The 72,089-nt window shown below is 44.5% G+C and overlaps 1 protein-coding gene and 2 pseudogenes across 1 annotated transcript; all 3 read left to right on the top strand.

The window, feature by feature from the left end:
- The first annotated feature begins 27,039 nt into the window (after nt 1–27,039).
- LOC143963823 (large ribosomal subunit protein eL43 pseudogene) lies at nt 27,040–27,321 on the top strand (annotated as a pseudogene).
- A 170-nt stretch (nt 27,322–27,491) lies between these two features.
- LOC143963822 (large ribosomal subunit protein eL43 pseudogene) lies at nt 27,492–27,765 on the top strand (annotated as a pseudogene).
- A 696-nt stretch (nt 27,766–28,461) lies between these two features.
- On the top strand, nt 28,462–59,552 carry LOC143963821 (uncharacterized). Its single transcript, XM_077473554.1, has 6 exons — nt 28,462–28,752; nt 39,242–39,598; nt 41,301–41,396; nt 42,385–42,409; nt 45,164–45,209; nt 57,986–59,552. The coding sequence occupies exons 2-6, from the start codon at nt 39,364–39,366 to the stop codon at nt 58,109–58,111; spliced, it is 528 nt and encodes a 175-aa protein (XP_077329680.1). The 5' UTR covers nt 28,462–28,752; nt 39,242–39,363; the 3' UTR covers nt 58,112–59,552.
- Nucleotides 59,553–72,089: the final 12,537 nt, after the last annotated feature.

Raw genomic sequence — 72,089 nt, 5'->3', positions numbered from 1 at the left:
GGGAATTTACAATGACCCCCAATGTGAGTGAGGATTTACACTGACCATCAGTGTGAGGGGGGATTTAAACTGACCCCCATGTAACAGGGGATTTTACGTCATCCACCAATAGAAAAGAGGGATTTCTACACTGACACCAATCTAATTAGAGCATTTACATCAACCACCAGTGTAAGTGGGAATATACAATGACCTCAATGTAAAGTGGAATTTGCACTGACAACCAGTGTCGAGGATATTTGTACTGACCATCAATGTAATGTAACACTTCTACACTGACCACCAATGTTAGGGGGGGGGATTTACACTGACCACCAAATGTAAAGGGGGATTTACACTGACCACCAGTGTAAGGGCAATTATGCACTTACCACCAATGTAAAGGAAAATGTACACTGATCCCCAATGCTATGAAGAATTTACACTGACAACCAACGTAATGGGGAATTTTACATCAACAGCCAAAAAAGGGGGATTTCTACACTGGCCACCAATGTAAGGGGGATTTACACTCAGCACCAATTTAAAGTGGGCATTTACATGAACCACCAATGTAAGGGAGGATTCGAAACCGACCACAAATGCAAGTTTGGATTTTTTTAACGATTACCAATATAAAGAGGAGTTCCTACATTGGCCACCACTGTAAGGGGGATTTACACTCACCACCAATTTAAAGGGGGCATTTACATGGACCACCAATGTAAGGGAGGATTCGAAACTGACCACAAATGCAAGTTTGGATTTTTTTAACGATTACCAATATAAAGAATAGTTTCTACATTGGCAACCAATGTAATGGGGATTTACACTGACCACTAATGTAATAGGAGCTTTCACAGTAAGCACCAATGTAAAGAGGGATTTACACTGACCATTAATGTAAGGGGGACCTTCACACTGGCCACTAGTGTGAATGAAAGGATTGTACACCAAGCCCCAATGTAATGAGAAGTTTTACACTGACCACCAACCACCGATGTAACTGAGACTTTTAGCCTACATTCACATTTGTGTGTTGGAAAAGCATGCAAAATCACTTTCCTAACACCACAGAAACATACTGCTCTTTAGCAGATACACAGCAATGCCATTAATTGTTAATGACACCCTCATGCATCGGCTGTGATGTGCGTATTCACATGCACCAGAATTTAGGATGCTGAGGCACTATGTTTTTTTTTTTGAAGAAGGGTTCCACCTCCAATTTGCTTACCTTTGCAGAACAGACTGATATTAGGCTTAATGAGAAAGGAAAGTGGTCAGCGGGACTTTAAATGAGGCCAATCACTATATAAAGTAAACTTGTAGGATATAGAACAGTGTTGCTTTTATAGGTTCCAACAAAAAAAGGGGGGATTTGAGTGAGAGATGTATACCAAGAAGCAGTATTGACAAAGAACATTTTATTATATCATGTATAACATATTAAATAACACAAAAATGCATTTACAGAATCGCATACATGCAGGGTATGCTGAAAACTGCATATAAATATTAACACCATGGTAATAAGCATAACAAAGCAAAAACAAGTCCTGCACAACGTGGGCCACTGGAAGGGCTGAATGATGTTACAAAGTCTAGAGTAAAACAAAATAAAAGACATAAAATCATCTGTATGAACATCATGCATCTATGTAAGCCCGACGCGTTTCGTTGGGGTATACCAACTCTTCAGGGGTGGATGCAATGGTGATCTATAAAGAAACTTAACCATATGGTATAATATTGTAACTGAGTAATAGGAATAACGTGTAAGGGACAGGATGGACATCCCTATAGGTAGGTACTCACATCAGCTGCATAGATGTGAACAGCGGATGAGACCCGTTAAACAGGTCTGGCATGGGAGCTGAGGTAGAGACACGTGGACAAGCAGGGGGCACTGTAGATTCACCAGGGTAAATGTGCTATTGTGGGTGATGGTGAGCCAAAACTTCTGTGAATTGAGATCAGTAATATATGTTGAATGTATAGTATTGTATTGATATTAGGCTTAATGACTATAGTTATAGGCAGGACTTTCAAGCATGCTGTTAACCTCCCCAGTGGGCAGCATTCAGCAGAAGTGATGGAAGATATGACCTCAGGGGGACATGATATACATATGGATGCTGCCTCTATTTACTTATTAATGCGGCAGTCCATGACTATTTAGATATTAATGCAGCCACTGTTTATATATCAATGCAGGTTATTTACATGTAAACACAGGGTCACCTGTGCATGGCAAAAGGGCAGAGCAACAGAACTTTACACTGAGATATCAGGACACAGCACGGGACTAAAACTAAAAAAGGGATAAGGGAACTTAAACTGGAATAGTTGGCAAGTATGAGGCAGCTGCTTTGGGTCCCACAACAATGATGGGGCCCAGGGCAGCTTCCCCTTTTGCCCTGCCTTAAAAACGGTCCAGAGGCAATGGCATTTAAATGATGCTCAATTGGCACTAAGGGGCCCAAAGTTTGCCAAGAAAATATCTCCCACACCATTACACCACCACCGCCAGCCTGAACCGTTGATACAAGGGAGAATGGATCTATGCTTTTATGTTGTTTATGCCAAAATTCTGACCCTACCATCTGAATGCCACAGCTGAAACTGAGACTCATCAACGGTTTTCCAATATTTCTTGTCCAATTTTGGTGAGTCGGTGTGAATTGTAGCCTCAGTTTTCTATTCTTAGCTGACAGGAGTAGCACCTGGGGTGGTCTTCTGCTTCAAGGTTGGATGCAGGGGCGGCCCATCCATTAGGGGCACCCATGCACCAGCCCCTCTCTCCTCGGCACTCCCCTATATGCAATTGATAGATTCATGCATAGCATAAATCTATCCATTGCCGCCTTGGATGCCCCCTATTCATGCGTACGGCCCCTTTCAGGTTAACGGTCGCATGAATTAGAGTAGCAAGGTTTTTTTTAAGCACCTGATTAGAGCCAGAGGCTCTAATGGGCTTCAAAACTGAGTGGGCTCGGGTCGCAGAGAATGTGCGCTTCAATCCCACCCAGGTGTGTTACAATAGCGAATGAATATTCGCTGTTGCCACACTGATCCTCCTACTGGCCAATCGGGTTGCGGGTCTGATACCCATCATCAGTGTTGCCAACCATCAGTATTTTTACTGGGAGCCAGTAAAAAACAGGCAATTTTCTCCTGCCAGTAAATCCCAGTAAAGGGAAAAAGTTGCCAGTAAAAAAATATGTCTGTGATGTTCGGCTTGGTCCAGAGCCTGCCGAGACCATCCGAGTCCCTGTTACAGTGTGTTCGGGCAGCTCTGGTAGAGGCAGTGCCCGAGCATGTTGTGTGAGATACTGTGTGTTATGTGTGTGTGTATATATATTCAAGAAAAACGATGGGACACGTGCTTACGATGCAAAATCTTCATTTACTCCAATTTTCAGGAATAATTACATAGCAGTATTTGCAGTAGCCACTGTACAGTTCTGAACAATCGCTGTATATCAGGCTATCTCTGGCATGGCCGGCGCTACCACTAGGCGGACTAGGCAGCTGCCTAGGGCACAGCCATGGATTGTCACCTTCTCATCCCCGCTGGATGTAACCTTTGGAGCCGCTGTCCCTGTGTGGTGGGTCTGCAGGAGTGTGTACTGGAGGTCCGGAGGAGGAGAGGGAATGTCTGTTGCTGGGGATGGTGCAGGGGTGGGGGGAGGGAACTATCACATGCATTATACTGACAGATCCCCCCCCCCCCCGGCTCCCCCAGCTGCAGTGCTGTTCGGTGGCTCAGGGCTCTGATTGATACCGAGGAGCTGGCCCACCTCCTTCATTGTCACTGTTCGGGACTCGTGAGGGGGTGTGGCCAGGGGTCACTGGGGGACAGGGGGACAGGGGGCGGAGCGGCCGGCTTCAGAGATGATCGCAGGACCATCTGGGCAGAGCCACATGGAGGTAAAAAAAGGCTCTAAAAATGCTGTTTTGTTTTTACTGCAGCCGGAGAAATTGGGTTGAAAACTGCTCTGCCCGATATCTCACAGTCAGGACACTGCTACAGGAAAGACCAGATATCATCTTGGTCTTTGTCAACTTTATTATTTCTATCTTTAGACTTTTACACAGAAGTAAAAAAGTGACAAAGATCAAGATGATATCTGGTCTTTCCTGTAGCAGTGTCCTGACTGTGAGATATCGGGCAGAGCAGTTTTCAACCCAATTTCACCCAGTCCTCTGTCCTGTTCTCACCCAGTCCTCTGCCGGTTGTCACCCAGCCCTCTGCAGATTATCACCCAGTCCTTTGCCGTGCGTTCACCCGGTCCTCGTCCTGCTGTCACTCAGTCCTCTGCCGGCTGTCACCCAGTCCTCTGCCTGCTGTCACCCAGCCCCCTGTTGTCTCCTAGTCCTCTGCCTGCTATCACCCAGTCCTCTGCTCTGCTGTCACCCAGTCCTCTGCCTGCTGTCACCCAGTCCAGTTCTGCTTGACTGCTTCTGCTTGCAAGTGTTGTTTTTGGGGGTGTTTTATTTTCTCCCCTCCTTTATTTGATACATTTGCTAGCAGTTTTTAAAAGACCTTTTTTGCTGACACTTTTTAAACAGCATTTTTTTTCTCCCTTCTTTCTTCCTCCCAAATTAGGGGAGGGGTTAATTGTTCACAGGTGTATAAAGGTAGTTATACAAACTCCCCCTTGAGCTTGCTCCCTGATTGTGGCTTGCATGTGGATTTTTTTGAACTAAAGTGGAGAGTTAATAACCAGGAGTTGAAAACAGGAGTTAAGACAGGAGTCTCTAACCTCCATCCTCCCCTCCATTTTAAAGATCCCACTGCAAGGGGCAACCAGACAGCTTTCCAGAAATGTCAGGCTGACAGCAAGCCAGATTCACCGGATCAGAATGTTTTAAGGGGACAACCGCAGCCAGGTAAGCTCGCACCTCCACCCCCCCCCCCCCCCCAGTGATTGTTCCAGGGACTCTGTCCGACCGCCTACGGGGATCAGGAAGGAATTTTTGCCCCACTGGTGCATTTGGCTGCTACTGTCAGGGGGTTTTTTGCCTTCCTCTGGAACAACCATAGGTTAGCATACCCCTACCTCCGGCCTCCTTTCCATTTTTTACGCTATCCTAGGACAACTATTCCAGATCACAGCCAGACTTCTTTTCTAAGCGGAGACCTCCACCTTAAGTAAAGGCAGCTGGAACAGCCAGCAACCGAATACAACTCCTTCCGCATCCATATAGGCATCCCCTGATCAACTTGCGCACTAATAGCCTCAAGCACGGCAGCAAGTCTGATACCTAGCCCCACCTCAGGATCAATACCCTGATCAGGATCATAATCTTAGGCCCATAGTACCATCAACAGCATCCACAAACCATGTGCTACTTCAAATACTCAGCTGAAGTTCTGCACAGACTAAGGAACATCAACACCACATTGCCATCTTCCATACAAAAAAATACTTCAAAGAGAACAACTATTAAAAACCGGACGACAAGCAGCTCCCAACCACAGGAAGACATCTACTCGACCACTACAATTAGATTGCGCCTTGATTAACGCCAGGTCTGCAGTCAAGACTGGAAGTACACGACTTCATCATCGAGAACAATGTAGACTGCCTCTTCATCACCGAAAGCTGGTTAACCTCTGACTGCAACACCATCCTCACCGAATTGGTGCCGGAAAACTACAGGATCCTAACCGAACACCGGATGGGGAAAAAAGGAGGAGGCCTAGCAGTGATCTTTAAAGGTCACCTGGATCTCACTAAACCATCATCTCAGAACCCAGTATCTTTTATGGAAACCCTGACGCTACATTTTCAACCAACACCCCATGACACCACTCATATACTACTGTGCTACAGACCACCGGGACCAAAGTCCAATCTTCTTTCACCCCTCACGGAATCCTTTGCAATGCACACCCTAAAATTCAAAAATTTCCTGGCACTCGGAGATTTCAACCTTTGGGCAAACGAGCCTAAAGACCCCATCGCGACTGCCTGCATCAATCAACTAGAAGAACTGGGTCTACAGCAACTGATAAAGACTCCCACACATGGGTCAGGACACACCCTGGACCTCATTTTCAAACAGAACATCGACGTCAACATACTCGACAACATAACTCTGCCATGGACGGATCACCACGCCATCAAATTCAAAATCACTACCAACATCACCAACGCAAAACGGAAACCTGTAACAACGCACTGGACCAGATCGCATAAAAAACTGTACTCCGAAGCCTTCAAAACCACTCTGTCCAAAAAAATATCTACAATAACCTTAAACCACTCTACGGAGGAAACACTCAACTCCCTGAACAAGGCATTACTGCAATCAGCAGACTCGGTAGCACCAAAACGCAGGGCTCTCATCAGGAAGAAAAATGCTGGATGGTTTAATAGCTCCCTCTCCGTACTAAAGCAAGAACGCAGAAGAGCGGAAAGAACATGGAGAAGAAATCCTACCGAGGAAAACCTATTTAACTACAAAGGTCTGACAGAGAATTATCGGAAAGCAATCTTCAAAGCCAAAAAGTACCACTTCTCATATACAATCTCAACGGCTGCAAACCAACCACGGGAACTGTTTAAACTGGTTAATCAATCAATGAATCCGGTGTGCCTAGAACCCCCAGAAAGCGAATCCCAGGATTACTGTGACAAACTGTCGGATTTTTTCATCGATAAAGTCAAAACCATCAGGGAAACAATTTGTCAGAAGAAAACATCCAACCTCAGCCAGCAAATACATAAAGAGGATGTCCGCACCAACATACCGCAACCGCCAAAATTTTCACTATCCCCAATTACCGTAGACACCGCAAAAAACATCATTAATAAACTGCGTGACAGTACCTCACCTATTGACATCATCCCCACAAAACTACTGAAAGAATGCTCCGACATCGTGGCTCCAACCATAACCCACCTCATAAACCGATCATTCCACGAAGGGATTGTTCCCAGCATCCTCAAACAAGGCATCGTCAAACCTCTACTCAAGAAACCAAACCTGGACCCTCAGGATCCAAACAACCGTAGGCCAATTACAAGCCTCAACACCATTTCTAAGATCATGGAGAAAGCTGTAGTACATCAGCTACAACTTCACCTGGATACTCACAAACTCCTGGACCCGCTGCAATCAGGCTTCCGCCCGGGTCATGGAACAGAAACAGCTCTCCTCAAGATTTGGGATGACGCCCTCGAAGCGGCAGATGACGGAGAGCCGTGTCTCCTCGTACTGCTAGACCTAAGTGCAGCGTTTGATACAGTAGATCACAATACTCTACTCGTCCGCCTCACAGAAGTAGCCGGAGTCCAAGACATAGATCTCCATTGGTTCGCGTCCTTCCTAGGAAATCGGTCACAGACAGTGAAACTAGGAAAATTCCTCTCCGAAACTCGGGCAGTCACCTGCGGAGTCCCTCAAGGCTCTCCGTTGTCACCCGTTCTCTTCAACATTTACATTCGCCCACTCCTTCAAATCATCAGATGCTCAGATCTCTGCTTCCACTCTTACGCTGACGACACGCAACTTTATTTCCGGATCAATGGAAAAAAAGATCACCAACAACAACTTGAAAACTGCCTCAAATCAATAGAGGACTGGATGACCACCAACTCCCTCCAGCTGAACCAATCAAAGACAGAGCTTCTTATCTTACACCAAAATCATAAGCCCGCAACCAAAACCTCCTGGTCTCCACCAACCGTCTTTGGGCAGACTATCTCCCCAAAGACCAAAGCCAAGAGTCTCGGGGTTATTTTAGACGCACAAATGTCAATGGATGCGCAAATAGGAGCAGTAGTCAGTCGATCTCACCATCTGCTGCGCATGCTTCGCAGACTCATCCCTTTTATCCCAAAGAATGACAAAGCAGTGGTAGTTGGAACAATCATTAATTCACGACTGGACTACGCAAACTCGCTTTACATAGGATTACCACAATATCAACTTGCGCGATTACAACTGATCCAAAACACGGCGGCAAGGCTGATAACAGGAAAAAAAACCTGGGAATCCATTTCTCCTTCACTGAGGAGCTTACATTGGCTAACCGTAAAAAATCGGATCACGTTCAAGACCCTTTGCCTCACCCACAAATGCGTGCATAGAGAAGCTCCGCAATACCTAATGGAGTAAATAAATCATTACACACCAAACCGCAGTCTTCGATCAGCCAACAAAAACCTCCTCCTCGTGCCCAAAGCCCGGTATAAATCCAAGGGGGATCGGAGATTCGCTGTCCAAGGGCCTCAGCTATGGAATGCTCTACCAATCAACATCCGCCTGGAAGAAAATCACCTGGCTTTTAGGAAAAAACTCAAGACCTTCCTCTTTTAGCAGATGATCAAAGCTCGCCACAGCGCCTAGAGGCGATTCAGTTCGCATTGTGCGCTATATAAGTATTTCATTCATTCATTCATTCATTCAGTCCTCTGCCTGTTGTCACCCAGCCCTCTGCAGATTATCGCCCAGTCCTTTGCCGTGCGTTCACCCGGTCCTCGTCCTGCTGTCACCCAGTTCTCTGCCGGCTGTCACCCAGTCCTCTGCCTGCTGTCACCCAGCCCCCTTGTTGTCTCCTAGTCCTCTGCCTGCTGTCACCCAGTCCTCTGCATGCTGTCACCCAGTCCTCTGCCTGCTGTCACCCAGTCCTCTGCTCTGCTGTCACCCAGTCCTCTGCCTGCTGTCACCCAGTCCTCTGCTCTGCTGTCACCCAGTCCTCTGCCTGCTGTCACCCAGTCCTCTGCTCTGCTGTCACCCAGTCCTCTGCCTGCTGTCACCCAGCCCCCTGTTGTCGCCCAGTCCTCTGCCTGCTGTCACCCAGTCCTCTGCCCTGCTGTCACCCAGTCCTCTGCCCTGCTGTCACCCAGTCCTCTGCCCTGCTGTCACCCAGTCCCCTGCCTGCTGTCACCCAGTCCTCTGATGTGCGTTTACCCAGTCCTCTGATCTGCATCACCCAGTCCTCTGCCCTGTGTTCACCCAATCCTCTGCCTGCTGTCACCCAGTTCTCTGCCTGCTGTCACCCAGTCCTCTGCCTGCAGTCACCCAGCCCCTATTGTCGCCCAGTCCTCTGCCTGCTGTCACCCAGTCCTCTGCTCTGCTGTCACCCAGTCCTCTGCCTGCTGTCACCCAGTCCTCTGCTCTGCTGTCACCCAGTCCCCTGCCTGCTGTCGCCCAGCCCTCTGCTGTCACTCAGTCCCCTGTTGTCGTCCAGTCCTCTGCCTGTTGTCACCCAGTCCTCTGCCTGCTGTTTCCCAGTCCCATGCTGTCACCCAGCCCTCTGCTGTCACCCAGTCCCTGCCGTCACCCAGCCCACTGCTTTTGCCCAGTCCCCTGCCGGCACCCAGCCCACTGCTTTTGCTCAGTCCCCTGCCCTCACCTAGCCCTCTGCTTTTGCCCAGTCCCCTGCCGGAACCCAGCCCTCTGCTTTTTCCCAGTCCCCTGCCATCACCCAGCCCTCTGCTTTTTCCCAGTCCCTGCCGTCACCCAGCCCTCTGCTTTTGCCCAGCCCTCTGCTTTCACCCAGTCCCCTGCTGTCACCCAGTCCCCTGCTGTCACCCAGTCCCCTGCTGTCACCCAGTCTCCTACTGTGACCCAGCCCTCTGCTGTCGCCCATTTCTCTAACAAAAAAAAGAATTTAAAATGTTGTCAACTATGCTTTCTGTGTACAGTTCAATGAGGGGGCAACAAACATCACAGGGGGGGTATATACAGGGCTGGTGCTAGACTGTTTTGCACCCATTGTATACCGTATAGAGGTATATTTATTATTTTTTATTTAGCGGTACAGAAGTTTTATTTTTTGGGTGCAAGTAGCTGGTCTCGCCTAGGGTGCAAAATAGTCTAGCACCGGCCCTGATCTGTAGCATGTGTAATCTCCTACTATTCACACTACCTTATAACTACCAACCCTCAACAGGTATACTGCTCAGGTGTAACTCAAATCACCTAGTCACTATAATCCTAATGGTTAAATCTTAACCCCTTCATATTCAGCCCACATCTAAGAGTCACACTCTATCTTCCATATAAAGAGTGAAAAATAAACATTGATGTTCTTCATTAGAAAACACAGTATGTCATGTTTCTGAATTCCTCCGATCTCGTTTTTATGTCTGTCTAAAGTCTAGAAGAAAAATTGCAGTGTAAAAATAATTATCCATATGTTAATCCTAGCACATCTATCAAAGAAATAAGTATAAATCATAATCTTTATTCATACCATTCGGGCTTAAAGTGGGAGTCTGCCGGGAGTCCGCCGTTTTTTTTTTTTTAAACCCAGCAGCTACAAATTCTGCAGCTGCTGACTTTTAAAATAATGACACTTACCCGCCCAGCGCGCCCGCGATGTCGGCACCCGAAGCCAATCTCTCGATCGTCTCTCTGGTGCTGCCGCCATCTTGGGTATGGGAATCAGGAAGTGGAGCCTTTCGACTTCATTTCCTGGTTCCCTACTGCGCATGCGCAAGTCGCGCTGCGCAAAAAGGATGCACCCCGCTGTCTCTGGGATCCGTGTGTTTCCCAGCAGGCAGCGGGGAACCTTCGGAAAGGGGCGTAGATTCTGCAGAAAGGGGCGTAGATTCTGCGGAAAGGGGCGTACCTTCTGCAGAATCTACGCCGGAAGTGGGTGCAGATACCTGTACTGTACAGGTACCTGCACCCCCCTCCCCCCTGAGAGGTGCCAATTGTGGCGCCGGAAGGGGGGGAAGGTTCCAATGAGCGTAAGGTCCACTTTAGGGTGGACCTCCGCTTTAATGAGTCCAATCTATTGATCCACCAGACTTCTCTCTTTTTAAGCCTCATAATTTGGTCACCTCCTCGTCTATCCCTAGTAATTTCTTCCAAGACCATAAACCATAGTTCGGAGTCACTATGTCCTTTCTCAGTAAAGTGTTTAGATACCGGTAAACCAGCTTGTTTATGTCTGATTGAGCTACGAGGTTGTGCTATTATATCCTTAATTTTTTGGGTTGTCTCCCTAACGTATATCAAACCGCATGGGCACAGAAGAACATAAATAACATAAGATGATTGACATGTATAGAAGCCATTAATAGTAACTTTATCGCCACGTCCGGGATGTATGAAACAATCACCTTTGCACAATAAGTTACATTGTATGCAATTTAAACAAGGGTAACAACCCTTTCTTTCGCTACCAAGAAATGTCATCTTAGGTGATTCCTTCATACCCCTATATTCCAATTTAACTAGCCAGCCCCGCAAAGTTTTATTGCGTCGGTAAGCCTTCAGGGGAAGTTGTTGAAAAATTTCCACCTGGGGAGAAGATCTATTTAAGTCCTTGTACACACGGTCGGAGATTCCAGCAGAATGTTTCCGATCGGAGCGTTTTGTCGGATATTCGAACTGTGTGTGGTCTGCATCAGACTGTTTACATCGGAATATCCGACGGACCAACTTTTCCAACTTGCCGGAAATATTTTCCGACAAACTGCTCCGATTGGACATACTCCGATCATGTGTAGCCTACTCCGACGGACAAAGTGCCACGCATGATCAGATCAAATTCCTACACCAAAGCTATTGGCTACTAGCTTGAACGTAGTCCAGTCGTAACGAAATAACGTCACCACGTTATGTACAATTGGATTTTCCAACAACTTAGTGCGACCGTGTGTATGCAGCATAACTTCCGGACCTCTTCCGGAATTAATTACTCCGACGGATTTGGTAGTCGGAATCTCCGACCGTGTGTACAAGGGCTAACAGCGGCCAGTGTTTTTTAATGATCCGAAAGATCTTCTCACTGTAAGCCCTTGTACACACGGTCAGACATTCCGACAACAAAATCCGTTGGATTTTGTCCAACGGATTTTGTCCGAAACTTGTGTTGCATACACACGGTCGGACAAAGTTGGCGGAAAATCCCATCGTACGTAACATGATTACGTTATTTCATTATGACAGGACTACGTTCAGGCTAGTAGCCAATAGCTTTGGTGTAGGAATTTGATCTGAGCATGCGTGGCACTTTGTCCGATCGGAATTCTCTACACACAATCGGACAAAGTCGGATTGGATCATGTTGTCGGAAAGTTTTATAGCCCAGACGGAAAACTTGTCCGATGGAGCCCACACACAGTCGGATTATCCGACAACACAGTCCGATCTGACATTTTCCGTCATAATGTCCGACCATGTGTACAAGGGCTTTCTGTTAAACTGGAAACTAAATGGTAACCTGGGTTGTGAATTCCTACAGTGCTGTTTATTTGTGTTTCTTTTCTCATTTATCACAAAATCGAATTCTCATTGGGATAACCCCGTTCCAGACATTTTTGGCACATCTCCTATAATCTTTGCCTCCTCGCTATCTCATTACTGACAATACGTTTAACCCTGAATAATTGGCTTCTCACAATGGATTTGAAAACATGTGGTGGGTGATAGCTGTTAAACATCAAAAACTGATTTCTATCTGTTGGCTTCACATATCAATCAGACTCAATTTGACCTTGATCAATATAGATCCGAGTGTCCAAAAAGGGAATGGAATCCCCACCAATATTGATCTTAAACTGAATACCAAGGAAACACCCATTAATCATCTCATCAAAAAGCATCAAGGATTCAATGTTACCCCGCCATATGACAAATACATCATCTATATACCGCCCCCAGGTGGCGCAATGTTGCATAAACAGTTCGTTTTCAAAGATATATTTACATTCAAGTTCGTTCATAAAAGAGAAGGCATATGGCGGGGTAACATTAGAGCCCATTGCAACCCCAGTTTGCTTAATAAAAAATTGGTCTTTGAAGAGAAAATAATTGTTATGTAACAAAGTATGCAATAGGCTCTCAAACAGGGTAATCTGCGCATCTGAATATAAACCACTAATTCTGATGAGCCCTATGGCTGCATTGATCCCAGCTTGATGTGGTATGGACGTGTAGAGACTAGTCACGTCCCATGTTACAAGGATCTCTCTTCCCTGACATGTAGATACTTGTTTAATCTTTGATAGAAAATGTTGTGTATATCTAATGTATGATTTTGTGTTTTTCACTAGAGGGGACAGAATTTTATCTAATAATTGTGCCGCCATATATTGCAATGATTTTTTACTTCAAAGATTCCATCTTCATACAAAGTCAAAGACAAATGAGTGGCTGCACATTTTTAAGCATAACAATGCAGCTTGATGAAGAGTAGTGTTGGGTGAATTGTTTGGCCTGAGCATGAGTTGAGGCTGAACATTGGTTGTTGGGACCGTTCATCCAACATCTGAATTTGCAGGGTGTTCAGGGGGTGTTCTTCCCGCCGAACGCCCTGCAATGCACCAAGCGCTGCACAGTGTATTTTGCATCCTGATTGGGCAAAGCTGCCCCCCCCACCCCAAAGCACCTTGTCCCTATGTTGATGGGGACAAGGGCCTCATCCCCACAACCACTGGCCACGGTTGTGGGGGTCTTCGGGGAGGGGGGCTTATTGGAATCTGGGGCGCCAGATCCTGCCCCCCCATGTGAATGAGTACCCCTACCCATTCACCAAAATAGTGTCAAAAAGTAATAAAAACAAACAGTTTTTGACAAGTCCATTATTAACCACTTGCCTACAGGGAACTTTCCCCCCCTGCCTGCCCAGGCCAATTTTCAGCTTTCATCGCTGTCACAATTTGAATGAAAATTGCATGGACATGCAACACTGTAATCAAATTATTTTTTTATCCTTATGTTCACACAAATAAAGCTTTCTTTTGGTGGTATTTAACCGTCCACTTCTGATAGGACGTTCAGGAACGTCCTTCAGAAGGAGCGGGATCGCGCGCGCGCGTGCCTGCGCAGCGGCGCGATCCCAATGTGCTCGTGTCACCCGGACACGGCGCATCTCAGATCGGCAGGAGGGCTCTGTGATTGGCCCTCCTGATCACATGACGGCCGTGTCCAATCACGGCCGTCATGTGATGTAAACAAACAGCCAGTTGCTAGGCAATCGGCTCCTCCTCTCCTCACACAGAAGTCATCGCTGAGGAGAGGAGAGCTGATCGCTGTAGCCGGCTGATGATCAGTGAGTATGAGCTGTTTTTTACAGCTTTTTACTCACTGATCACCAGTCTAGTGTAACCACACATCGCACCACACAGTATAAACACAGTCCCCACATACAGTGGTGGGAAAAAGTGTTTGCCCCCTTCCTCATTTCCTGTTCCTTTGCATGTTTGTCACACTTAAGTGTTTCGGAACATCAAACCAATTTAAACAATAGTCAAGGACAACATAAGTAAACACAAAATGCAATTTGTAAATGAAGGTGTTTATTATTAAAGGTGAAAAAAAATCCAAACCATCATGGCCCTGTGTGAAAAAAGTGATTGCCCCCTAAACCTAATAACTGGTTGGGCCACCCTTAGAAGCAACAACTGCAACCAAGCGTTTGCGATAACGTGCAATGAGGCTTTTACAGCGTCCTGGAGGAATTTTGGCCCACTCATCTTTGCAGAATTGTCCTAATTCAGTTACATTAGAGGGTTTTCGAGCATGAACGGCCTTTTTAAGGTCATACCACAACATCTCAATAGGATTCAGGTCAGGACTTTGGCTAGGCCACTCCAAAGTCTTCATTTTGTTTTTCTTCAGCCATTCGGTGGTGGACTTGCTGGTGTGTTTAGGATCATTGTCCTGCTGCAGAACCCAAGTTCGTTTCAGCTTGAGTACACGAACAGATGGTCGGACATTCTCCTTCAGGATCTCTTGGTAGACAGTAGAATTCATAGTTCCTTTTATCACGGCAAGTCTTCCAGGTCCTGAAGCAGCAAAACAGCCCCAGACCATCACACTACCACCACCATATTTTACTGTTGGTATAATGTTCTTTTTATGAAATGCAGTGTTCCTTCTACGCCAGATATACTTGGACACACACCTTCCAAAGAGTTCCACTTTTGTCTCATCGGTCCACAGAATGTTGTCCCAAAAGTCTTGGGGATCATCAAGATGTGTTGTGGAGAAATTGAGACGAGCTTTGATGTTCTTTTTGCTCAGCAGTGGTTTTCTCCTTGGAACTGTGCCATGCAGGCCATTTTTGCGCAGTCTTTTCCTGATGGTGGAGGCATGAACGCTGACCTTAACTGAGGCAAGTGAGGCCTGCAGTTCCTTGGACGTTGTTGTGGGGTCTTTTGTGACCTCTTGGATGAGTCGTCGCTGCGCTCTTGGGGTAATTTTGGGCGGCCGGCCACTCCTGGGAAGGTTCACCACTGTTCCATGTCTTCGCCATTTGTGGATAATGGCTCTCACTGTGGTTCGCTGGATTCCCAAAGCTTTGGAAATGGCTTTATAACCCTTTCCAGACTGATAGATCTCAATTACTTTCTTTCTCAATTGTTCCTGAATTTCTTTGGGTCTCGACATGATGTGTAGCTTTTAAGGATCTTCTGGTGGACCTTACTGTGTCAAGCAGCTCCTATTTAAGTGATGCCTTGATTGTGAACAGGTGTGGCAATAATCAGGCCTGGGTGTGGCTAGAGAAATTGAACTCAGGTGTGGACAACCACAGTTATAGTATGTTTTAACAAGGGGGGCAATCACTTTTTCACACAGGGCCATGATGGTTTGGATTTTTTTTCACCTTTAATAATAAACACCTTCATTTACAAATTGCATTTTGTGTTTACTTGTGTTGTCCTTGACTATTGTTTAAATTGGTTTGATGTTTCGAAACACTTAAGTGTGACAAACATGCAAAGGAACAGGAAATGAGGAAGGGGGCAAACACTTTTTCGACGACTCATCCAAGAGGTCACAAAAGACCCCACAACAACGTCCAAGGAACTGCAGGCCTCACTTGCCTCAGTTAAGGTCAGCGTTCATGCCTCCACCATCAGGAAAAGACTGCGCAAAAATGGCCTGCATGGCAGAGTTCCAAGGAGAAAACCACTGCTGAGCAAAAAGAACATCAAAGCTCGTCTCAATTTCTCCACAACACATCTTGATGATCCCCAAGACTTTTGGGACAACATTCTGTGGACCGATGAGACAAAAGTGGAACTCTTTGGAAGGTGTGTGTCCAAGTATATCTGGCGTAGAAGGAACACTGCATTTCATAAAAAGAACATTATACCAACAGTAAAATATGGTGGTGGTAGTGTGATGGTCTGGGGCTGTTTTGCTGCTTCAGGACCTGGAAGACTTGCCGTGATAAAAGGAACTATGAATTCTGCTGTCTACCAAGAGATCCTGAAGGAGAATGTCCGACCATCTGTTCGTGTACTCAAGCTGAAACGAACTTGGGTTCTGCAGCAGGACAATGATCCTAAACACACCAGCAAGTCCACCACCGAATGGCTGAAGAAAAACAAAATGAAGACTTTGGAGTGGCCTAGCAAAAGTCCTGACCTGAATCCTATTGAGATGTTGTGGTATGACCTTAAAAAGGCCGTTCATGCTCGAAAACCCTCTAATGTAACTGAATTAGGACAATTCTGCAAAGATGAGTGGGCCAAAATTCCTCCAGGACGCTGTAAAAGCCTCATTGCACGTTATCGCAAACGCTTGGTTGCAGTTGTTGCTGCTAAGGGTGGCCCAACCAGTTATTAGGTTTAGGGGGCAATCACTTTTTCACACAGGGCCATGATGGTTTGGATTTTTTTTCACCTTTAATAATAAACACCTTCATTTACAAATTGCATTTTGTGTTTACTTATGTTGTCCTTGACTATTGTTTAAATTGGTTTGATGTTCCGAAACACTTAAGTGTGACAAACATGCAAAGGAACAGGAAATGAGGAAGGGGGCAAACACTTTTTCCCACCACTGTACATACAGAGCGGCAGTATAAATACAAGCTGGAACACTCTGCAGCAGACTGAGAGGATGAACTCACAGAGCTTATAATAATTATTTGTATATTACTTATGATAATTAACCCCTTGCCACCCAGGCCCATTCTGAGACTTCTCTCCTACATGTAAAAATCATAATTTTTTTATGCTAGAAAATGACTCAGAACCCTCAAACATTATATATTGTTTTAGCAGACACCCTATGGAATAAAATGGTGGTCTTTGCAACTTTTTATGTTACACGATATTTGCGCAGCAATTTTTCAAACTTTTTTTTGGAAAGAAACTGTTTCACTGTCATACTCTCCACACTTCTCTACTATACATAGTGCCCACTGTCATACTCTCCACACTCCTCTCCTGTACATACTACTCACTGTCATACTCTCCACACTCCTCTCCTAAACATAGTGCCCACTGTCATACCTCCAACACTTCTCTCCTATACATAATGCCCGCTGTCATATCCTACACACTCCTCTTCTGTACATAGTGCCCGCTGTCATACACTTTTCTCCTGTACATAGTGCCCACTGTCATACCCTCCACACTCCTCTCCTATACATAGTGCCCACTGTCATACCCTCCACACTCCTCTCCTATACATAGTGCCTACTGTCATACCTCCAACACTTCTCTCCTATACATAGTGCCCACTGTCATACCCTCCACACTCCTCTCCTGTATATACTACTCATTGCCATACCCTCCACACTCCTCTCCTATACATAGCACCCACTGTCATACCTCCAACACTCCTCTCCTGTACATACTACTCACTGTCATACCCTCCACACTCCTCTCCTATACATAGTGCCCAATGTCATACCCTCTACACTCCTCTGCTGTGCATACTGCCCACTGTCATACCCCTCACACTCCTCTCCTGTACATAGTGCCTTCTGCCATACCCTCCACACTCCTCTCCTGTACATAGTGCCCACTGTTAGATCCTCCACATTCTTCTCCCTCACCTGCACATACTTCCCACTTTTATACCATCCATACTCCTCCCCTATGCCTCTTACCCACAAAAACTGTTCTTTAAAATTATACTGAATATCCTCAATGTTACCAGCTCTAGAATGGGCACTTTTGTCAGTTCAACTAAAGGAAATCTCACAGTCCTCATATTTGTTCTTCCCCATTATTAGTACTTATTTAAATTTTGTAATTACTATTGTGATGTATAGAGGAACATAGGGGATGCCAGCTACTTTAAATATAGCACTTGTAGAAAAAAGTGTCCCTGAAGTTATTTTCCAAATATTGACAACTATGCACTTAGGCACTGCCCAAGGGCCACAGGGTAATTAGGGGCCCCATGAGAGGCTCCTGTGATATTCAAGCAGTAGTAAACTTTTCTAACATTACTACTTTTTAGAGGCCCTGGGGTAGGTTATGCCATAATGTACAAGTATGCCCAGCATATTAGCACATTAGGGTACACTTAAATTGTCAGACTGAGCCCTCCAGTGCTGTGCTGTGATCAATCCGGCGGGGCCCGGGCACTTCCATCTTCACCCGGTCTTCCTTCTGGGTTCTGTGCCTTCGGTCACTTGCCTTGGTCAGGCTGCGTTGATGTCATTCCCACACATGCTCATGTGCATCCTCTTTCTCTCATCCCCCCTTTCTCTCTCATCCTCCCTCCCTTACCCCTCACACCTCTTTCATCCCCTTTCTCTCTCTCTCTCCTTTTCTTTCTCTCTCTCTCTTATCCTCCCTCTCTCTCTTTAATTTAATTTGTTATAACAAAAAATAGTTAGCATTTTTATTTATTTATTGTTCATAAAAGGCCCCACCAAAATCCTCAGCACCAGGCCCATGATGTTCTTAATCTGGCCCTGGCATGACCGCGCAATTGTCACTGAAAGCGCTAGAGCGATGAAAGCTGAAAATTGGGCTGGGAAGGAAGGGGGCGAAAGTGCCCTGTATTGAAGTGGTTAAACACTGCTGGGTTTTTTTTTTTTTTTTTAAGAAAAAGGACCGAATACTTTGGAAAAAAAAGGTTTTCTTAGTTTCTGTCAGTATATTTTGTAAATAAGTAATTTTTCTCCACTGATGGGTGCTGATAAGGTGGCACTTATGGACACTGATTAGGTGGCACTGATGAGGAGGCACTAATATGCCGCACTGATAGGTGACACTGTTATGCAGCACTGATAGGGGGCACTCATGGGCAGCACTGGTGGGAACTAATGGACAGCACTGATAGGTGACACTGATGAGAGGAACTGATGAGCATCACTGATGAGCAGACATTGATGGATACTGAAAGGCAGCAGTTACTGGTATCACTATTGGGCACTGATTGGGCACTGATTGGTGGCACTGGGGAGCTATACTGTAATCAGGGCACTGATGATCAGTGAACTAATTACATGTGCGGGTGTTCCCTGCAAGGAGATACCACTGATCGGCTCTCCTCCCCACACACTCTGTCACCATTATATATAAAACTTCAATCATGGGTAATATATATAATGCCTAGGGGGTGGGTATTTATTATTTATTGGATATGTTTTGTAGCGGCCATAACCCTTTGCAGGGCGGCCATAACCCTTTGCAGGGCGGCCTTAACTTTTTGAGCTTACTGGTTACCTCCGCTTGGCTTGTTCTTCCACGTCTAGGGGTTCCCAGGGTTGATACCCAACAACTTTGGACGCTGACACCAATAAAGTCCTTTTGAAAGGTTTTTTATTTGCAGGGGTAACATCCAACAACACAGTCTCGTATGGGAACAGAGGGCAAGGGTGAAGAACTCAGGCACCTTGAACTGCAGATATAACAATGTCTCTAGTACCACCCAGAGAGTAGCCACTCGCAGCTGAGCACTTCAAGGCTGAACAATTGTCTAGCCATTATGGCAATCAGCGCTTTGACTCAGAACTTGTGAAATCTCTGACCTTGAACAAGTTGTAACTGAAAGTGAACAGGCAACTTTTTCCTCAGTACCTGGAACGTTCTCTGTCTCCTTGATAGTACTAGAAAAAGCGTGGATTTGCCAATGTCCTTCCCAACTCAGTAACCAGGCACTTCTCAGGATGCCAGCTTGTTGGCCCTCCTCCGAAGAGTCCTCCCCCCTTCACTTGCATGAGCTGCGGTGCCCCTCCAAGCTGAGAGCACACCGGACACCTTGAATCCTCCCTCAGTTACTGCGCCTCAGACCAGCCAGTTCCGAGACTCAGGACAGACGGATCCCTACCCCAGACCAGATGGGTCTATTGTGGTTAGTCAACCGAAGCATGTTGCGTAGCGACGAACGCTCCCGTGACCGGGACCCCTCGTGGGGCTATCCCGGTCCAGCCAACAGGAACAGACCGCTAGGGCCTCACGAACGATCCACCTGTCACACGTGACCTCCACATCTTAAGTATCCCTCCCCAGACTCCTCAGCAGGGCCTGGCACACCCACTGATTGGCTCCAAGGAAGCTGATACCCAAAACGTCCAACCAGGCCTGGTTCTGGCCTGTCAGGTGCACCTCACTGTACACATGACCAAGTAGAACTTCTAACACAGCCCAGCCAAACTGATGTCAAAGTTAACCTACATAATTACCCCTCAGAACCCCATTACCGTTCTGAGGCAAAAACGAAATTTACACATGAATGACACTTTGTCCTAAATGTCATCTGCTACAGTTTTATAACAGAAAATAGAAACTATTTTTTCTAAATGTTCGGTCTTTTTAAATTTATATAATAAAAAATAAAAACCCAAATATTTTTTGGAATAGACCGGGTATCTCCAGACTAGGACCTGCAGGTTACATCCAGCCCGCTACAAGATTTTATTTGGCCTGTAGCTCGGGTCACTGGTGTATCCTCAATGAGAACTGTACATCAGTTTGGGGCGTCGTAGTGGTTAGCAGTAAAAAGGGTCACTGGTTCGATTCCCAACCACGACACTACCTGCCTGGAGTTTGCATGTTCTCCCTGTGCCTGCGTGGGTTCCCTCTGGGTACTCCGGTTGCCTCCCACACTCCAAAGACATGCAGGAAGGTTAATTGGCTTCTGTCCAAAAATTGGCCCTAGTATATGAATGGGGACCTTGGATTGTGGGCTCCTTGAGGGTAGGGACCGATGTGAGTGTGCAATGTACAGGGATAGGGACAATTGTAGACACTCACTCAGGATGGACTGGTGTCTTTATTCAACCTTACTAAATATGTAACTGATTGATGATTAGGGTCAGCAGGGGATGCCTATGGTCTCTGCTTCTGATGTAAGGGGGGATGAGGCTCCTGAAGTAAGGAGGCTTCTGATGCCGCACTTGTGAGCCCGCAGGGACACCTGGCACAGCGATCAGTGCTGCGCTTTGTTCCCAGGACATGGCATATCATGATCCTGGTAAAAGGCCAAATGACCAGACTCTTTACACATGTCATCAGCTGTGTCCAATCACAACTGATCACTTGTAAACAAGGAAATGCCAGTTACCGGCATTCCTCTCCTCACACTAACAGAGTGTGAGGAGAGCTGATCAGTGGCATTTTCTTACAGGGGAGACCTGTACAGCTAATCAGGACACTAATCACCAGTGCAGCCCCAACAGTGCCCAGCAGGGATGCCAGTCTGTGCCTATCAGTGATGCCAGTCAGTGATGCCTTTCAGTGCCCATCAGTGCTGCTCATCAGTGATGCCAATCTGTCCCCAGCAGTGATGCCAGTCAGTGATGCCAGTCAGTGCTGCCTTTCAGTGCTGCTCATCAGTGATGCCAATCTGTGCCCCTCAGTGATGCCAGCCAGTGCTGCCTTTCACTGCCCATAAGTGCTGCTCATCATTCCCCTTCACTGATGCCAATTTGTGCCCATCAGCGATGCTAATCTGTGCCCAGCAGTAATGTCAGTCAGTGCTGCCTTTCAGCGCCCATCAGTGCCCATAAGTGTGGCATATTAGTGCCACCTCTTCATTGCAGCATATCAGTGCCCATCAGTGCAGACTCATCACTGCCGCCCATCAGAAAAATTACTTATTTACATAATTTTATAACAGAAACTAAAAAAAAAAAAATTCTGTAAAAATGTATTTCATGTTTTCTTTTTTTTTGCCAAAAATAAAAACCCCAGTGGTAATTATGCCACCAAAAGAATGTTCTATTTGTGTAAAAAAAAAAGATAAAAATGTCATATGGATACAGTGCTGCATGACCGCGCAATTGTCATTCAAAGTGTGACAGCGCTGAAAGCTGAAAATTGGCCTGGGCAGGAAGGAGGTGAAAGTACCCGGTAAGCAAGAGGTTAAAGAAAATGTTCACCTTTGAAAAATATGAGCTCTCGACGTTCTTTTTTCTCCCCTGAGTGATAATCCCGATGTGTTCTTTTCATAGATCGGCCCCATGAAACTTCAGCACAACACTGCATTGATCAGCCTGGAAGAATGGAATCCGTGGTTGGAGGAGCAATAACAATCCCCTGCCAGATTGCATTTCCAGAGAACGAAACCCAGTCTGTAAATATCGTAGTAAAAGCATCACCTGGCATGGATTATTGTGGAGGAGAAAATGAGGAAATTTATAACGACACAAAAACCCCCAAAATATCCTCCAACTATACGGGAAGACTAAATGTGTATCTGGATCCCAAGCTCAGAAATGCAACCATAACTATAAATAATGTGACATCTACTGATGCTAAAAAATATTGCTTCCGTATAAAAGTCACATTTGCAGACAAGACAGAGCAATGGCAGAATCCAGGTGGCACTCAAGTTTTGGTAAAAGGTAAGTAAAAAAATAACTTTTTAATGTCGGACAATTTTTTTCCGTTTCAATAACTTTTTATCAGCTTACAAAAAATAAAAAAAATAAAGCATTAAAGTAGTTGTAACCCTAAAAAATAAATAAAAAAACGCTCCTTTTAAGGCACGAGATATAGCAAAGTGCTTTTACCATGTCAGTTGTTCCTTTCTATGCTCTACAATACCTGATTGATCCTGCCTGTTCCTGTCTTCCCCTCTGTAAAATGACCACATTTATCATGACTGCTTATCTCTGATAGCGTGGTCAGGTAACATACCTCTGTTTTGTTACATTTGACGACCCATCACATTTGGCTAGGGAAGTGGCGTTCTGCTGAGAAATTTCGCACTGCGCATGCGTAACTTTCCCATATGATTCATCAGATTAAGCGCCCGCCAGAATGTGTAACGGAAGTGACCTTTAGTCACCGCCATCTTGCTATACCCCGCACTGCTCTACAGTAAGGATGCACTGAAAAGGGGGTGGACATCTTGTTACACCCACTGCAGTTTTCCATTTTATACATATTTTTACCAGTAAAGTGAGTTTATATAGTAAAATACAGTACTTAGAACTCCATCTGACTGGTTAGATGTTGAATTTTAAAAGCAGCAAACTTCTGTCAGATCAGCAAACCTATGAGATCAACAGGCTTGCAGCTGCTTTTAAAATTCAACATTGTCTGCAAATGTGACTTTTATACGGAAGCAATATTTTTTAGCATCATTAGATGTCACATTATTAAAAAATAAGTATAAAATGAAAAACTGCAGTGGGTGTAACAAGATGTCTACCCCCTTTTCAGTGTATCCTTACTGTAGAGCAGTGCGGGGTGTAGCAAGATATATATATATATATATATATATATATACATATATATATATATATATATATATATATATATATATATATTTTTAGCAGAGGCCCTAGAGAATAAAATGGTGGGTGTTACAACTTTTTTGGAAAAGCTACACTATATCAGGCTGGGTTCACACTGCTGCGGCTAGGAGACCCGGATGTGATTCGCACCGCACTGCAGTGCAAATCACATCCGATCTCTGTGCGATGCGAGTTCAGCCATACAGATAGTATGGCTGAATTCGCATCGCACCCTCTCCAAACTCGCACAGGACCCTTTTTTTGGTCCGCAGCAGAATCGGATCGCATGGGTGTTCACACCATGCGATCCGATTCCTGTCCGTTTGTTAAAATAAAAAAGATGATATTATGCTGGGTACATAGATACCAAACATGACACACTTTAAAATTGTATCTGCCTGTGGAGCGGCACCAAACTATGGTACGTAAAAATCTCTATAAGCAACGATTTAAAGAGGAAGTAAACCCTGATGGGTTTACTTCTTCTTTGTCTCCCTGCAAAGGTAAAGCATAATGGACTACTATGCATCACATAGTAGCCCATTATGTGTCACTTTCCTGACACAGGAGCCAGCGAAGTCACCGCTGTCCCCTGTAGTCCGGAGCATCCATCTTCGCGGTGGGGTCTCGCAGCTCCGCCGCTGTCATTCGGCGAAGCCACCATGACGTCACTCCCGCGCATGCGCACGGGAGCCGACACACGTGGCATTGCGTGGCATCTTCTTCATTGATGATGCCGCAATCAGTGCGCCTGCGCGCTGCTGTCTACGGCGCATGCCTGTCTTCGGGCAAATATCTCCTAAACCGTATAGGTTTAGGAGATATTTCTTGGACCCACAGGTAAGCCTTAATCTAGGCTTACCTGTAGGTCAAAGTGGTTTGTAAGGGTTTACAACCACTTTAATGAGTCCAATCTATTGATCCACCAGACTTCCCTCTTTTTAAGCCTCATAATTCGGTCACCGAATCCGGGTTTTGCTGCTCTGGCCACTCACAGCACCAGAGCAGCGATGATGTCACTACTGCGCATGCGCACAGGAGCCACCACTAACGGCATATCGCCATTGGCAGGGGCATGATGCTAACAGCGATAGTGTGCCTGCGCTCCGCGGTGACTGTCTTTTAGTAAATATCTCCTAAATCGTGTAGGTTTAGGAGATATTTCTTGGACCTACAGGTAAGCCTTAATCTAGGCTTACCTGTAGGTCAAAGTGGTTTGTAAGGGTTTACAACCACTTTAAAGGATTTTTCCGATCTACTGGTGCTTCATGCAATCGACCAAACGATCCTTCCTGTGATCTATCGAACGATCCTTCCTGCGATCAATCAAAAGATCCTCCTTGTGGTTGATTGAACGATCCTCCCTGTGATTGATCGAACAATCCTTACTGCGATCGATTGAAAAAAATAATCTGCGATCAATCCAACAATGTTTCATGGAATTGATTGACTGATCCTTCCTACAATTTGATTGACTGGTCCTTCCTGTAAATGATCAAACGATACTTTCTTACTTGAATCAATTGATCCTTCCTTCCTTCCTGCAATCGATTAATCCTTCCTGCGATCAATTAAACAATTCTTACTGCGATCAATGGACAAATGCTTTCTGTTGTTGATTGACTGACAGATTTTTCCTGCAACTGCTCCCTCCTGCGATTGACTAGCCAACCCTCCTGCAATTGATTCTTCCTGCGATTGATTGTTCCTTCCTTTAATTGATTATTTGATGCTTGCTGTGATCGCTTGATCCTTCCTTCGATCAACTGTTCCTTTGATAATTTTTGCGATTGGCTGATGATTCCTATGACCGATCGACCAATCTTTCCTGTGATCAATCGTTCCTTCCTTTAATTGATCCTTTGATCCTGTGAGCAACCGACCGATGCTTCCTGCGATCAACCAATCAATACTTCCTGTGAGCGTTTGATACTTAATTCAAGCAACCGTTCCTTTGATCCTTTTTGCAAGAAGCCAATGATTCCTGATCATTCCCGATCATTGGTGGCCAGTGATCGATAGACTGATCCTTCCTGCGATCAATCAATCCTTTCTTCATGCAATCAATCAACCAATCCTTTCTACGATTGATGAATTGATCCTTTCTGCAATTGATTGGCCAGTCAATCCTTTTCTATACAGTATAATGCCTGTTTGATCCTGCCTGTTCCTGTCAGTAAACTGACCTTCCATCATCCTGCTCTCCCTCCAGCATCTCTATCTCCCCCTCTCCCCCTCCCTTCCTGTCATTTCCATGGTCTGTGTAAAGCCCCTCCCTCTTCTTCTCCCTTCACCCCTCCTTTACCCTCCTCTCCTGAAACTGAAACTAAACCAGCAGAGGAATGTGAGCCACTCCCACCGGAGTCCCTCTGCTTGGGAGAAAAATCTGAGAAAACCATGTGCCTGCACAGAAGCACTGCTGTGAAAATGGATTTAGTGATGATATTGTTGATAATAAAACACAGTGCCATTACTATTCCCCATAAGAGAACCTGTGTCAGAGAATCACCAGACTTCAACCAGAGCTGCACAACGACGCATGCATATGCGTGATACGATACAATGTCGTACACGCATGTGCAAACCTATGCACACGGCTATGGGCCTTACCTGATTGGCCTGACAGTCCTATAAAAGGCATCAATGTGCTCTGTGTCTTTGCTGGTTTGTCTCCTCAGCTCACCTGTGTTCCTGTTTCCTGTTCCTGTTGACCACTTCCTGTTGTGACCCGGCTTGCTTGAAGACCACTCTGATTCTCTCCTGATCTGACCCCTGGCTTGTTTAAACGGACTTTCTGCACTTAGCCTTGCTGGCTCACGGACTGTTACCTGTGTTTGACCCTCGGCCTGCCTCTGGAATATCCTTTGTCTCACGGACTGATACCTGTGTTTGACCCTCGGCCTGCCTCTGGAATATCCTTTGTCTCACGGACTGATACCTGTGTTTGACCATCAGCCTGCCTCTGCAATATCCTCTGTCTCATGGACTGATACCTGTGTTTGACCCTCGGCCTTCACTCCAGGTGTTAGAACCCCTGGCAGGCGTTTACTTCTACCAGTTCCAAGATCTTCTGCACGGGCATCTCTTCCTTCAGAAGACCTGCTGCATACTAGTCACCTGCTGGCAACCCGTGCCTCTCCGTGCCCTGTACCCACTGTTCCACCCTCAGGGGTACTGTGCACCCAGCTGCAAGGGAAGCTGCTCTCAGCACTTCGGCTTTGGTGAGTACCTGACAACCTGTCATGGGAGTTTATTGTGGAGACTTTACAACCACTTTAAGTAGAACATAACAGCTTAACAATGGAGTTGTCCAATCTAAGCGATCTAACAAATCCTTCCCAATTGCCTCCTTATAAGCTCATATCCAACCCTCTGATGTGCATTTCGATTTCCACTGCAAACACACAATAAGGTCTCCAGGGTCACACATTGAATGATGGCTTATGAGAAGATCCACTATAGGTAGCTCACTACTCATATGAACGTGTTTGAGGAATCCACCAAACAAAGGCATTCAGTAGCGCATCATGTTATCTCCAAGGTCACCCAAAGGTCAGGCCTAGCGGTAAAAATTGCTATTTATCCAAATGGTATAGCCAATATATTGAACATAAAAAGTTAAAAAGTATTGCCGCCCTTAGAGGAAGATGGCCAAACGCACCAAGAAGGTCGGCATTGCGGGTACATTTTGGACTCGTTATGGTGCTTCGCTAAGGAAGATGGTCAAGAAAATTAAAATCAGCCAACACACTAAGTACAGCTGCTCCTTTTGTGGCAAGACCAAAATGAAGAGAAAGGCTGTAGGAATCTGGCGCTGCAGTTCTTACATGGAAATTGTAGCTGGAGGTGCCTGAACCTACAACCCCACCTCGGCCGTCACCGTGAAATCAACCATCGGAAGACTAAAGGTATTGAAAGACCAATAGATCATTCATCCTTCTGAAGTTCTGCTCCTTGTCTGTTTTTCTAGACTGTTCTTTACGAACCCCAGGCATAGCGGTAAAAAAAAACTGTTTATTTATCCAAACTGTACAGTCTATATATTGCACATAAAAGGTTAAAAAGTATTGCCGCCCCTTTCCGCTCGGGTCCTAGAGAAAGATGGCCAAACACACCAAGAAGGTTGGCAATGTGGGTAAATATGGGACCCGTTATGGTGCTTCCCTAAGGAAGATGATGAAGAAAATAGAAATCAGCTAACACGCCAAGTATACCTGCTCCTTCTGTGGCAAGACCAAAACAAAGAGGAAGGCTGTAGGAATCTGTAGTTCTTGCATGAAAATTGTAGCTGGAGGCATCTGGACCACACCACCTCGACTGTCACATTGAAATCCGCCATCGGAAGACTGAAGGAATTGAAAGCCCAATAGATCATTCATCCTTCTGAAGCTCTGCTCCATGTCTCTCCTTTTCTGGACTATTCTTTAATAAATGATGTCTTGTAAAATGGAAAAGAATAAAATAATAATAAAAAGTATTGGCAACTTGCCAAATCGGAACAAAGCAATCACATCCCCGATACCAAGTCATTCAAGGACTAATTGTAAAAAATATATAACAAAGCTTTATTGGGTATCAACTAGGGTTGTCCCGATACCGATACTAGTATCAGTCCCAATACTGAGTATTTGCAGGAGTACTCGTGGCACTGGCAAATGCTTCCGATGCCTAGTCTGATACCTGGACACTTAAGGATGATCGGTGCGGTGGCGGGGAAAGTTATAATCACCGACCTCCCTGTGTGGCTTTCATTAAAGCAGCTGACAGTCGATTCTCCTTCTCTCCCCTCTGTGGCTTTTAGCTGCTTTAATGAAAGTCACACAGGGTGATTATAACTTTCCCCGCCACCGCACCAATCATCCCCGAATGTCCCCTGTGTCCTCCCCCTGCTCCTCTCTGTGTCCTCCTGTGTGCTCCTCTGGTTCCCCCCGTCCTCCTCCGTTCCCCCCGGTCAACAACAGCTCTTGGTGGCGGCTTATAAAAAAAAACATTGCAGTAGAAGTTGCTATTTTTGCTCTGTACATTGCCGTATAATTGAATCATTTTGTTGAATCCATCAGGTGAATATGAACCCGGTGTGGAGACGATTCCGGTTATCTTTGCTGCTCCTGGAGAAAATGTGACACTTCTCAGTCGTATTAGAATTAGGAATGAAAATACTTTACCCAACATTACTGCCTGTCATATAGGACCGGGGACACCTACACAAAGCTGCTTGTTCAAGGATTCTATTTTATCCTTCAAAATAAATAAAGTGAATCGTAAACACCAAGGATCCTATTGGTGGGAAATAGAAACTTCTACAAGCAATGGAAAAACATCATCTAACCATCCTGGACCAGAACTTCAAATTATAAGTACATTTTTTGCATTTATTGTTACTTATTTTTTAAATGGAGGAGACACATAGTGATAGAAAAAAAATACTAACATGTAAAAATATGTGTTCTTTATATCCAAAGGTCAGGGCTAAAATATTCACTTTAAAAAAATATATATTTTCCTTTTTTAGGTAGGTAAATAATAAGCATTGCTTTCCAGTTTCTCCATGCCTCATGTTACAAAAATGTAGTTGTTTACAGTGCTCAATAGCAGTGGGGGCTGGAGTATTTTGTGGTGGGAGTGGGCAACAAACAACCACCTTCCTCCGTTGGTTCGTCAGTTGGCAGTACCTCCCCTATCTTGCAGGTGGGTGGTGGTCGGGTTCCTGCAGGCGGGTTGCGGGGTCCAGCAGTCAGCGGGCAGGTTGCAGGCTCCAGCTGCCAGCAGCCTTCTATGGGTGGTAAGCGTTCTTATGTGTCTTCTGCCTGTATTTAACACAGCCGCTTCCGCTGTGCCGCTCCTCCCTCCTTCTAGGCGCCCAATAGGATCACCTGTCCTTTCAGCCAATCGGGGGACGAGTCTCAGACCTGCTTCTTGATTGGCTGGTAGGAGGATCAGTGCGTGGCAATAGCGAATATTCATTCACTAGTGTCACACAACTGAGTGGGATCAGGGTGCAATGCTCTGCGCCCGCGTCCACCCTTTTTTGAAGCCTTATAGAGCCTCTGGCTTTAATCATGTGCTTCAAAAAAAACACTTCCCCCATTGGAATCTATAATCTGGTGCTCTGCTATGTAGATCAGGGGGCCAGATGCATGGATGGGGGGGGGGGCAATGCCCATGTGCCCTCTATAGATGGGCAACAGCTGCTCAATAGATCAAGCTGTAATTTACACACAAGTGAATCAGAAAAGTGACTCCTTGTTCTGCACCTTCTCTACAGCTCTGATTTAGGTTTTAGGGCTTGTGCACGCTACTTGTAGTGCGTTCTGTAGATTCTTGTGGGTGCTATTAATTCTTAATTGCACTCCCCACACATCTAGCAAACATGGGTGCATTTGCAGTCACCAAAACATATGGTACTGCAATACCAAGTGGGTTGGTGTAGCACAATTATAAAAATTGTGCCTGCGGTACTTTTTGCATGTTCCCACATATTTGGCAGCCCATTAAAATGAATGGACCGTCCAAAATGCAACACGTGGGAATGCCCAAAAAACACGCATGTCTAGACATATCTCTATGGTGTGAACCAGCCCCTGGAGTGTCTGAAAGGATGTTACTGCTGCTTGGCTATCTCTTTAGATAATCCATAGTGCTCTGTGAACACTTTGTCATGTATACAGTGTAGAACAAAGATGATTTGTAAAGTAAAATTGACTAAATCCCTTTAAAGTGTTACTAAACCCAAGCGCCTGCATTCACTATATCTAGTCTCCCATAGTACACACAACATGGAAATGCAATAGTTCTAGTAAATATAAACTGCTAAATACCTTTTCTCTGCAGGGCTGAGTCCGGAGTTAAGAGGTCGGGGCATGTTTGATCTAGACGGAGTTTCAGTTCTGAAGGGGGGGTTGGCAAAAATATTTTTATTTTAATTTTTTTTTTTTTTCTTGTTTTATATTTTTCCCCCCTGGGGGGATGGGGAGATGTTTACCTGCTCCAAAAATTTTTTTAAAGTATGGGAGTGTTTTCAGGGTGATGGGGTCACTTTGGTTCTCTTAGCGGCATTTGGCCCAGTGTTAGTAAACAATGTTGTAAAGTAATCTGTTGTCTGTTATCTGTTAGGAACTTGTATTGTCTTCATGTTGTATATTTCTGTTATTGTAGCTGTCGATACAGTCAATTTATCATTACTAGTCATAGTCTGGGGAGGGGGAGGACGGGTTGCCTACCCGTTGGTCATTGCTTTCCCCAACCCCACATAGGACTGCGCCCGATTACCGGTTTTATGCTGGTGGGCGTAATAGCACTATTGTGCTGTAAATTTAGTACCGCGCTGTTCTCCATCTGAGAATCAGCTAATTACCTTTTTCTCATTCCATCTTCTCTCAGTCTATCCCTTTGTTTCTCTTTTTTTCTTTCCTTCCTTACTTTCCCTGTAATCCCCCCCTCCACCCTTTTCCCAGCCCCTACCCCAGTCCCCTCCCTTGGACCCTCTCCCGGGGGCCATGGAAGCAGTGAAGATCCTCTCCCTGAATGCGAGGGGTTTAAATGTCCCGGAAAAGAGGCGTATGCTTCTGCAGGATCTACGCCGGCTTAAAGTAGACCTGGCTTTGATCCAAGAGACCCATTTCCGAAGTGGGAGCCTGCCCTTCTTGTGGAGCAATTTGTATCCGACTGTGTATCACTCCACCAATGGGACTTCTAAGTCCAGAGGTGTCTCTATTTTAATTGCTCGACATGTCCCCTGGAAATGTTCAGAAGTAAAAATGGATCAGGAAGGTAGATTCCTGTTTCTTAAGGGCACAATTGGGGGAGTAGCTGTTACGTTTGCGAACATATACGCACCTAATTCCAGCCAAGACCATTTTATTTCCAAGACGCTGACTACTCTACAGACGTTTGTTTCAGGCCAATTGATAGTAGCAGGGGATCTCAATATACCGTTGATACCTACGGAGGATACATCCTCCGGACACTCCTCCATTACCCCAAGTGTCAGGCATCGCATTGCACGTTCCATACACAGAGCACAGTTGATCGATGCGTGGAGGTTACTCCACCCGTCAGAGAGAGATTATACATTCTATTCTACGCCCCATAGACAGTATTCCAGAATTGATTACTTTTTCATCCCTCACGACCACTTGCATGCTCTTAGAGACGCCTCTATTGAACCAATAACGTGGTCAGACCATGCCCCCATTTTAATCTCCTATTCCCTAACGGACGGCGATACCGCCAAGACACGGACGTGGAAGTTGAATGAAAGCCTGCTGCAGGACAAGGAGGTGCTCCAGGATGTGGTCAGGGAATTAGAGCATTATTTTGTTATTAATGACACCCCTGACAGCAGCCCAGGAATAGTGTGGGAGGCACATAAGGCGGTTATCCGTGGGGTACTGATCAAGTATGGGGCGCGCATCAAGAAGATACGCATGGCACGGGTGAAAGCATTATTTAGTGACCTGCATCTAGCTGAGGCTAGGCATAAGCACATCCAGACTACAGCAGGCGAAACGGAAATCAGGCTTCTTCGGAATAAAATTACCGACTTAACGCAATCCCAAGCCAAGGCAGCCTTACAAAAATGCCGACGAATCTCATACGAGTCTGGCAATAAGTGCGGTAGAATCCTAGCTCAAACGTTAAAAGATCAAGCGCTTGCGAGTTACGTCCCCCATATTAAGACCCCCCACAACCGGAAAGCTACCCTCCCGTGGGAGATAGCGGGGGAATTTAAAGAATTTTATGGGTCTCTGTATAACTTACAGACTCCCGCCCTCTCTCACACCCATATTGATGATTATCTGTCCGCTTCCGATATGCCCAAGCTGTCAGAGGAGGTAAGTAGGGCACTAGATGAACCTGTTACCCAGAAGGAGTTGCAGGCGGCGGTAGGGGCGGCGAAGACAGGGAAGGCCCCGGGACCAGATGGGTTCACGGCCCTATACTATAAAATGTTGCTACCGTCATTGGGGAACTTTATGCTTAAATTCTTCAACTCGTTGGGGACAACACAGACATTTCCAAGGGAATCCCTGCTTGCCCACATCACGGTAATCCCTAAGGAGGGAAAGGACCCTTCACAATGTAGTAGTTATAGGCCAATCTCACTACTCAACACGGACCTTAAGATATTTACGATATTACTGGCATCCAGAATACAAGGCCTTCTCCCGTCACTGATCCACCTGGACCAGGTGGGCTTCGTGCCCACCAGGGAAGCACGAGACAATACGGTCAGGGTTCTAACCTCTTACATATAGCCAATGACATCAGGACCAACTGTGTCTTTCTGGGGACGGACGCGGAGAAGGCCTTCGACAGGGTGAACTGGAGATTCATGACTTTGCGTTTTGCGTCATGTGGGTTTTGGCGAGAGGCTACTGAATTGGATTGGCTCTATTTACTCTAACCCGACAGCCCGGGTCCAGGTTAATGGGGTTCTGTCCGAACCCTTTGAGATACACAATGGCACTCGCTAGGGATGCCCGTTGTCCCCTCTCCTTTTCGTCCTGTCGCTGGAACCTTTTCTACGTAAGGTGCGAGCCAATTCCAACATTATGGGGATTCCAGTGGGAGACAAGCAATACAAAATTGCTGCATATGCAGATGATATGCTATTTTCCCTGACCAACCCAACAATTTCTCTCCCCAATTTGATGCAGGAATTCAGGGAGTATGGTGACATCTCCAATATGAAGATTAATTTTCATAAATCTGAGGCAATGGGCATAGGTCTTCCCCAGGGTCTTATAGCAAGGCTCCATCAGGATTTTAAATTCAAATGGACCCCTACGGCCCTGAAATATTTGGGAACGTATATTCCGCCAACTATATCCCAAGTATATGTTTTAAACTTCCCCCCATTACTGTCGACAATTCGTGCCCTGCTTGCTAAATGGAACAAGGGTCTGCACTTTTGGCTGGGCAGATGCAACATCGTCAAGATATGCATCCTGCCTAAGTTTCTCTATCTTCTGCAAGCGTTGCCGGTCAATATCCCCTCTCACTACTTTTTACAGACCAGGGCGTTATTATCTGACTTTATTTGGGCTCATAAACGACCGAGATTTAACTACCGACAACTGACCTGACCGAAACAGCAGGGAGGATTAGCGATACCAGATCTCCGTAGCTACTATCAGGCCGCCCATCTGACCAGACTGATAGACTGGAACAGACATCATGATACCAAACTGTGGATCCAGTTGGAACAAGCCCAAACGGGGGTGGCACTGAACAGGGCTCCTTGGTGCCACAGTAGATTACCAAACAGGGTGAAAAACCATCCTCTTATAGGAATAACCTCACGCATCTGCGCGTCTCTTTTTGTGAGCGCTGGGCTTGTATCGCAGACTTCCCCACTCCGCCCGTTTCTAGGGACCCCGGAGTTTTCTCCCGGGGTCACGGACCCAGCGTTCCGTTCCCTTAGGACGTCTGGGATCTACCAGGCGTCCCACTTTTTTAAGGGGGGCAAATGGGCAACTACCACTGACCTAATGGACCCGGAGGGCCCCTATAAACTAGATTTTTGGAAAGCAACTCAGCTGAATCATTTTTTGAGGTCCCTGGCTCCCCCTGACAGTTTCAACCGAAGTTTGACCTCCTATGAAGCTTATTGCTCGGAGGGAGGTGCCATGCCCCATGCCCTATCTGCCACATATCACATACTGATCGTGGCACCGGATGACAGTGGTCCGAGTTGTCTGGGGGCCTGGGAGAGGGATATGCGGTGCAGATTTTCGACACGCCAAAAACAAAATATCTTATATTTCACACACAAATCTTCCATCTGCTCAAGAACACAGGAGACTAACTTTAAAATTGTAACCAGATGGTATAATACCCCGGCGAAGCTGCACCGGTTTTTTCCGACATCATCAGACAGATGTTGGAGATGTCGGAGGGAAGAGGGTACGATTTTCCACGTCTTCTGGTCCTGCCCTCTTTTGGAGCGGTTCTGGAAGACAGTTGGGGAAACGATTTCAAAGTTTACTGACAGTCCTGTTCCGGATGGCCCTGCCTTTTTTCTCCTTCATGCCACGAATATGTCCCGCAAGAAATATCAGACTTCCTTGCTTCGGCATCTACTGGATGCCGCCAAAGCGTGCATCCCACTGTGATGGAAAAACACGCATCCACCGACAATTGGTATGTGGCTGAGAAGGGTAGAGGTCATCAAGAGAATGGAAGATTTAATCCTGATGAACAGGGGACAGAACGAACAATTCATTAAGACATGGTCAGGATGGAACATATTTATATTCTCAAGGGAGGGCAGGGCCCTTCTGGATGGGGATGCCCCGAGTAGTTGAGGATATTCCCCGGGTATGAATCACTGACAGAACGTACATACCATCTCGGAGAACTTGGAGCCCGGCACTTGGTGCTCGATACAGGGGGGCTGTCCTGCCCCCATGGACTCCACCCCCACCCTACCCCTCCCCCCTCTTTCGCTTTCACACCTTTTACCCCCCATTTTCTTGTGTCTAATTTCCTAGCTAATTCTTGTCTCTATTTCTAACATTTCTCTCTGCTCTTGTTTAAGATTTTGGGCTTGGAGTGAACATTAGAGTGTCCTCCACGCTCAAAATATCCTCTCTATATATAAGTTTGAAAATCGGGGTGGGATTTATGGTGCTGACTAGTGCTTCTGGAATAATCTTGGTAAGGGCCTTTGGCCTTTACGGTACGGAACTGGAGATGCCATGACGGGACAGGCTCTTTACTGTGGAGCTATGGAGGGAATTGCTTAGACGGGCCCGAGATGTTGGATGTTCCTGTTTCTCTGCTCTGTAGGTTGAAGTACCACATGTGCATGTTGTATAGCTCACCCGTTACTGCATTGATCTATTTGTATACCTATTGGTTCATTGTACCATTTACATGTTTTGCTCCATACTTCCCTGCCCTTTGAATAAAGTATAAATTTGAAAAAAAAAAAAAATACCTTTTCTCATCAGCAGTTTATAGCAGTCTTGTGACTTCTGTCAGTTTCTAGATAAATCTTGTAGGAGGAGTTTTCATTCTGATCTGTCCTATGAGGCTTCAGGAGCCCTGACCCTCTGTCTAGACAGTGCTGAGTGGCCCTGTGCTGATCACATGCACCCTCCAAAAAAAAAAAAAAACTTTACCAATACACACCAAACTGAGAATGTGCAGAATGCCCACAAGACTCTGTTCTATCATCAGATGGATTGGGGATAGTGAAAGAAGGGTAGGATCAGAGAAGACAGGTAAAAACAGCCTTTTTACACAATGTGCAGAGGGTTAACCCCTTAGTTTTCACAGTGAGTATAATGAACATGCTTTACTGCAGATACAGACTGCTATTACTGTTGTGGGTTTAGTAACACTTTAAAGAGGGAGTCCACCTACAAAAGAAAATTATTAAAAGTCAGCAGCTACAAATACTACAGCTGCTTACTTTTAATAAATGGACACTTACCTGTCCCAGGGTCCAGCGATGTTGGCAGCCGAAGCCAAGCAATCGCTCAGTTCTTGGCTGCTGCCACCGCCATTCTCATTGGGGGAGTCATGAAGTGAAGCGTTGTAGTTTTACTTTCCGGTTCCTTACTGTACATGCGCGAGTCACTCTGCGCGTCGTAAGTGGTCCGCGCTATGTCCTGAGACCTTCGTGTTTCCCAGGAGACAGCGGGGGGAGTGCGGGAAGGGGCGTGACTCCCGCGGGAGTCTATTTCCGCATGTGGTTGCAGATACCTGTATTATACTGGTATCTGCACCCCCCTCTCCCCTGAAAGGTGCCAATTGTGGCACCAGAGGGGGGGGATCCGATGAGCATAAGTTCCACTTTTGGGTGGAACTCCGCTTTAAGTATCGTATTTATTGATGTATAATACGCACCCCAAGTTTAGAAGGGACCTTTAAGGAAAAAAGCTTTTAGGAGGGAAGTTTAAGGAAAAAAACGTACATTTTAAATGCCAATCAATGCAGCCTTATCAGCGTCCATCCTTGCCAAGTGTCTATCTGCAGCCTTGCCAAGTGTCCATCTGCAGCCTTGCAGTGTCCATCTTTAGCCTTCTCCAGTGTCCGTCTGCAGCCTTGCCCAAAATTGCAGCATGTTTGAGTTTTGAATTTGCCACTACCGTCGCCAAGATATTCGGCTCCTCTCGCCGCTGACATAGACTGGGCCATGCCGAGTGTACTGTGTACTTGGCTACTCGGCTCTGCTCGCAGTCACGCCCCCGTCCCACCCCTTGACCCGGCTCCTATGATGGATACAATACTGGGCCAATGGCAGGATGTAAAGGCTAGGAGGCAGGACTGAGCATCACTGCGAGTGGAGCAGAGTCTAGCCGAGTACACAGTACACTTGGCTTGGCTACGTCAATGTTGGCGGTGCTCTTGATACCCCCACAGACAGCGGGGATCGGCGTATAACATGCACCCATGATTTTCACCTGATAAATGCGGTATGTCTAAGAATGACTTCATATTACCAAAATGATCCTTCTTACCCCTATTGGTTTTACTTATTACAACAACATGCATATCTGTCATGGGTGTCACGGATAGCATTCCGCCACCACTAAGGGGCCGACTAGCTAACCAGGTTTTGGTTATAGCAGCTGGGGCAAGCAATGGTGAAAATCATGGAGGTAACATAGAGAGCTTAGTGTTAATAGCCCTGTCAGGTGTTAATTGTTGCCTATTTCCCTGCTGGGGAGATTCATCCTCTCTCTTTGCCCTGATGACCACTGTCACTGGTAATGCTAAAACTGCACAGCTGTCAACGGAGCAGGAGACGATAGGAAATCTACAATTGGGAACACTTATTGTGGGGTCAACTGTCTAAAGCTGGCCATATACTAGTAGAATTTTGTTTGCAATTTTTCTTTTTAAGAATGTTTATTCAATTTTCTAATGGTTTGCAGAGTTCAATGGAAGTTTTTATTTTATTTATTGCAATGACAAAATTCAAAGGAGCAGAATGGAAACATTATCTTGAAGAATAAAATAATTTCTTACAGTGATTGTGTTTTTTTTCCAGGAAAGTCCATTCACTCCAAAATCAAATGTTAAATACAAACTTTTTTAAAGGTACTATCCAAAGACATCTGTCAAGTCATGAAATATATAGATGAGAATGTTTGTACAAATTTTCATACCAATATTTGTTTGAAAATCTGTATGGCCATCTTAAAGTGGTTGTAAAGTCAGAAGGTTATACAGTCAGATAAAAAAAAACTTCTGTGTGCAGCAGCCCCCCTCAGCTCCCCCCTCATACTTACCTGAGCCCCATCTCTATCTAGCGATGTTCCACAAGAGACTTGGCTGTCCAGCTCTCCCTCTTCATTGGCTGAGACCGCAGCAGAACGCCATTGGTTCTCGCTGCTGTCAATCAAAGTCAGTGGACCAATGAGGATAGAGAGGGGGTGGGGCCGGTCTGCAGCTCTGTGTCAAGCTGATTTCTATGGGGCCACTCAGCAGGAAAAAGGGGAGAGGCACGAGAAGAGGAGCATCCAGGCTGCTCTGTGCAAAACCACTACACAGAGGAGGTAAGTGTAACATGTTTGTTATTTTTATCAAACAAAAAAATTTCTTTTAGTATCACTTTAAGAGGGGATTTGCTCTCATTCTGTAAATATTAGGTATGTGTTCCCATAGTAGACCCAGGCAGAGATAAAAACCTGACAGGAGTTTAACCACTTGAAGATCAGGCCTAGAACTTTTTATTTACCAGTGTAAATTAGTATTTTTTGCCAGAAAATTACTTCAAACATTATATGTATTTTTTTAGCAGAGATCCTAGAGCAGGGGAATTGAATTAAAATTCATGGAGATCCGATCAGTAAAAATTTCATCCGATAAGCCCCCCGCCCACAGACCCCTACAACCACTGGGTAAGGGTTGTGGGGATGAGGCCCTTGTCCCCATCAACATGGGAACAAGGTGCTTTGGGAGGCTACTCCAAAGCACCCTCCCCATGTTGAGGGCATGTGGCCTGGTACGGTTCAGGGGGCCTCTCTCTCCTCCCCCCTCTTTTCATGCAGCCTGCCAGGTTGCATGCTCAAATAATTGTCTTGTATGGATTTTGGGGGGGCCCTATGCTATTTTTTAAAAAGATTTTGGTGCAGGGTTCCCCTTAAAATCCATACCAGACCTGAAGGGCCTGGTATGCATTTGGGGGACCCCCATGCAATTTTTTTTAACTTTTTGGTTCGGGGTTCCCCTTAATATTCATACCAGACCCAAAGTGCTTGGTAATTAACTGGGGGGGGGGGACCAATGCCATTTTTTTTCAATAAGTTTCATCTATATTGCTGGGACCCGACAATACATTACAGCCACAATCAGTTTTAAATTATACTTATTCCTTTAGAAATGTAATTTTGCTGTGGTACTGTTCTAAACACGGGAAAACTGCGCCACTTTACAGGCATACTATAGACACCCCCCCAGACACGATATTTAAAGGAATATTTCATGTTTATTATTTCACTTTAAGCATTATTGAAATCACTGCTCTCGAAAAACGGCCGTTTTTAAAAAAAATGTTTGCATTGACGCATGTCCCCTGGGGCAGGACCCGGGTCCCCAAATACTTTTTATGGCAATAAATTGCATATAAGCCTTTAAAATTAGCACTTTTGATTTTTCATGTTCGTGTCCCATAGACTTTAACAGTGTTTGTGTGCCCGTCAAAATTTTTGGCCTGTTCGCTTGTTCTGCTACGAACCAAACCGGGAGGTGTTCGGCTCATCCTTAGTCATGACGTAAATGCACTGTGGGCGGTCGGCAAGTAGTCTGAAAAAAATAAAAAGCTTTAGATATGCCTGATCTGAACACAGTGCAAGGATGTTACTCTTAAATTTTGTTCTTCATTTATAGCTAAAACAAATTCCATAAACATCATTCAGTCACAGGAAGTTGAATTCCATCGTCCCACAACAATCAATTGCAGCTTCACGGTACAAAATAAGAACAGTATTTTAAGGACAGAAGTCTACTGGATGATCGGAGACCCAAGAGAGGACTATGTCTACCACCCAAACCCGGACTACATTCACCCGGATTACAAGGGCAAGACCGGACTGGTGGGTGGCTCCAATCTTCTCCTGGAAGACTTCCATGGGCCAGATAACACCACCTTCTACTGCCGAGTGATCATAAGAAAATGCTGGAGGAATGGGAACCTGATAGGGACAATCTTAGAGGACGGCGCTGGAACACGTTTAAGAACTAAAGGTATGCACTGATTGCTGTAAATATCAAAAATTAAAAGCAGCCTATTAGAATTGCAGCAACAGTTCTTATTCTTGCTTTTTGTTTTTCTTGTTATTTTTTGGCATGCTTTTGCTGTAGTTTATTGATAATTGAACTTTTTTAGACAATAGAAAAAAAAGGTATTGGGTTACTGTCCCATTCAGTTTTTACAAGTAGCTTTTTGTTTATTTCTTGGGGGGAGTTTTGTTTTTGTTTTTCTGAAAATCCTCAAAAACCATAAAAATATGCAAAAAATGCTGAAAAGGATTTAATATAATGTTGTTGTTTTTTTTATTTTTTTTTTTTTTTTTTTTTATTTTAACTTTGTTGGCTTTGTTTTGCCATCAAATGCAATTCAGTGACTCTACATAATTTAAAATGACTACTTGAGATTTATTCATCTCATATCCTTATTTTACCTTCTCTGTGTGTAATCAATAGCCCTGTGTGCATAATACACTTCAGGCCATTCAAAGAATGTTACATGGATAAAACTCTCACTTTATAAATATAAATGATCTGTATTATACTCACAGAACCATTGATTACAAAGATAAAACATAAAATGAAGACAAGAATGAGTCATAATTTGATCATTTCAAATGAGATTAATCACCTCAGCTCTTTAAGCTTTTACCAGAATTTTGCAGACTAAAATATTTTTGTCTACTAAATTAATACTATTTTAGTCGACTAAATATGACTAAAACTAAAACAATTGAGATGACTAAAATACGACTAAAAAATAGCATTTTAGTCAAAAGACTATGACTTAAACTAAATAGAAATTTGACATCAAAATGAACACTGCCCTACCACATATGAAAATGTAGGGGACATCTACTAAATGGCTGAAAGAAAAAAAATAGAAAAAGGCTTTTCTTATTTTTTTTCTTAATATTTAACCACTTGTCGACCAGTGGCAGGTCGGCTCTCCTGAACGAACCGACGTACCTATATGTCGGTCCGTGCATGTGAGATTGTGGGTGGGATGCGGAAGCGTGCCACCTGGGATCATTGTGCACAGAGGCAGAACAGGGGATCTGCCTTTGTAAACTATTCTGAATTTTCCAATTTCGAAAATTCAGAATTTTCCAAAATTTGGAAATTCGGAATTCAAAAATATTCGGAAATTTGCAATTTAAACGTTTTTGGAAATTCGAAATTTGTAAATTTGAAAATTCGGAAATTCGAAAATTCTAAATTCAGAAATTTGAAAAGTCTAAATTCGGAAGTTCAAAAATTTTGAAATTCGGAAATTTGAAAAATTTGGAATTCAAAATTTGAAAATTTGAAAATTTTGGAAATTCAGAACTTCGAAAATTTTACAATTTGGAATTTGGAAATTAGAAAATTTGGAAATTAGAAAATTAGAAAATTCTAAATTTGGAAATTCGGAATTAGAAAATTAGAAAATTTGAAAATCTTGATTTTCGGATTTCCGAATTGCCAGAATTTTCAAATTTCCAAATTTTCGAATTTTCTAAAAAAGCTAAAAAAAGGAATGAAACAAAAACAAACACATTTTTGTCAGTGCACATGTCTAGCTCAGGGCCATATGAGGATTTCTCCCTTCAGGATTTGTGCTTTAGTTTTGCTAAGTGATACAAACTTACAAATGCTAAATACAATTACCCCCCCCCCCCCTTATCTCAATTAACTGCCTGTATCTTTCAAATTCCAGGTAACTCCATTCCAATATTACTGACTGTACTGAGTGTGGTGGTTGTCTTCCTGGTCATCTTCATGGTGTTGGTCATCTGCTGGATAAAAACAAGAGGTAAATCTACATCTGTAAACATGGAGAACACAACAGATCATAAATAATATAAACCAGAGGGTTTCTAGTAAAATGTAATTTTGGCTTATTAGTTGATTGGGGGAAATTAGTGTAAATTTAGGCAGAAGGAAAATATTCTAAAAATTTAAAACCAAGTAAATATATTGTTGCTTTCAAAAATCTACACAATGTAGATTTTTTGTTTAAAATGGCGGGGATTGGGGGGTGTATATCATAACACAATGTTCTAAGGGTATATATGAATCTTAAATATAGCTGTAGTGGAATTTTGGTGGGTGCTTACATCTTTATGTTCTAAGCAACTAAAAAACATGAGTAAGGACAATATGGTGGGGACACTGGGAGAAGAGAGTAATGGGAAACCATTACATGTTTCTCAAAGCAAAACCTTTTCTTTTTTTTAGTTTTGGATAGAGTGGGGAGGAAGGGTTAGATCCTGTGTCAAGTTTTTATTCTTGGTTGTGAATATTCACACTCTTAGTTTGTACTGGTGACCATTGCCAAAAATAAAGTTAAGGGAAATACAAAATTTTTAAATTGTCTCCAGAACATGAGGTGAGGGGAAAATCTTCCAATGGACACACCTGTTCAAGAGACAGCTGTTTATCGGGGGGAATTACTCTAACTTTCTATTTTGTCTCTATATTCATCCCTCTATTGGTACTAATGACCATTGTTACCGAGATAAAAAAAAAAAAAAAAATTTAAAGGGACAAATCCAAAATTTCAGAATTGTCTCCAGAGCAAGAGGTGAGATGGGGACACCTCTTCCAGGGACAACTGTCTATGAGAACTTGGGAGATTTCTTCTGACTTGTTTATGATAAATGTCTCCAACTGAACACAGACAGCGGAAAGCAACCTGGTGGGGGTTTAAACCTTTCTGTAATCAAAAACCTAAAAAAAGTTCTTGCTATACATAGACTTTAAATAGAAAATAACATTTGTATTTTTTTTTCCTTGTATAGGTATCAAGGAACAGGAAAGTTCTAGGTATGGTCTAGATAGCTCTATCTATCTATCTATCTATCTATCTCTCTATCTCTCTATCTCTCTATCTCTCTATCTCTCTATCTCTCTATCTATCTATCTATCTATCTATCTATCTATCTATCTATCTATCTATCTATCTATCTATCTATCTATCTATCTATCTCTCTATCTACCTATCTCTCTATCTATCTACCTATCTATCTATATATCTACCTTCTGTCTGCCCAATTGTCTATTCATAACATTTACATAAGGCCTCATACACACAGAGCTTAAAAAAATGCAACTTTTACCGACGTTGAAAAGAACTGTTATGTAAGCCTGTGTGCCTATGAACACATAGGTGTTCACAAGTGTATTAGAAGAGGAGCATTACAGGCTGAAAAAACAAACAAACACCAAAGGTGTGTTCAGGAGAGGAGCTGAAAAGCAGAAAAAATGCTTGGTGCGCTTAACGTGTCTAAACACGCATAGGTGCTAGATGCGTCTAACATTTTAGCATTAGTGCATTCCAATGGCCATAATAACTTATGTCCTGGCAAATGGATTTGCAGGTAAAAAACTCACTCATCCATGTCTTTATGGACTTTGCTTTGTGCACTGGTCCAAATCATTTGGTGGAGGGGGGATTATGGTGTGGGGTTGTTTTTCAGGGGTTGGGCTTGGCCCCTACCAGTGAAGGGAACTCTTAAGGCGTCAGCATACCAAGACATTTTGGACAAGTTCATGTTCCCAACTTTGTGGGAACAGTTTGGGGATGGCCCCTTCCTGTTCCAACATGACTGCATACCAGTGCACAAAGCACGGTCCATAAAGACATGGATGAGCAAGTTTGAGGTGGGGGAACTTGACTGGCCTACACAGAGTCCTGACCTCTACCCAATAGAACACCTTTGGGATGAATTAGAGCGGGGATTGCGAGCCAGGCCTTCTCGACCAATATCAGTGCCTGACCTTACAAATGCGCTTCTGGAAGAATGATTTTCTTCCCATAGACACACTCCTAAACCTTGTGGACAGCCTTGCAAGAGTTGAAGCTGCAAAGGGTGGGCTAACTCAAAATTGAACCCTACGGATTAAGACTGGGATGACATTAAAGTTTTGCGTGTAAAGGCAGGTGTCCCAATACTTTTGATAATATAGTGTATCTATCTATCTATCTATCTATCTATCTATCTATCTATCTATCTATCTATCTATCTATCTATCTATCGATCAATCAATCCATCACTGTCTTCCTATATGTCTACCTCTCTATATATACAGTAATTTTTTTTAATTGATAACTACAATTAAATTTAAAGCAGACTTTAGTAATTTTTAACAGTTTCTTTAGTATAAATTGCCCCTCCTTTACTATCTTTGCCCAAAAAATTAAATTTTGGTGCCAGTAAATACCTTTTTTTATGTACTTCCTGATTCTGTGTACGTCATCCTTCTAGGCGAATGATGTAGGATGCTGCGGTCCCCTTGACTCCTAGGATACAATCGTCACTAATCCAAGGAGTCATCAGGCTTCTGAGCATTCTACAATAGCTAGTTTTGCGCATGTGCAGTACGCCTGCTGGCACCGAGCATGAGCAGTACAACCACCGAGCCTCGCGCATGCATAGCTCCCAACTCTCCCTGATTTCAAAGGAACTGTCTCTAATTTGGAGCAATGTCCTTCTTTGGCCCTCATTTGTCCCTCATTTTAGTCTGATCCATATAGTTGTATCTAAAATGCACCTTCAAAATTGTTTCCCAATGCTAAACCTTTTATCCAATTTCTAAATTGCTGCATTTGTAAATTCAAAAGCCAATATAAAGGAATAGGAGTGGTAAAGAAAAAAGTCCTTGTGGATTTAATTAACCTTTTTTGGGGTTATTCTCCTTTAAGCGTGTGTGTCAGGGGGCGTGTCCTATGCCTACATACATTTGCAAGTAGGTGTCCCTCATTCCCATCTCAAAATGTTGGGAGGTATGAGCATGTGCAGTGCCAGCGTCCATGATTTGCCACTATAGAGGGCAGAGAGGCAGTAGAATCACCAGGAAATTAGAGGGCGCTGACTTGAGCTGCCCACTCATTTAAAATGTCTGCAGAGATACAACAGGGTAAGTGTGCCCTTCCTGCCTTCTTTTTTGCATACTCAAAAGATTTTACTATTTTAAAGAGGAAGTAAACCCTGATGGGTTTACTTCCTCTTTCATTCCCTGCAAAGGTAAAGCATAATGGAGTACTATGCATCACATAGTAGTCCATTATGTGTCACTTACCTGACACAGGAGCCAGCGAAGTCACTGCTGTCCCCTGTAGTTCCGAGCGCCCATCTTCTTGGTGGGTCTCCGTGGGTCTCACAGTGCCGGAGCTGCGATGACATCACTCCCGCGAATGCACACGGGAGCCGACACTTGTGGCATATCGCCGCGATCTGTGGCTTACCCAGTGCACTTGTGCGCTGCTGTCTACGGCCATGTAAATATGTGCCATATGTGCCATGTAAATATGGCTGGTAAATATCTCCTAAACCGTATAGGTTTAGGAGATATTTCTTGGACCTACAGGTAACCCTTAATCTAGGCTTACCTGTAGGTCAAAGTGGTTTGTAAGGGTTTACAACCACTTTAAGTGGATAAATAACATAACCGAAAATTTTCCACGCTGCTAGTATTTTATCTGAAATTTATAACGTTTAACTGAAGTTCCGCGTTTATGATTCACTACAAATATATGCATATCTATATATCCAACTACTACTAATTACCTTTATTTAGCAGGGAGGATTTTGCTGAAACTACAGAGAAGACAGAGGATACAAAAGTAAGTCAATGTTTAATCAAATGAAAACAAAAGCCAAAATACAAATCCTACTCTACACTTTGAAATGACACTGCCTCTCTGTCCGCTGCACCTACCAGGCCTAGTTAAAAGCTAGTTATGATGTTGATGGGGCAGCACAGTGGCTAAGTCAGATTTTCTCAACCTTTTGAAGACAGAGGAAACCTTGAAATAACTTTCTGATCTTAGGAAACCCCTGCTAAAAATGACTATAGCTAAGATTCATTATACCTTAGTGTGATGGTCAGTCGGAAGAATGTTCCTTACACTTGTGGACATTGGGATGAATTAGCACCTTACAGATAGCTAAAAAGATCAATGGTGTCAGAGGGAACTTATATGAAAGTCATAAATTGCTCAATGCTCAAGGAACCCCTAGAAACCTCTAGAGCAGGGGTCTCAAACTGGCGGCCCTCCAGCTGTTGCGAAAACTACAAGTCCCATGAGGCTTTGCAAGGCTGACAGTTACAAGCATGACTCCCTCAGGCAGAGGCATGATGGGACTTGTAGTTTCTCAACAGCTGGAGGGCCTCCAGTTTGAGACGCCTGCTCTAGAGGGACCCAAGGGTTCCATGGAACCCTGGTTGAGAAACTCTGGGCTAAATGGTTGGAACTTCTGCCTAGCAGCACTGGGGTTCTCCCTTCAACCACAGCATTATCTGCCTGGAGTTTGCATGTTCTGCCTGCGTGGGTTTCCTCCAGGTACACTGGTTTGCTCCAACACGCCACAGATATGCTGGTATGTTAATTGGATCCTCTCTAAATGTTCCCTAGTAGGTGTATGTATGAATGTGAGTTAGGGACCTTCGATTGTAGGCTCCTTGAGGGCAGGGACTGATGTGAATGTATAATACTGTATATATGTAATTGGCTATTCAGTCACCAATCAAGTAAGACATTCTACTTGCCCAAATATATGGTCTTATTATTTTGTGGTCTTGTATGCTGAGGACTGCCAAACCTCTGTAGATAATCATAGATATAATAAGCTTGGAGGTAGGGGACTTTGTGGTACCAATTAAAAATTTGTAACACAATGTAATTATAAAAATATATTTATTTATACATTTTAAAACCCATGGAACCTGCCATTGTTTCTATTCCTAGCAGTCTATACATACAGCCTGCTCCAAGAAAACAAACAGTATTCCACCAATAAAAAGACATTAAATTCTCTGTCCCAATTCATTTGACATGTTTCGCCTGAGTGCCTTCTTCAGGAACAAGGGACTCGGAGTGTTCAGTCCAAATACAGATAACCATATTGCATTTTAAACTGTTACATATAAAATAAAAGACAACAATCAATGAGGTAAATGAGATATAATCTAAGCAATATACAAAAAATATACAAAAAATGTCTTCAAAACCCCATACATGGAAAAGCCTAATAGACAAAAGTCCCCCCCCCCCCCACCGGGTCCTTCATACAAAGCTAAATCACACATATTTCCCTTACCTCCAAAAAAGGGTAAATAAGCAACTGAGGGGTAAATTCACATCAACGCTCTCATCCCCTGTAATGCCAAAAGTGGTCCAAAAAAAGGCCAAGATAGCCCGTAGAGAGGGGTTAAGTTGCTACTTTTGTTTCTGGAAGATATAAATTCATACCTGGAATAGCATCAAACAGCTCAAAATCCATATTAAAGTAAACAAATAAAAGAGAGGGAAGCAAGAAAAAAAGACCCAAGACCAGGTTAAAACTCAGGAACCACACCTACCTCCCACTCTAAGCTTGAACGTGATAAGAAATGTAAATCACGGAGCTTGGGTACAAGGCCGCAGATTGGTAATAGACACCAAAGTCTATAAACAAAGAAATAGATAAAAATAAAAAATAATAATGAAATACCAAAACTACACCAATTAAATTAAAGACCCCCCCAAGAAAAGTACAAGACACACACAGCGTCCTAAATATTACTTCAATGCACAAAGGGCATCCCAAGGAACCCCAAAAACTATTACCCCTCACCTGCTAAAACGCTGGATTGCTAGTGCAGTATGTCCCAGAGCCTCCCCAAAGAAGAATCAGCCCCACCTAGGTGGCCACACACCCCCCAAAGGGAAACGAACCTGAGGCACCGGCAACAAACAAGTCCAAGCCAAAGGTCCAATATAGGTATCTAAATCGAAAAGACCAAATAAGGACGTTAAAGTGGGCAACAAATCTAATAAAAGTAAGAGAAAGCCAAAACCTAAACTTATTTTTACCTTAAGATGTATAAGCGCACGTACCCCGAGCTCCACAAACACTCCCAGCTTGTCACATGGCAAGCCGGGTTTAAATACCCCTCTCCATGGCTCCAAAGCGTGACGTGTGATGTCACAACATGATGACGTAATGCGGACGCAAAAAACGAACGTCCCCGAGGTATAGACTTCACCGCCGGAACCGGAAGTGAACTTTCCTCTCTTTGCGCCTGCCCAATCCACAGGGAGAACACCATCTCCCTGCTGACACCTCCTAGACCAAGGAAAATAGACCAGAAGGTGGGAAATAGCTGTAACAAGGCTGCACACAGGCTCCGGAGAGCTATATCCCATAAGGGATGTCCACATGGGCCCATAAGGAGGCTCACTGTCCCCAGACACAAGGAACAGTGCCCCTCCCCAAAATGAACCCCCGGGTGTCCGTACGGGCATCCAATGGCCCAAAAGAGACCACTAGGCACACGGTTGAAAGGAAAAAAAATAATTTTTTTTATAAAAATATAAAAAAAAATGATTGACATGCATTGAGCCACGCATTTGCATCGCAAAATAAACACTTTAGACGCACAAATCTATATAGCAAGCACCGCACGCCACGCCCCACAAGGAGGCTATAGCCACGTGCAGATTACATATATTGCATAGTGCATAATAAACATAAGCCCTCTCCAAATGAGAGGGTAAAGGCAGCAAACACTCAGGTCATCGCCACCGGGGCCATCCCAAACCCAACAAGAGCCATCAGAACCAACCAAACCAGTAGGGATCCCAAACTGGTGGGGAAAGGGACCTGGAATGTACTTCCAAAGAGGCAACCATACTATACAAGCCTACTATAAAAATGGCTTATAACGAATTCCCTCATTGAGCCCAGGAAAACAGGTCGCTTGCAATGAGTAAATTCATTTAGTTTCTAATTGTAGTCATTTTTTATCCAGGTCCCCACCTCGACCATGTGAGGGCAGATGTTCCAGGCTAAAAAAGCCAATGGACTTGAGGTTGAAATTATGATACAACCCCACATGATGGCTTATCAGAGTTTCCATCTTCCGTTTTGATATCAAAGAAATGTGATCCCTTATTCTACAAAAAAGAGGGTGCTTGGTTTTACCCACATAGAAGGCTCCACTGTAGATAATCATTTCATTTGATAATGAAATTGCAGTTCCATTATTAACAGACAGGACTGTTAGAACTAGAAGAGGTTGGGGGGCCTTGAAACATGTTAAAAACCCACCCATCATGTTTCAGGAAATGACATCACTTCCAGTCTGCTGTGCACTCCGCTGATCTCACCAGCTACTTTCTGCTTCCTGATTTCACCAGCATCTAGATTTTACCAATACAATCACTGTCTAACTGGGAATTTTAGGACCACATCTGATGCGGACCCTACTATGCTAGAGACTGGCAAACCTCTGTGAATTTGATAATGACATTTCAGTTCACTATTAACAGACAGGACTGTAATGCCCCGTACACACGAGAGGGATTAAGTCTGACAGACCTCCAAAGGAGTTCCGCCGGAGTTCCGACGGAGTTCTGGCAGACTTTTCGACCGAACGGACTTGACCACACACCATCACACCAAACTCCGACGGAGTCGAACGTGATGACGTACGACTGGATTCGACGTAGGAAGTTCCTAGACAGTAGCCAATAGCTGCCCTAGCGTCGGTTTTAGTCTGTCGGAGTAGCACACACACGAGCGGATTTTTCAAAGGGGACCGGGTCCGGCGGAGTTCCGTCGGGAAAATTTAAAGCATGCTTCATTTCTAAAGTCCGTCAGACTTTAGCTTCGCTAATGCCCCGTGCACACGAGCGGACTTTTCGACATCCAAACTCCGACGGACTGAGTCCGGCGGACTATCCGATCGTGTGTGGGCTGCAACGGACTTTAGCGAAGCTAAAGTCTGACGGACTTTAGAAATGAAGCATGCTTTAAATTTTCCCGACGGAACTCCGCCGGACCCGGTCCCCTTTGAAAAATCCGCTCGTGTGTGTGCTACTCCGACGGACTAAAACCGACGCTAGGGCAGCTATTGGCTACTGTCTAGGAACTTCCTACGTCAAATCCAGTCGTACGTCATCACGTTCGACTCCGTCGGAGTTTGGTGTGATGGTGTGTGGTCAAGTCCGTTCGGTCGAAAAGTCCGCCAGAACTTCGTCGGAACTCCGGCGGAACTCCTTTGGAGGTCTGTCAGACTTAATCCCTCTCGTGTGTACGGGGCATAAAGTCCGTTGCAGCCCACACACGATCGGATAGTCCGCCGGACTCAGTCCGTCGGAGTTTGGATGTCGAAAAGTCCGCTCGTGTGTACGGGGCATTAGAATCGGGAAGTTGTAGCTTGTTGTCAACCCTCCCCATGATGTTTCAGGAAGTGACATCACTATTTTACTACCCACTTCCTGCTTCCTGATTTCACCAGTATCTTGATATTACCAACAAAATCACTGCCTAACTGGGAATTTTGGGACAGGACACACCTGATGCAGACACTACTATGCTAGGGACTGGCAAACCTCTGTGAATTTGGCAATCAAATGTCAGTTTCTCTATTAATAGATGTAAATTGATAACGTTATATAAGTTATATAAGTAATATAAGTACCTGTAATAAAAAATAAAATAAATTAGTAGACACAAAAACTTCTGCTCTCACCACACGTATTACATATACCGTAATAAAAATTTAATCTGATTTGCAGTTTGTTACATTCAAATATTGCAGCCCTCTACCCCCAAATCTTCTTTCTTTTTAGGCTTTTTTTTCCTTTATTTTCACCTGGTGATTTGGCCAGTAAGATTATTTTTCAACTTCCAGGGAACATTTAGGGCAGGGGTCAGCAACCCTATTCTATTAAGGGCCGGATTAAATGTATGTGAATGCATGGAGGGCCGCATTCGCTTGCTAATAAATGATGATGATGATAATAATAATCCTAACATAGTAATAATAACAGTACAGGTTTGCCACACTTTAAGGTGCTTCATTAATACAAAGTCAGTTCACCCTAAGGGAGCATGTGGCTGAGAATTTGGATTTTACTGCCCCTCCCCCATCCTGGCACCCAAGTGTGGCTGATGCCAGCCCTGTCAGCCAGCATGGTCTGGAGATGGGGTTCCTGTCCCTAGGGGAAATGGAGGTCTCCCCCAGGGGTGATGGGATCCCTGTCCCCATGGGAGAAGGGGTCCCTGTCTCCAAGTGAGAAGGGGTCCCTGTCTCCAGCGGCGATGGGTTCCCTAATAGGGTCCCTTACCCTATTGCAGTGTCCTCTGCCCCCCTTCACATAACTCCATAGTGTCCTCTTCCCCCCTTCCCCCTATAGAAAGTTTCATGTGCCCCCAAAGCAGTGTCCTCTGTCCCCTGCACCCCCCACTGTAGTGTCCTCTGCCCCCATAGTGTCCTCTGCCTCCTGCACCCCACTCCACTGTAGTGTCTTCTGCCCCCAAAATGTCCTCTGTTCTCTGCCCCCTTAGTGCCCTCTGCCCCCAGAGTGTCCTCTGCCCTCATAGTGCCCTCTGCTCTCATAGCACCCTCTGTCCTCTGCCCTCATAGTGCCCTCTTCCCTCATTGTGCCTGCTGCCCCCATAGTTTCCTCTGCCCCATAGTGCCCCCTGCCCCTATAGTGTCCAGTGTCCGCTGCACCCATATTGTCCTCTGCCCCATAGTGCCCTCTGCCTCCATAGTGTCCAGTGTCCTCTGACCCATAGTGGCCCCCATAGTGCTCTCTGCCTCCATATTGGCTCCCATAGTGTCCTCTGCCCCATAGTGGTCCCCATAGTGCCTGCTACCCCCATGCCCTCTTAGTGCCCTCTGCCCCCATAGTGGCCCCCATAATGTCCTCTGCCCCCATAGTGGCCCCCATAGTGGCCCCCATAGTGGCCCCATAATGTCCTCTGCCCCATAGTGCCCTCTGTCCCCATAGTGTCCAGTGTCCTCTGCCCCATAGTGCCCTCTGCCCCTATAGTGCCCTTTGCCCCCATAGTGCCCTCTGTCCCCATAGTGCCCTCTGCCCCCATATTGGCCCCCATAGTGCCCTCTGCCCCCATAGTGACCCCCATAGTGTCCTCTGCATCCCACCCCACAGACACACAATCACGCACTGTGCAGGTAGAACTCGCCTACCTTACAAAGGTGTAGAGCAGAGCGGTGAATGGCTGGTAACACAATGCTGGATGGGGGCGGGAACTGCTGAAGTTAACTTTTTACATTAACAGGCTGGTGATTGGTGGCTATGATCGCCCGACAACCAATCACCTGCTGTTTAATGTAAAAAGTTAACTTCAGCGATTCCCGCCCCTATCCAGCCCTGTGATCTCAGCCACTCGCCGCTGTACCATGAAGAGGACAGCAGTGAACATGCATGACTTAATGATGGGCCGGACAATTATGCCACATACACATGAGTGGAATGTCCAACAGAAAAAGTCAGACGGAATCTTTTCATCGTATATTCCGATCGTGTGTATACCTCATCTGACTCTTTTTTTTTTTTTTTTTTTTATTCTGAAGGACCTAGAAATGGAACATGTGTTAAATATTTCCAAAGAAGCCAATTTCTATCAGGAAAACCCATCACCTGTATGCTGTTCCGAAGGACCAAAAATGATGCATGCTCTGAAGCAAGTACGAGACGGAAGCTATTGGCCTTCCTTTTTCTAGTCCCGTCCTACGTGTTTTGTACGTCACCGTGTTCTAGACGATCGGACGTTGGTGTGATTGTGTGTACGTAAGACAGTTTCAGCGGAATTCTGTTGGAACTTGGAAGGAAAAACCTTCAGAGTTTATTCCAACAGGAAAAACAGTCGTATGTATGCAGCATTATTGCATTTGTGTGCCCTAAATAACTTTAATGTGACATTAAAAAAAAAAAAAAAAAATGTAAACTACCACAATTGTTTTTTCCAGGGTCTCTGCTTTTAGAAAATCTATAATTTTTGGCGATTGATTTTTTTTTAAACACAAAAAAGTGCAAAACGTCTCTGTAAGTGAAACGTTTAACCTCTTCAGCCCCCTGGGAGGTTTTACTCATTCATGACCAGGCCATTTTTTGCGATACGGCTCTTGCGTCACTTTAATTGACAATTGCGCGTGGTCGTGCGACACTGTACACGAATAAAATTGGCGTCCTTTTTTTCCCCCCACAAATAGAACTTTCTTTTGGTGGTGTTCGATCGCCTCCTGTGGTTTTTATTTTTTGCGCTATAAACAAAGAAAGACCGCCAATTTTGAAAAAAACTAAAAAAACTATATTTTTTACTTTCTGCTATAAAACATACCCAATAAAAATATGTTAAATCTAATATCTTCATCAATTCAACAGGTACGTTGTTTTGTGCAGCCAGGATTCCCTGCCGCAGTATATGTGTTAAAGGAAGTGGTTAAAGTGGTTGTAAACCCTCACATATACCCAGTGAAGTGACTGGCCTCAGGGGATACACAGAGATGAAACAAATTCTCCCACATAAGTAGTATCTGTTTATCTGCTGTCTTAAAATAAAGCTTGTCTTAGCCCTTGTACACACGGTCGGAGAATCTGTCGGAATGAGTCTTATCGGACCGTGTCATCAGATAATCCGACTGTGTGTGGTATGCATCAGACTGATTCCGTCCGAATCTCCGTCCGACCCAATTTTCCAACATGTTGGAAATATTTCCAGACCAACTGGGCCGGACGGACCTAATCCGATCATGTGTAGAGGATTTTGATCGGACCAAGTGCCACGCATGCTCAGATCAAATTCCTACATCAAAGCTATTGGCTACTAGCCTGAATGTAGTCCCATCGTAACGAAATTACGTCATCACGTTCTGAAAGATTGGATTTTTCGCCAACTTGGCCCGACCGTGTGTATGCAACAGTTTCAGACACAATCCGTCGGACTAAATCCGACGGATTAGGTTGGCAAAATCTCCGACCATGTGTTACTGGGCTTAGAGTTCAAAAAAAGGGGGCAGAGAGCTGAAATTACACTCTGCAGATCTCAATGAGGAGATCTTTGAGAAGTGATTGGAGGGAAGGGACAACCATCCCCCCCCCCCCCTCCACACAGCACACAGGAACATAGTTGAGACTGTCAATCAGCTGGAGCTCCTTCCTCTGTCACCTTTTTTCTCTTGGTGTCAGGAAAACTTGTTAGAGAGTGACTCGTGCTGATAGCAGAGGAACCAGGCAGCAGAAAGAAATGACACTTAGTGCTCTCAATTGAAACAAGCACACACTGTAGAGGGATATGCTTTGTTGATATTTCATGTCTGAGGTTTACAACCTCTTTAAAGCTGAACTCCAGAATAGGTAGTTGTAGTATAAATACATGATTGGAATCATTCTTGCTTGAATCTTGCTGTGCTTTGTGTATTTCTTCCAGATCTGTGCAGTAATCAAATGTGAGGGTCGGATCACACCAGAACGCAAATACTTTTTCAAGCAACTCTACATGATCCTACACTTCCTAGTAGCAGGCACGAGTGCGGGTGGGTACGGAGGACCTGATGTCCGCCAACACCCGTAGAGATGCCACTTTTTCTTCAAGTCAAACCCAAACACTTTAGTGGTGCACAGCAATTTTTTTTTGGAGTATAACCACTTTCCGACCAGCTTTCGTAGTTGTACTGCGGCAACATGGCTCGGCTGCGCTACTCGCCGTCTAGTTTCTCTCCCACGGAGCCGATGCAAGTACCCAGCGGTCGCGATCACCGCCGAGCTCCCGCGATCGCTTGGGGCACACCGAGAACTGCGATCTGTGTGTGTAAACACACAGCTTCCGGTTCTCTGAGGGGAGAACAGACAGATCGTCTGTTCCTACAGAGTATAAATAGTGATCTGTCATCTCCCCTGCATAGTCCCCTCCCCCTTTCAGCTAGAACACACACGAGGACACACTTAACCCCTTCACTGCCCCCTAGTAGTTAACCCCTTCACTGCCAGTGACATTTTTACAGTAATCAATGCAATTTCATAGCACTGATAGCTGTATAAATGACAATAGTCCCAAAAATGTGTCAAAATGGTCCAACGTGTCCGCCATAATGTCGCAGTCCCGATAAAAATAGCAGATTGCCATGATTACTAGTAAAAATGAAAAATGATAATAAAAAAGCCAAAAAACTATCCCCTATTTTGTAGACGCTATAACTTTTGCGCAAACCAATCAATATACGCTTATTGTGATTTTTTTTTAACAAAAATATGTAGAAGAATACATTACATATCGGCCTGAACTGAGGAAAAAACGTTTTTTTATATATTTTTGGGGGATATTTATTATAGCAAAAAGTAAAAAATAATGCGTTTTTTTTTCAAAATTGTCACTCACTGTTTATAGTGCAAAAAATAAAAACCGCAGAGGTGATCAAATACCACCAAAAGAAAGCTCTATTTATGGGGAAAAAAAGGACGTCAATTTTGTTTGGGTGCAACGTCGCACAACCGCGCAATTGTTAGTCACGAGACCTGACTTAGTCTCCTCCTCAATTGAATCTAAATAGATTCAGGAATGCAATGTAACTCAGACACAAAAGAGATAAGCTGATTGGCTGAAGATATTATATAAGATACATCACTCATTAACAACTTCAGCCCTAGACCATTTGGCTGGCAAAAAAAACAGAGCGTTTTTTGCGATTCCCCACTGCGTCCTTTTTTCCCCACAAATAGAGCTTTCTTTTGGTGGTATTTGATCACCTCTGCGGTTTTTATTTTTTGCGCTATAAACAAGAAAATAGCGCCAATTTTGAAAAAAACGCATTATCTTTTACTTTTTGCTATAATAAATATCCCCCAAAAATATATAAAACAACATTTTTCCTCAGTTTAGGCCAATATGTATTCTACATATTTTTGTTAAAAAAAAATCTCAATAAGCGCTTATTGATTGGTTTGCACAAAAGTTATAGCGTCTACAAAATAGGGGTTGGTTTTATGGCATTTTTATTAATTTTTTTTTTACTAGTAATGGCAATGATCAGCGATTTTTATCACGAATGCAACATTATGTTGGACACGTTGGACACTTTTGCCGTGATTTTGGGACCATTCACATTTATACAGCGATCGGTGCAATTAAAAATGCATTGATTCCTATGTAAATGTGACTGGCAGTGAAGGGGTTAACCACTAGGTGGCGCTGTAGGGGTTAAATGTGTCCTAGGGATGTGTTCTAACTGTGGGGGGGGGCTATATGTGATATGACACTGAATACCACTCCCGATTACAGGGAGCTGTGATCAGTGTCACTTGGCAGGACAGGGAAATGCTTGTTTACATTAGCATTTCCCCATTCTTCCTCTCCATGAGCCGCTCATGGGTATCCCCACAGCGATCGAGTCCGGGGACCCACAATCACACTCAGGGAGGTCACTGCGTGCCCACAAACAGATTCTTAAAGGGCAATATACAGGTATGTTAATCTGCCTGTACGTGCCCTTCTGCTGACGTATATCAATGTGAGCCGGTCGGCAAGAGGTTAATACACTGCCCATTTGAAAGATTTGAGAACATGAAATTCCAAACATACGAAATTCCAAACATACATATTAAGATACACTTACACTGCCCATTCGAAAGAACGATTCGAGAACATGAAATTTCGAACATACATATTAAGATACACTAAGCCCTTGTACACACGGTCGGACATTCCGACGGAAAATGTCCGATCAGACCATGTTGTTGGATAATCCGACCGTGTGTGGGCTTCATCGGACTGTTTCCGTCGGAATATCCGACCGACAAAGTTTTAGTGCTGGGCTATAAAATTTTCCGACAACAGAATCCGATCGGACTTTGCCCGATCGTTTGTAGAGAATTCCGATCGGACCAAGTGCCACGCATGCTCAGATCAAATTACGAGACCAAAGCTATTGGCTACTAGCCTGAACATATTCCCGTCGTAACGAAATAACGTCATCACATTAGGAACGATAGGATTTTCCAACAACTTTGTCCAACCGTGTGTATGCGACACAAGTTTCGGACAAAATCCGACGGATTTTGTTGTCGGAATGTCCGACCGTGTGTACAAGGGCTTACACTGTCCATTCAAAAGAACAATTCAAGAACACGATCAAACAAAATTATGAACAGAAGAAGAAACGAAATTACGAACACCCAAATGAAAATACGAACATACGGAATTACGAACAGACAAAGGATTGAAAATACGAAATGTAAATCATTGGTTATAGATGTCATTTTTTCGTTCTTTTACTTTTTCGGAGTTTCGTAAGTTTGTCCATTCGTAAGTTCGTATTTTCGTGTGTTCGTTATTTTGCTTATTCGTAATTTCGTAACTTTCAGCTATTCGGATGTTCGAATTGATCCGAATGCACGAATACTAACAAATTTGTATGAAAATCCATTCATTACGAACCGAATCGCACATGTCTAATGCTATGTATAAATCTATCCATCGCATATAGGGGATGACCTGGAGAGAGGGGGCAGCGCCCGAGCGCCCCTAATGGACGGGCCGCCAATTCTCAGCCCTTGTACACACGGTCGGACATTACGACAACCAAATCCGCCGGATTTTGTCAGTCGGATTTTATCCGAAACTGTTGTATACACACGGTCGGACAAAGTTATCAGAAAATCCGATCGTTCAGAACGTGATGACGTTATTTCGTTACGACGGGACTACGTTCAGGCTAGTAGTCAATAGCTTTGGTGTAGGAATTTGATCTGATCATGCGTGGCACTTTGTCCGATCGGAATTCTCTACACATGATCGGAGAATGTCCGATCGGAGCATTTTGTTGGAAAATTTTACCAACAAGTTGGAAAACTTGGTCCGTCGGAGTAAACAGTCCGATGGAGACCACACACAGTCGGAATATCAGACAAAACAGTCCGATCGGACACATTCTGTCGGAATCTCCGACCGTGTGTACAAGGGCTCAGAGTTCACATTACATCAAAACTTTTTTTTTTATAGAATGTGGAAGAATTAGAACCCTCCAATTTTTTTCCCGATGTCTTGGTCTCCAGTCAGAGATTCACCCTTTCAATTCTTCCTGGTAACTATTGTCACTAGGGCCCCTTTTACACGGGGTGGACTGCATGCTGATCAGCAGGGGACTTGCTCACAGATCTCTTGCTGATCATAGCAGAGCACACGGATGACATGTCCGCGTCCACTCACTTTCTCCAGAGGGGACATGGACAGAGCCTGCTCTGCTCTATTGGTGGCCGGGAGTGAATAGACTCCGGGTGTCCATTTACACCCACCTACCCCCGATCTGATCCTCCTACACAGGGGAGAACAGATCCCATTCTGTTTGTTTTTAGCTGACCAGATCGGAGGTGCATTTACACACCTAGGCCCATAGAGAGGAATGGACAGTCTGATCAGGTCTGCCCGAAAAACAGGTAGACCTGATCGGAATGGTTGTGCGAAAGGGGCCTTAGAAAGTGATATCAAAAATGAAAACTTCATCTGTCGCCTGAGTAGAGTGTACTTCATTGATAAGTTCATTTCCAGACTACATGATGAGCTTCTAATCTTTTAACCTATACGTTTTACTTAAATACCCCAACAGGATGAACATTTGGTATATGCTGCAGTGAACCACTCATCGTGTCCTACACCGAAAAAGATGGAGGCACCACTGGATCCCGATACAGAGGTTGTCTATGCAGATGTGAAAAGAACTGAAAAAAATTAAGAACTGGACTGGAGATTTGTGATGTTCCTAAACTACGGGGACTTTTTTAAAGGATTTTTAGAGAGGAAATCCCCTCGCTTCTACTCCATTTTACCAATAAACACATACAGGGTGAGCATGCAGTATTGCCTGGAGCTCCATTTAGCTCGAGCAGCCATACACATACAGTGTCTTGAAAAAGTATTCATACCCCTTGACATTTTCCACATTTTCTCATGTTACAACCAAAAATGTAAATGTATTTTATTGGGATTTCATGTGATAGACCAACACAAAGTGGCACATAATTGTGAAGTAGAAGGAAAATGATAAATGGTTTTCCAAATATTTTGCAAATCAATAAGTGAAAAGTGTGGCGTGCATTTCTATTCAGCCCCCCTGTGTCAATACTTTGTAGAACCCCCTTTCTCTGCAATTACAGCTGTAAGTCTTTTTGGGGATGTCTCTACCAGCTTTGCAAATCTAGGGAAAGAAATATGTGTCCATTCTTCTTTGCAAAATATCTCAAGCTCTGTCAGATTGGATGGAGAGTGTCTGTGAACAGCAATTTTCAAGTCTTACTTCAGAGTCTCAATTGAATTTAGATCAGGGCTTTGACTGGGCCATTCTAACACATGAATATGCTTTGATCTAAACCATTCCATTGTAGCTCTGGCTGTATGTTTAGGGTCGTTGTCCTGCTGAATCTCTGCTCCAGTCTCAAGTCTTTTGCAGACTCTAACAGGTTTTCTTCTAAGATTGCCCTGTATTTGGCTACATCCATCATTCCATTAGCTCTGACCAGCTTCCCTGTCCCTGCTGAAGGAAAGCATCCCCATAACATGATGCTTCCACCACCATGTTTCACGGTGGGGATGGTGGGTTCAGGGTGATGTGCAGTGTAAGTTTTCCCCCACACATAGCGTTTTGCTTTTAGGCCAAAAAATTCAGTTTTGTTCTCACCTGACCAGAGCACTTTCTTCAACATGTTTGCTGTGTTTCCCACATGGTTTCTCGCAAACTACAAATGGGACTTCTTATGACTTCCTTCTTGCCTCTCTTCCATGAAGGCCAGATTTGTGGAGAACACGACTAATAGTTGTCCTGTGGACAGATTCTCCCACCTGAGCTGTGGATCTCTGCAGCTCCCCCAGAGTTACCATGGGCCTCTTGGCTGCTTCTCTGATTAATGCTCTCCTTGCCCGGCCTATCAGCTTAGGTGGACGGCCATGTCTTGGTAGGTTTGCAGTTGTGCCATGCTCTTTCCATTTTCAGATGATGGCTTGAACAGTGCTCTGTGAGATGTTCAAAGCTTGGGATATTATTTTATAACCTCACCCTGCTTTAACCACTTGCTTACTGGGCACTTAAACCCCCCTCAGTCCCAGACCAATTTTCAGCTTTCAGCACTGATGCACTTTGAATGACAATTGCGCGGGCATACAACACTGTACCCAAATGAAATTTTTATCATTTTTTTTCCCACAAATAGAGCTTTCTTTTGGTGGTATTTAGTTACAGCTCGGAGTTTTATTTTTTGCTAAACAAACAAAAAAAGATGCAAAAATAAAAAAATCATGTTTAATAGTTTGTTATAAAATTTTGCAAACAGGTCATTTTTCTCCTTCATTGAAGTGCGCTGATGAGGCGGCACTGATAGGCTGCACTGGTGGGCACTGATAGGCATAGTTAAGGTGGCACTAATAGGCACAGATAAGGCGGCACCGATGGGCACAGATAAGGTGGCACTGATGGGCAAAGATGGGCACAGATAAGGTGGCACTGATGGGCAAAGAAGGGCACAGATAAGATGGCACGGATGGGTGGCACAGATGGGTGGCACGGATGGGTGGCACGGATGGGCACTGATAGGTACCACTGATAGATGGGACTGATGGGCACTGATAGGTGGCACCGATAGGTGGCTCTGATAGGTGGCACTGATAGGTGGCACTGGTAGATGACACTGATGGGCACGTATATGTGGCACTGGGGTGCAGCACCTTTGTTGAGGCAGATTGTGGGCACTGCTGGGTGGCACTGTGGGCACTGCTGGGTGGCACTGCTGGGTGGCACTGTGGGCACTGCTGGGTGGCACTGATAGGGGGCACTTATTTTTTAATTTTATTTAGTTATGAGGGGGCAGGTGGGCACTGGCAGGGGGTAGGTGGGCACTGGCAGGGCTGGCCGTGATCGGGACTGATGTCCCGATCACGGCCGCCGGCCGTCGGCTGTCAGCGCGAGGAGGAATAATAGCCGATTACCGGCTCCGTTATATCACATGATCAGCTGTCATTGGCTGACAGCTGATCACGTGATAAGGGGTCAGAATCGACCCCTTGCATGGATCGGTGATCAGGCGAGTCTCATAGACTCGCTGATCACAGGGCGCGCAGACCGCTCGTGCACGGGACGACGTCAATAGACGTAGTCCCGGCAAAGGAGATCCGCGCTGTAGCCATCATTCGGCTATAGCGCGGGTCTCAAGTGGTTAAACTTCTCCACAACTTTATCCCTGACCTGTCTGGTGTGTTCTTTAGCTTTCATGATGCTGTTTGTTCACTAAGGCTCTCTAACAAACCTCTGAGGGCTTCACAAAACAGCTGTATTTTTACTGAGATTAAATTACACACAGGTGGACTCTATTTACTAATTAGGTGATTTCTGAAGGTGCTTGGATCCACTAGATTTTAGTTAGGGGTACCAGAGTAAAGGGGGCTGAATACAAATGCACGCCACACTTTTCAGATATTTATTTGTAAAATATTTGGAAAACCATTTATCATTTTCCTTCCACTTCACAATTATGTGCCACTTTGTGTTGGTCTATCACATAAAATCCCAATAAAATACATTTACGTTTTTTGGTTGTAACATGCCAAACTGTGGAAAATGTCAAGGGGTATGAATACTTTTTCAAGGCACTGTATGACAGAATTTTAAAGAGAATCTGTATTTTGCCTACGGTATAATGCTTTGGCTCAACTTGCTAGGAAAAATGCATGCAGAGCTATGTACACTACCCACTCTGTCCCTATAACCATCTCTGGTTATTGTCCATTAAGTCACTGTGCAATCAAGCAAGACATCCCACTTGGCCAAGTTTACGGTTCCTACCATTTTATTATTTTGTGGTCTTATATGCTAGGGACTGCCAAACCTCTGTTCATTTTATAATGACATTTCAGTTCCACTATTAACAGACATGGCTATTAGAATTGGGATATTTTAGCGCGAGATAGAGGTTGGGCGGCCTTGAAACATTTTGACAACCCCCCAGTGAAGTTTCAGGAAGTGACATCACTTCCAGTCTGCTGTGCACTCCACTGACCTCACTAGCTACTTCCTGATTTCACCAACACCTGGATTTTACCAACAAAGTCACTGCCTAACTGGGAATTTTAGGACAGGACACACATGATGTGGATACTACTGAGCTGCAGACTTTTTGATATGCACTGTTTTGTCCACATATCTTTGAATTGCCAACTGTATGTTTGTTTATCATGTCTTTATATGTTACACTTAAACATGCAAATGTCCAAGCCCATAGACAACTGCCCAAGTGGATGAGAACTACCCGAGCTAGGGCCGCTGCTATCCCAAACTCATAGACCAATGAGACATGAAGTGAACCAAAAGTGGGAAAAAAGCACTGTGCCATAGCAAATTAATACAAATCCCGCCTTGGGTATATAAAAAACAAAAGCTTTTACAGGCAGTCACTGGGTTACAAACAAGATAGGGACTGTAGGTTTGTTCTTAAGTTGAATCTGTTTGTAAGTCAGAACAGGTACATTTTTTTAAGTGTAGTTTCAGCCCAAAAAAAACAATTTTTAAGCTTTTTGGATAGCATAGGGAAGGGTTATCATCCCTGTAACATTTGTTTTGCTGTCTGTGCCCCTGTACAGAACATTTCACCTCAATTTCTGTCCCAATGACATATGGATTTAGAATTTTATTTTCCCAGGAGTGAATTTCCTTTCCTGAGGGTAGATTTTCTCTCACTTCCTGTTGTCTCCCTCTGTTTGTAAGTAGGAGTCATTTGTAAGTCGGATGTTTGTAAGTAGGGGACCGCCTGTATTCCATGGGTGATAAACATTGAAAATTAAGGCATACCCTCCATTGATAAACATATTGTTCAACCCAGATATTCCCTACAGCTTAGCATACGATAGAATGCTCCCATGGACCCAAGCAGGCATATTCCAACTCCGCAACATAGTACACCCCCTTACCAGAACACTTCTATCATTTGCAGAGTTGCAAAAACAGCACCAGATCCCCAAACAGCTTTTCCACTCCTATTTGCAAATCAGGCACTATTTTGCCTCAAAATCCCCCACTCTGAGTCTTGACAAACCAACCCCATTTGAACTTCTATGCGCTCAAGGTCCATACCAGGCCCATTTAATTTCTGACATTTATAGACTACTTCACGACTCCACGCCTATTACTGACTCATCAAATGGTCCCAGGTGCTAAAACACCCCATACTACTTCCGCAGTGGCAGAAAATCTGGGAGGCCACCCCCAAGTCGTCGCAATGTGTAGAACAGAAAGAGACAGCCTATAAGATACTATTTTTCTGGTATAAAACACCTGAAATTATACACAAATATGACCCCAAGACCCCTAGGGTGTGTTGGAGATGCCAGGGAGACATAGGATCCCACGTTCACATTTTTTTGGGACTGCCCCTTGGTCCGCCCATTTTGGTTGATGATTCAGACCTTTATCCAAGATCTGTTTGAAATCTCCCTCCCATTAGACCCTATGCGTTTTTTACTGGGCCTGCCGATCCCTGGACTCTCCAATCATGTCCAGAAACTCGCTACCTTAATTCTATTAGCAGCTAAAAGAGCCATCCCTGTACGATGGCTCTCCCCTACTCCACCCGTTCTCTCTCAAGTTTTACAGAACCTGGAACAAATTTGCCGAAAGGAACGGCTCACTGCAATAGTCCATGATACCCTACCACAGTTCTCTGGCCTTTGTACCCACGGTCGGAGATTCCGACAACCAAATCCGTCGGATTTTGTCCGACGGATCTTGTCCGAAACTGTTGCATACACACGGTCGGACAAAATTGTCGGAAAATCCGATCTTTCAGAATGTGATGACGTAATTTCGTTACGATGGGACTACGTTCAGGCTAGTAGCCAATAGCTTTGATGTAGGAATTTGATCTGAGCATGCGTGGCACTTTGCCCGATCGGAATTCTCTACACATGATCGGAATATGTCCGATCGGAGCATTTTGTCGAAAAATATTTCCGGCAAGTTGGAAAATTTGGTCCGACGGATATTCCGACGGAAACAGTCCGATGCAGACCACACACAGTTGGAATATCCGATAAAACGCTCCGATCGGACACATTCCGTCAGAATCTCCGACCGTGTGTACAAGGGCTAAGACTTGGGACCTATGAGATCATTCCGAACTTAATCCTGGTTCTTACTCTGTGCCCTCTAACGACATGTTAAATGCTTAAATTGGTATACCTATCAACTGAACACCCTCCTACAAGATAGCAATGTTCTTACTCCCTACCTCTTTTGACATATGTATTTACAGTGAACTGTGATATGTGATGTAAATCTCTATTGTTTCGATGGTACGATGACTGTGCTAAATCTCCCTTTCTCTCTCTCTCTTTTTCTTTTTCTTTCCTTTTCCTTACAATTTTTCCCCTTTATTTAAGATTTGTATTGTTTGCAATCCCTAATGTTCAGTTGCACCCTTTTATAAGTGTACTTCTGTTATCTTTATACTTTCAATAAAGAGTACAATTTAAAGAAAATGAAGGCATACAGCAGTCATGCTACACTTAGTCTGGCGCCCCCTGGTGTTTTCTTAGCTCTATAGGTATACCCAGTTGGCAGCCCTAAGCAGTTTGTCCTGGGCTGCAATCTGGTTCACAACTATGTCGAGATCTACACCACTCAAGTCTGACTTTGATTTCAAGCGAAGCTTTGCTGACTATATGCGAGTTCCCAATTTGCTGTTTTTATTAATAAATGTACCTTACTTATTACACTCAGATCATGTCCTCTGCTATATTTATTTTTACCTCCCATAAATCCTTAAGTCTGAGGTCGCGTACACACGCGCAGACTGTTCGCCCAACTTTGTCCGCTGAACAGTGTTTGGGCGGACAGTCCGCTCGTGTGTGGGCTTTCAGCGGACAGTTTCAGCGGACAGTTGGACGGACAAGGTTTTTCGGAAATTCCGTAAAACTGTCCGCTGAAACCTTGTTTCAGCGAACAGTCCGCTCATGTGTAGGCTTGTTCGTCAAACAAAGTTGCGCGCATGCTCAGAAAGGATTTTCACGCCGAAAGCTATAATGCAGTGTATAGGACGTCGTATTTTTCGTCCCGTCGTACGTGCCGTTCACGTCATCGCGCACGGTTTCAGCAAACTGTTCGTCCGTCGTGTGTGGCCATGTCCGTCCATGCTAAGTTTGAGCGGACTGTTTGCCGAAACTGTTGGACGGACAAAGTTGGGCGAACAGTCCGCGCGTGTGTACGCGGCCTCATAGAGGTGTTGCACAGAGTGTTTTGAGATCGGCAAGAATTCACACTGGAGTTCCCATTTGAGGACTTTTCTTGCTTAACTCTATAAACGAACGCTTTATACATATGGGCATCAACTGATTCTATACTAATGTGCCATAACCAATGTGTCAGGGAATGATTAGACCAGACTGTGTGGACTGCAGAGAGGGAACCCAAACGCATGTGAATGAAATAACAACGTGTTTATTATAAATAAAAAGGAAAATGAAAACAAACAGTGCACTACCAACCACAACAAGTAATATATATATATATATATATATATATATATATATATATATATATATATATACACACACACACACACACACACACACACACACACACACACACACACATACATACATATATATACACACACACACAATTAATGGGAACTACCAGTGACGTCAACGAAAGCCAGGCCGAGGTCAAACACCGGGGAATCAGTAGAAGTGTAAGGACAGATGGATGGGATGCAGAGCAGGGATCAAGGTAACAGGAGACAAGAGGGACAGGTCCAGGATGGGCTAAGAATCAGGGAGGAACAGGTCAGGTAAATACAAAGTCCTGGTTCAGGTTCAGGTCCAAAGGTTCAGGTTACATGGAGAGAGTGTGATACTGAGACAAGCATGTTAGGGCTTGCTGGGTATTTATAAGACTACTGATTACCCTCACGTAACAGCTGATCGCTGCAGGTGCTGTCTGCTCCACACTGCCGGAGTACACCCATTGGTGAGCGCTGGTACTACAGTCCAGGGATCCAATAGTGCCACCAGGAGGTATGTCCTCTTATTACAGGCCCTGGGTGTTAGAAGACACCCGCTGGTGGACACTGGTACTGCAATCCAAGAGATCAACAGCGCCACCAACGGGTGGACCATTTCATGACAGTACCCCCCCCTCAAAGGAGCGGCCTCCGGACGCTCCAGCTAGGTGTAATTGTCCACAGTTAATGGCCTCAAACCACACCATGGATGAGGGCACGTCAAGCTGGGTACAGGGCACATCAGGGCAGACAGCGGGCAAAGGCTCTGGGTCTTTGAGCTGGGCAGCAATCTCTGGGTCCTTAGGCCGAACAGTAAGTACTGCAAGGGCAAGCTGGATTACAGGCACTGGCTCAGCAAGCTGAGTAATGGGCCCCGGCCCAGCAGGCTGGGTGACGGGCCCCGGCTCAGCGAGCTGGACACCAGGCACTGGTCCGGCAAGCCAAATAACGGGCACAAGCTTAACAGGCCAATTAATGGACACTGACTCCGCAGACTGGGTAGCGGGCCCCGACTCCGCAGACTGGGTAGCGGGCCCCGACTCCGCAGACTGGGTAGCGGGCCCCGACTCCGCAGACTGGGTAGCGGGCCCCGACTCCGCAGACTGGGTAGCGGGCCCCGACTCCGCAGACTGGGTAGCGGGCCCCGACTCCGCAGACTGGGTAGCAGAGACATCCGGCTGCGACACTGAAACAGCCGGCTGCGACACTGAAACAGCCGGCTGCGACACTGAAACAGCCGGCTGCGACACTGAAACAGCCGGCTGCGACACTGAAACAGCCGGCTGCGACACTGAAACAGCCGGCTGGGAAACTGAAACAGCCGGCTGGGAAACTGAAACAGCCGGCTGGGAAACTGAAACAGCCGGCTGGGAAACTGAAACAGCCGGCTGGGAAACTGGAACTCCAAGCTGGGAAACTGGAACTCCAAGCTGGGAAACTGGAACTCCAAGCTGGGAAACTGGAACTCCAAGCTGGCAAGCTGGAACAACAGGCTGGCAAGCTGGAACAACAGGCTGGCAAGCTGGAACAACAGGCTGGCAAGCTGGAACAACAGGCTGGCAAGCTGGAACATCTGGCTGACAAGCTGGAACATCTGGCTGACAAGCTGGAACATCTGGCTGACAAGCTGGAACATCAGGCTGACAAGCTGGAACATCAGGCTGGCAAGCTGGAACATCAGGCTGGCAAGCTGGAACATCAGGCTGGCAAGCTGGGACAACAGGCTGGCAAGCTGGAACATCAAGCTGGCAAGTCGGGACATCAAGCTGGCAAGCTGGAACAGGCTGGAACATCCGACTGGCAAGCTGGAACATCGGGCTGGCAAGCTGGAACGTCAGGCTTAGGTGGGCCACCGGATACAACTGGCATGCATGCAGGCTGGACCGGGTTGGTTGGTGCGGAGGCGGGTTGGGTTACTGGCAGGATTGTGCGGGTCGGAAAGAATTTTCGTTTCTTTTTTGACTTAGCCGCTGCAGCTTTGTATGTAGGTGCAGGGCTGTGAGAAAACAAAGTGTCTGGGCAAAAGGAAGACCAAGGAACAGTGGCAGGAGGAGGGGTTTGTGGGACTGTTACAGGTGGAGGAGAAGAGGCAGGTGGGTTGAAGGCAGGATAGGTGCTACACTTGGTGACAGGATAGTAGTATTTGGTAGGAGGTGGAGTAGACTGGGCTGTAACTGAGGTTGCCATAGGCAATGGGGAGATAGATACTTGGGAAGGCAGGTGGTTAATGACAGGGCTGGAAGGTTGTGGCTTAGCTAAATGCAGGAGACCTGACCATGCCTGTAGCACAGGTTGAACAAACACTGATTCACACACAGCCTGACTAACCAGAGATTGCACTGAATGGATGCAATCAGACAACACCTGTTGTGGACAAGAGGAATAACATTCCATGAAATAGGCTGGATCATCCTCTAACAACCATACCAAAGATATAACTTGGCTCAAATTGAAGGAGGGAGAAAAATCACCACTTACTTTGGAATTACATGTCAGGGCTAGCTCTGCACATAATTGGATTAAAGGCTGAACATCCCCAAATGACATGTAGCCCTGATCCACCAGGGAATGAGCTGATCGGATGGTCTCCATCAGCCAGTCACTAGACCACCTTTTTAGAAGCTGGCGGCAATATTCACCATCCTCTTTTGCCAGCAGAGAATAATACATTATTTCATTGAAATCCATATTGGCAGACTAACAGGTCAGGATGGTTCCTCAATGCAGCCACGTCTGGTCAGGGATGGTCTCAGTATACTGTCAGGGAATGATTAGACCAGACTGTGTGGACTGCACAGAGGGAACCCAAACGCATGTGAATGAAATAACAACGTGTTTATTATAAATAAAAAGGAAAATGAAAACAAACAGTGCACTACCAACCACAACAAGTAATATATATATATATATATATATATATATATACACACACACACACACACACAATTAATGGGAACTACCAGTGACGTCAACGAAAGCCAGGCCGAGGTCAAACACCGGGGAATCAGTAGAAGTGTAAGGATGGATGGATGGGATGCAGAGCAGGGATCAAGGTAACAGGAGACAAGAGGGACAGGTCCAGGATGGGCTAAGAATCAGGGAGGAAAAGGTCAGGTAAATACAAAGTCCTGGTTCAGGTTCCGGTCCAAAGGCTCAGGTCCAAAGGCTCAGGTCCAAAGGCTCAGGTCCAAAGGCTCAGGTCCAAAGGCTCAGGTCCAAAGGCTCAGGTTACATGGAGAGAGTGTGATACTGAGACAAGCATGTTAGGGCTTGCTGGGTATTTATAAGACTACTGATTACCCTCACGTAACAGCTGATCGCTGCAGGTGCTGTCTGCTCCACACTGCCGGAGTACACCCGTTGGTGAGCGCTGGTACTACAGTCCAGGGATCCAATAGTGCCACCAGGAGGTATGTCCTCTTATTACAGGCCCTGGGTGTTAGAAGACACCCGCTGGTGGACACTGGTACTGCAATCCAAGAGATCAACAGCGCCACCAACGGGTGGACCATTTCATGACACAATGTCAATGGGGAAAAATAGGAAAGGACATGTATGATGCAGTCTCTCTGTAGTATTAACACTGCAGTGCAACATAGTTGTATTACCTGTTGAACCTGCTTGTAAGTTTCATATTTTTCATGCCTTAAAGTAATATTAAAGGCACATTTTTTTTATACTTACAAAAAATGTTTGTTATACTTACCTGCCCTGCGCAGTGGTTTTGCAAACAGCAGACCAGATTCTCCTCTTCTCGGTTCACCTGCTGGCACTTCTTCCTCCTGCAGAGTGCCCCCAGAGAAAGCAGCTTGCAATGGGCCCACCCAAGAAGGCTCGCAGGCACACAGGGGTGTGGCTTGGGCCCAACCCCTCTCTCTCCTCATTGGCTCACTTGCTGTCTCAGCCATTGAGAAAGGGGAGTTCCCAGAGAGCTGAGGCTCGTGTGCACAATGCTGGATTGTGATCGGGCTCAGACAGTGGCAGTGGCTTGCAGTGCACCCAGGTATGTTAGCAAAGCAAATGAATATTTGGTTTGCTAACACAGAACCGCCTCTCAGCCAATCAGGAGGTGTGGATGTAATACCAGAAACCTGATTGGCTGAAGGCAGAGGTAATCCCACTTACATGTATTTTATTGGGATTTTATGTGATAGACCAACGCAAAGTGGCACATAATTGTGAAGTGGAAGGAAAATGATAAATGGTTTTCCAAATATTTTACAAATAAATATCTGAAAAGTGTGGCGTGCATTTGTATTCAGCCCCCTTTACTCCTAACTAAAATCTAGTGGATCCAAGCGCCTTCAGACGTCACCTAATTAGTAAATAGAGTCCACCTGGGTGTAATTTGATCTCTGCATAAATACAACTGTTTTGTGAAACCCTCAGCATCATGAAGGCCAAGGAAGACATCAGACTGGTCAGGAATAAAGTTGTGGAGAAGTTTAAAGTAGGGTTAGGTTTTTAAAAAATATCTCAAGCTTTGAACATCTCAGTGAGCACTGAAAATGGAAAGAGTATGGAACAACTGCAAACCTACCAAAACATGGCCGTCCACCTAAACCTAAAAATGCAACAATAAAAACAAAAAATGTCTTTCAATTTTCAATATAGTGCCCGGAGGGGGGGGGTCCCCTCAGTCTGCCTGTAAAGTGGTGCATCTGTAGCATGTATAGAACATGCTGCAGCAAAAATGAAATTTCTAAAGCAAAAACAACAAGGCAAATCACATTTAAATTGGCTCGTGGTTTCAATTGCTGGCACCCGGCTATTGAGTAAAAAAAAAAGAACGAAAAAAATGTATCAATGCAAAAAATGCAATTTTTTTCTTTCCTTTTTTTTTTTTTTACCTTCAAGTCTAAGACTCCATGCACACTGAAGCTCAAAAAAGCTTTTTCTGAAGGGGCGTGGCTTGCCTTGAGAGGAGATGGCCGCCTAAATCTTTCACTCCGTCAGACCGTCGCCTCATTTTACCTTATAGGGGGTTTTAACCAAACGCAAAGTATCTTCGATTATGGGGACTGCCTCCCGGAATACTTCGGCATCACGTTCCAGATCACCGAGGGGTAGCAGAGGTCAAAATATTCGTCAATTACCGGAATTATCGAGGTCTCTCAGGCCTAATACGACCGCTTCCACCGCGGCCTCCTCACATTCTCCTCACGACATCGTTCTCGCGCCCACTGAAGTCAATATGGCAACTAGTCAGTCAGCGACACAACAACCAACTATACAGGATCTCCGAGCGGTTGCAACGGACATTAAGGATACACTTACCGTGGCCATAACGGATCTCAGACAAGAATTACAGGCAATTACGAACAGAGTGCTGAAGATAGAACAGCAATCCCACAGACAGCACGACTCGATCGTTCGGATATCCCGCACGGTTGATACTCATACTGCTCAGCTGAGGGAGACTCAAAGACACGTTGAAGATTTAGATAACCGTGGCAGAAGACATAATCTTCGGGTGAGAGGAATTCCAGAGAGTGTAGAAAATGCACAGCTTACTGTTACAGTGTCCTCTTTATTTAACAAATTACTAGACAGGCCTGAAACTGAACTTATCACAATGGACAGAATTCATAGGGCACTTAAACCTAAAGGAAGGGATTCTGAACTACCCAGAGATATCATTTGCTATGTCAATGATTACCAAATAAAGGAGTCCATTCTTAAGCAAGCCAGACTTAAAGGTAAAGTAGATTTTGAAGGAAAGCCAATTTCAATATATCAAGATTTATCGGCAATTACACTTAAGAACAGAAGAGACCTGCGCCCTTTATTAGGGATATTACAAGCCAGAAATATACCTTATCGTTGGAAGTTTCCATTTGCACTTTCAGCAACTAACCATGGACACACTGCATTGCTACGGGTACCAGAAGATTTAGATTCATTTTGTAGAATCCTTGATATCCCATATACTGAAGTTCCTAACTGGTATGCTGAATTTAATAGACAATACATACAGGGACAACCATATATGGAAGATCATATGGAGACCCAACCGACGCACTTTAGACGCCAAAGATCACCATCCATAGTTCGAATGGGAACAAATCCGACTCAACAACATAATTCCTATAGTCCAACATCTGCCCCTCTGCCACGGAGAGCACGCAGAGATCGCCAGTGAAACTATAATGGATAACTACTATAGATCATCAGATTTCGTTGTTATATTTTTACCTAATATTCTGAAATGACAAATAGAGGTTTACCCGGAACTCAATTGATATATTTAAATACCCGTAGTATTGTTTGATTTAAAGGAAAAACCATATAAGTTATCTTCTCTTATATCTAGCTATCCCAGTATATATATCCGAATAATATTTCACAAACCTCAACTACTCTTCATATTCCCCAAGTATTTTTTTTGCTTTTACATCCTCCTCAAAATGACTAACTATCTAAATTGCCATTAGGAAAATCAACTATGAGTATCTGCTAGAACAGCCGATTTACTGTAATGTGCAAATACAGGATCTTGCAGATGAAAAAATCCTATGGATTACAGGTCTTCAACAGAATATGGGAACTTATTATTGAAGATTTTTGACTTTCACAATACACATTACATATAAATTTTATTAAACACGGCCTTCTGGTGACAAGATACTTCAGCAAACTGTAGAAGGTTTCTAGCAACAAAGTCCCCCATAAGATACTTTTGTTCTCAAGACCTTACACCCAATGCTATACCACACACCTGAGTAGTTGAGAATATATTACCTTACTTGTTTATGATGCCCTGATATTTATTTATTTATTTTATTTTTTATTTTTTATTTTTCAGGTGTATTGTTAGGCATGTCGCCTTTAAGTGATTTTCTCTTAATAATATATAACATATATAGTTGTATTAACCATTGTTTAATTAATTAACTCTTTATTAGTTATTGAACAGATTTTCTTTGAACATACTCCGATGAATACAATCGGAAATGAATACAGTAGATATTATTTTAGGGTATTTTTGCTCTCTTATATATAGGTAAACTCGAAACCTATAGAGACTCCTAATTAATCTATATGATTTACATAGTCTTATTTTAGCTGATAATATTTTTCTTTTCTTTTTTCTTTTATTTTTTTCTTCTTAGACTCTCATTTATTGACAACTTACGTAGATATTCATTTTTATCTATTGTCATAGACAGTCAT

Source organism: Lithobates pipiens, unplaced genomic scaffold, assembly GCF_037356315.1.
Source record: "Lithobates pipiens isolate NorthernLeopardFrog02 unplaced genomic scaffold, aLitPip1_a1.2 Scaffold_8, whole genome shotgun sequence".
In the NCBI taxonomy this organism is placed as follows: domain Eukaryota; kingdom Metazoa; phylum Chordata; class Amphibia; order Anura; family Ranidae; genus Lithobates; species Lithobates pipiens.
This window is presented reverse-complemented; position numbering and strand designations above follow the sequence as displayed.

Excerpts from the sequence above, each read along its gene's own strand:
- LOC143963821 (XM_077473554.1), top strand. The coding sequence starts at position 39,364 with ATGATCGGAGACCCAAGAGAGGACTATGTCTACCACCCAAACCCGGAC. Across the intron at positions 41,397-42,384 it reads CTGCTGGATAAAAACAAGAG|GTATCAAGGAACAGGAAAGT; the intron begins GTAAATCTACAT and ends TTCCTTGTATAG. Across the intron at positions 45,210-57,985 it reads AGAAGACAGAGGATACAAAA|GATGAACATTTGGTATATGC; the intron begins GTAAGTCAATGT and ends ATACCCCAACAG.